Source organism: Loxodonta africana, unplaced genomic scaffold (assembly GCF_030014295.1).
Source record: "Loxodonta africana isolate mLoxAfr1 unplaced genomic scaffold, mLoxAfr1.hap2 scaffold_277, whole genome shotgun sequence".
NCBI lineage: Eukaryota > Metazoa > Chordata > Mammalia > Proboscidea > Elephantidae > Loxodonta > Loxodonta africana.
Window position 1 is genome coordinate 75,589 of NW_026975000.1, and position 72,089 is coordinate 147,677.

General features: G+C 42.0%; 1 long non-coding RNA gene across 1 annotated transcript; it reads left to right on the top strand.

The window, feature by feature from the left end:
- The first annotated feature begins 10,924 nt into the window (after positions 1 to 10,924).
- On the top strand, positions 10,925 to 39,315 carry LOC135229351 (uncharacterized). Its single transcript, XR_010320130.1, has 3 exons — positions 10,925 to 13,703; positions 30,818 to 31,318; positions 38,073 to 39,315. It is a non-coding gene; the product is annotated as an uncharacterized LOC135229351 (long non-coding RNA).
- Positions 39,316 to 72,089: the final 32,774 nt, after the last annotated feature.

Consider the following 72,089-nt stretch of genomic DNA (forward strand, 5'->3'; position numbering starts at 1 on the left):
GCAAATAAATGATGCAGTGCCTTGATGGGACCGGTGGAGACAACAAGAAGCAAAGCACAGCTGAAACTTCAAAATTCCACTGAGTGTTAGTAGGATTTGGAGGGAGAAAATAGACGGAGAGTCGAGAGGCCCAGAGATGCAGAAGGGTTAGAGGATTAGGGGTTAGGGTTTGGTGTTAGGGGTTCAGGTTGGGGGGTTAGAGGTTTGGGAGTTAGGTTTAGGGGTATAGGTTTTAGGTGGCTGGGGGTTGGGGTTAGGGCTGGGGTTACTAGGCTAGGGCACAAGTGGTTTAGGGTTATGGTTAGGGTTAGAGTGAGGCTGAGGTTGATTCCCAGTCTTGTGTACCGTCTCTTCCTTCACCAGAGTTACCACATATCTGTCGTTTGGTTGGAAACCCTGATGGCATAGTGGTTAAGACCCACCAGTGCTAACCAAAGGTCTGCAGTTCGAATCCACCAAGCGCTCCTTGGAAACTCTATGGGGCAGTTCTAATCTGTCCTATAGGGTCTCTATGAGCTGGAATCGACTCGACGGCGGTGGGTTTGTTTTTTTTGGTTATTGTTTAGTTAGCTTTTCTCTACCCACTCTCCGTCTGCCTGGTGAACATCAAGGATTGTTTCTGTGTGTAAATGTTTTCATGAGTTTTTATGATAGTGGTCTCTTAGTGTATATGTCATTTTGTGATTGACTTAGTCAGCATGATGCGCTCCAGATTCATCCATGGTGTGAGATGTTTCGGAGATTCATCATTGGTCTTCATTGTCGTGTAGTGTTCCACTGTGTGTATGTACCGTAGTTTGTTTATCCATTCCTCTGTGGACGAGCACTGAGGTTGTTTCCATCTTTTTGCTACTGTGAATAATGTCGCAGTGAACACGGGTGTGCATATGTCTATTCCTGTGACTGCTCATGGAAACCCTGGTGGCTAGTGGTTAAGTGCTACAGCTGCTAACAAAAAGGGTTAGGGTTTGAGGTTCGGGATGTTAGGGTTAGGGTTGTTAGAGTTCTGGTTGTTAGGGTTTGGGGTTAGGGGTTGGGGTTAGGGTTTTGGGGTTAGGGATGTTAGGGTTAGGGTTGTTAGGGTTTGGGTTAGGGTTTTTCGGTTGGGGTTAGATGTTAGGCTTAGGTTTAGGGTTTGAGGTTAGAGTTTTGATTTACAGGTTAGGTGTTAGGGGTTGCAGTTTGGGGTTTACAGTTTTGGGGGTTTAGCGTTTTGGGGTTTAGTCATTAGGGTTTGGGTTAGGTTTTAGGGGTCAGGATTTAGATTTAGGGTTGGGGTTGGTGTTGGGTTTGTTTGGGATATGTGGTTTGGGGTAAGAGGGTGGGTGTTAGAGGTTTGGGGGTTAGAGATTGAGGGAGTTAGAGGGTGAGGGGTTAGAGGGTGAGGGGGTTAGAGGTTGAGAAGATTATAGAGTGAGGGAGTGAGAAGGTGAGGGTGTGAGGGGGTGAAGGTTAGGGTTTAGGGTTAGAGGGTTTAGGCTTAGGGTTCAGAGGCTTAGGGTTGGGGGTTAGGGTTTCAGAGTTCAGAGGTTGGGGTTGGTGTTGTGGTTAGGGTTAGAGAGTTAGGGTTAGAGGGTTAGGGTTGGAGGTTTAGGGTTAGAAGATTAGGGGTATGGTTTAGAGGTTTAGGGTTAGGGGTTAGGGCTAGGGTTTAGGGGTTCAGGTTTAGGGGTGTGGGATGGGTCTGGGGTAAGGTTTTAGAGTTTAGGGTTAGAGGGTTATGTTTAGGGCTTAAGGCTTAGAGTTTAGGGTTTTAGGACTTAAGGTTTAGGGCTTAGGGCTTAGAGCCTAGGGTTTAGGACTTAAGGTTTAGGGTTTAAGGCTTAGAGTGAGGGTTAGGGCTGGGGGCTGGGGTTAGGGTTTAGGGTTTAGTGTTAGGGTATTAGGGTTAGAGGGTTAGATGGTTTAGCGTTTAAGTTTAGGGTTTAGGGGTTGGGGTTAAGGGTGTTAGTGTTTAGGGTTTTGGCATTTAGGATGTTAGGGTTGAATGTGTTAGGGCTAAAGGTGTTAGGGTTTTGTGTGTTAGGGTTTTAAGTGTTAGGGTTTACAGTTTAGGATTAGGCTTAGACCCATTCTTAGGTTTAGGGCTAGGGATTTGAGGTTTAGGGTTTGGCGTTGGGTTTGGGGGTTGGGGTTAGGTTTAGGGCTAGGATTAGAGGGCTAGGGTTAGAGGGTTACAGTTTCAGGTTAGCGTTAGAGGGTTAGGGTTCGAGTGTTAGGGTTAGGGTTAGGGTTGTTAAGGTTAGGGTGGTTAGGGGTTAGGTGTTAGGGTTTAGGGTTTAGGGTATAGGGGTTAGAGTTTGGGTTAGGGTTAGAGTTTAGGGCCTTGGGGGTTAGGACCTAAGGGCTTAGGGCCTTAGGGGCTTTGGGGCTTAGGGCTTAGGGGCTAGAGTTAGAGGGCTAAGGCCAGAGGGCCAGGGTTATGGTTTGATTCCTGGTTGGCAATTTTTTTCCTTCAATATTTTGTATAAGTCATCCCATTGCCTTCTTGCGTCCATGATTTCTGCTGAGTAGTCCAAGTTTATTATTATTTACTCTCCTTTTTTGGTGACTTCCTTTATCCCTAGCCTCTCTTAAAATTCTCTTTATGTTTGATTTTGGCAAGTTTGATTATTATATGTCTCGGTCACTTTCTTTTGAGATCACCTTATGTGGAATTTGATGAGCATCTTTCATGATATCAGGGAAGTTTTCTGCCAACAAATCTTCAACAGTTCCCTGTGTATTTTCTGTTAGCCCTCCCTGTTCTGGTACTGCAATCACTCATAGTTATTTCTCTTGATAAAGTCCCACATGATTCTTTGGATTTCTTCATTTAAAATTCTTTTATCTGGTTTCTTTTCAAATATATTGGTCCCAATAGTTTTATCTTCTATCTCAGTAATTCTGCCTTCCAGTTCTTCAGTTGTGCTCTTCTTACTTTCTATCGAGTTTTCTAACTCTGTAATTTTATTGTTAATCTTCTGAATTTCTGATTGCAATCTCTCTATGGTTTCTTGCAGCTTATTAAATTTTTAATTATGTGCTTGAGTAACCTTTTTAATTTCTTCAGCTGCTTTATCTTTGTGTTCCTTGGCTTGTTCTGTATTTTGCCTCATTTCCTTCCTGATATCTTTGAGAGCTCTGTATATTAATCTTTTGTATTCTGTATCCGGTAATTCCAGGATTACACCTTCATCGAGAAGATTCCTTGAGTCTTAGTTCTGAGAGCTTGTTGAAGCAATCATGGGTCAGCTTCTTTTTTTTTTATTTTAATAATTTTTATTGTATTTTAAGTGAAAGTTTACAAATCAAGCCAGTCTCTCACATAAAAACTTATACACAACTTGTTACATATTCCCAATTACTTTCCCCCCAATGGGACAGCCCACTCCCTCCTTCCACTCTTTCTTTCCATGACCATTTTGCCAGTTTCTAAGCCCCTCTACCCACCCATCTCCCTTCCAGGCAGGAGATGCCAACATTGTCTCAAGTGTCCACCCAAACCAAGTAGCTCACGCCTCACCAGCATCCCTCTCCAACCCGTTGTCTAGTCCAACCCATGTCTGATGAACTGGCTTTGGGGATGGTTCCCGTAGTGGGTAAACGGAAGGTGTGGGGGCCATGATCACTGGGGTCCTTCCAGTCTCAGTCAGACCATTAAGTCTGGTCTTTTTATGAGAATTTGGGGTCTGCATCCCACTGTTCTGCTCCCTCAAGGGATCTCTGTTATGTTCCCCGTCAGAGCAGTCATTGGTTGTGGCCCGGCACTGTCTAGTTCTTCTGATCTCAGGATGATGTAGTCTCTAGTTCATGTAGTCCTTTCTGTCTCTTGGGCTCGTTATTATCTTATGTTCTTGGTGTTCTCCATTCTCCCTTGATCCAGGTGGGTTGAGAATCATTGATGCATCTGAGATGGCTGCTTGCTAGCATTTAAGATCCCAGATGCCACTCTTCAAAGTGGGATGCAGAATGTTTTCTTAATAGATTTTATTATGCCAGTTGACTTAGATGTCCCCTAAAACCATGGTCCCCAAACCCCTGCCCCTGCTTTGCTGACCTTCGAAGCATTCAGTTTATTCAGGAAACTTCTTTGCTTTGGTTTAGTCCAGTTGTGCTGACCTCCACTGTGTTGAGTGTTGTTCTTCCATTCACCGAAAGTAGTTCTTGTCTATCTCTTTAGTAAATACCCCTCTCCTACCCTCCCTCCCTCCCCCCCTCATAACAACAAAGGAATATGTTCTTCTCAGTTTAAACTATTTCTCAAGATCTTATAATAGTGGTCTTATACAATATTTGACCTTTTGCTACTAATTTCACTCAGCATAATGCCTTCCAGGTTTCTCCATGTTATGAAGTGTTTCACAGATTCGTCACTGTTCTTTGTTGATGTGCAGTGTTGCATTGTGTGAATATACCATAATTTATTTATCCATTCACCCATTGATGGGCACCTTGGTTGGTTCCATCTTTTTGCTATTGTAAACAGTGCTGCAGTAAACATAGATGTGCATATATCTATTTGTGTAAAGGCTCTTATTTCTCTAGGATATATTCCGAGGAGTGGGATTGCTGGGTTGTATGGTAGTTCTATTTCTAGCTTTTTAAGGAAGCACCAAATTGATTTCCAACGTGGTTGTATACCATTTTACATTCCCACCAGCAGAGTATAAGTGTTCCAGTCTCTCCACAGCCTCTCCAACATTTATTATTTTGTGTGTTTTGGATTAATGCCAGCCTTGTTGGAGTGAGATGGAATCTCATTGTAGTTTTGATTTGCATTTCTCTAATGGCTAATGATCGAGAGCATTTCCTTATGTATCTGTTAGCTGCCTGAATGTCTTCTTTAGTGAAGTGTCTGTTCATATCCTTTGCCCATTTTTTAATTGGGGTGTTTGTCTTTTTGTGGTTGAGTTTTAGCAGAGTCATGTAGGTTTTAGAGATCAGGCACCGGGTGGAGATGTCTTAGCTGAAAACTTTTTCCCAGTCTGTAGGTGGTCTTTTTACTCTTTTGGTGAAGTCTTTAGATGAGCATAGGTGTTTGATTTTTAGGAGCTCCCAGTTATCTGGTTTCTCTTCATCATTTTTGGTAATGTTTTGTATTCTGTTTATGCCATGTATTAGGTCTCCTGATGTCCCTATTTTTTCTTCCATGATCTTTATCGTTTTAGATTTTATGTTTAGGTCTTTGATCCATTTGGAGTTAGTTTTTGTGCATGGTGTGTGGTAGGGGTCCTGTTTCATTTTTTGGAGGTGGCTATACAGTTACGCCAGCACCTTTTGTTAAAAAGACTATCTTCTCCCCAATTAACTGACACTGGGCCTTTGGCAAATATCAGCTGCTCATATGTGGATGGATTTATATCTGGATTCTCAATATTGTTCCATTGGTCTATGTGTCTGTTGCTGTACCAGTACCAGGCTGTTTTGACTACTGTGACAGTATAATTTGTTCTAATATCAGGCAGAGTGAGTCCTCCCACTTTGTTCTTTTTTAGTAATGCTTTACTTATCCGCGACTTCTTTCCCTTCCATATGAAGTTGGTGATTTGTTTCTCCATCTGTTTAAAAAGTGTCATTGGAATTTGGATCGGAAGTGCATTGTATCTATAGATGGCTTTTGATAGAATGGACAATTTTACAATGTTGTCTTCCTATCCACGAGCAAGATATGTTTTTCCAATTACGTAGGTCCCTTTTGTTTTTTTTGCAGTAGTACCTTGTAGTTTTCTTGGTATAGCTCTTTTACATTTTTGGTAAGGTTTATTCCTAAGTATTTTATCTTCTTGGGGGCTGCTGTGAATGGTATTCATTTGATGATTTCCTCTTCAATGTTCTTTTTGTTGATATAGAGGAATCCAACTGATTTTGTGTGTTTGTATTGTAATCTGAAACTTTGCTGAACCCTTCTATTAGTTTTCTTGAGGATTCCTCAGGGTTTTCTGTGTATAAGATAATGTCTTTGGAAATAGAGATAATTTTATTTCTTCCTTACCAATCTGGATGCCCTTTATTTCTTTGTCTAGCCCAGTTGCTCTGGCTAGGACCTCTAGCACAATGCTGAATAAGAGCAGTGATAAAGGGGATCCTTGTCTGTTTCCCGTTCTCAAGGGAAATGCTTTCAGGCTCTCTCCATTTAGGATGATGCTGGGTATTGGCTTTGTATCAATACCCGTTATTATGTTGAGGAATTTTCCTTCTATTCCTATTTTGCTGAGAGTTTTTATCATGAGTGGGTGTTGGACTTTGTCAAATGCCTTTTCTGTATCAATTGATAAAATTATGTGGTTCTTGTCCTTTTTTTATGTGGTGGATTACATTAATTGTTTTTCTAATATTGAACCAACCTTGCATACCTGGTATAAATCCTACTTGGTTATGGTGGATTATTTTTTTGATATGTTGTTGAATTCTACTGGCTCGAATTTTGTTGAGGATTTTTGCATCTATGTTCATGAGGGATATAGGTCTGTAATTTTCTTTTTTTGTGTTGTCTTTAGCTGGTTTTGGTATCAGGGTTATGCTGGCTTCATAGAAGGAGTTAGGTAGTATTCCGTCCTTTTCTATGCTTTGAAATACCTTCAGTAGTAGTGGTAAGTCTTCCCTGAAAGTTTGGTAGAACTTTGCAGTGAAGCCATCAGGGCCAGGGCTTTTTTTTTGTTGGGAGTGTTTTGATTACCTTTTCAATCTCTTTTTTTGTTATGGGTCTATTTAGTTGTTCTACTTCAGTTTGTGTTAGTTTAGGTAGGTAGTGTGTTTCTAGAAATTCATCCATTTTTTCTAGGTTTTCAAATTTGTTAGAATACAATTTTTTGTAGTAATCTGATATGATTGTTTTAATTTCAGTTGGATCTGTTGTGATATGGCCCATCCCATTTCTTATTCAGATTATTGGTTTCTTTTCCTGTATTTCTTTAGTCAGTCTGGCCAATGGTTTATCAATTTTGTTAATTTTTTCAAAGAAGCAGTTTTTGGCCTTGTTAACTCTTTCAATTGTTTTTCTATTCTCTAATTCATTTAATTTTGCTGTAGTTTTTATTTTTTGCTTTCTTTTGGTGCCTGACAGTTCCTTTTGTTGCTCTCTTTCTGTTTGTTCAAGTTGTAGGGAGAGTTCTTTCATTTTGGCTCTTCTTTAATATGTGTGCCTTTATTGATATAAATTGACCTCTGAGCACTGCTTTCACCATGTCCCAAAGGTTTTCATAGGAAGTGTTTTCAGTCTTGTTGAATTCTGTGAATTTCTTTATTCCCTCCTTAAGGTCTTCCATAACCCAGTCTTTTTTGAGCAGGGTATTGTGCAGTTTCCAAGCATTTGATTTCTTTTCCCTGGTTTTTCTGTTATTGATTTTTACTTTTATGGTCTTTCATTCAGAGAAGATGTTTTGTAATATTTCAATGTTTTGGGTTCTGCAAAGGCTTGTTTTATGACCTAATATGTGATCTATTCTAGAGAATGTTTCATGTGCACTAGAAAAGAAATTATAGTTTGCAGCTGTTGTGTGGAGTGTTCTGTATAAGTCTATGAAGTGAAGTTGTTTAATTGTAGGAATTAGATCTTCCGTGTCTCTATTGAGCTTCTTACTGCATTTCCTATCCTTCACCGAGAGTGTTGTGTTGAAGTCTCCTGCTATAATTGTGGAGGTGTCTATCTCACTTTTTAATTCTGTTAACATTTGTTTTATGAATGTTGCGGCCCTATCATCATTGGGTGCATAAATATTTAATACAGTTATATGTACCTGGTAAATTGTCCCTTTAATCTTTATGTAGTGTCCTTCTTTATCCTTTGTGGTGGATTTAAATTGAAACTCTATTTTGTTGGAAATTAATATTGCCTCTCCTGCTCTTTTTTGATTGTTGTTTGCTTGATATATTTTTATCCATCCTTTCAGTTTTGGTTTATTTGTGTCTCTTAACTCTAAAGCGTGTCTCTTTTAGGAAGCATACAGACTGATCGTGTTTTTTTATCCAGTCTGCAACTTTCTGTCTCTTTATTGGTGAATTTAGTCCATTTACATTAAGTGTAATTATAGACAAGTATGAGTTTAGTGCTGTCATTTTGATGCCTGTTTTTGACAATTTCATTTTCCATTTACTTTTTTGTGCTGAGTTTTTCTTTGTAGAATGTGTGTTCCTCCTTTTTATAGTAGTTGAATTTATTTTGGTGAGTCGTTATGTTTATCTTGGTTTTTATTTTGAAGTATGGAATTGTTAGACCTTGTTGTGGTTATCTTAATATTTACCCTGGTTTGAGTAAGTAAAAACCTAAGTTGTTTCGCCCTGTATCGCCTTGGTTTCCTCTCCATATGTAATTTCTAAGCCTCCTGTATTTAGTCCCTCTTTTTTCACTATCGTAATCTTTTACATAATCACATCAATGATTCCCTGTTTTGAGCAATTTTTTAATTAATCTTATTTTGTTTTTGTGATTTCCCTATCTGGGTTGATATCAGGATGTTTTGTTCTGTGACCTTGTGTTGTGTTGGTATCTGATATTATTGATTTTCTGACCAAAGAATTTCCTTTAGTAATTCTTGCAGTTTTGGTTTGGTTTTTGCAAATTCTCTAAGCTTGTGTTTATCTGTAAATATCTTAATTTCACCTTCATGTTTTAGAATTTTGCTGGATATATGATTGTTCGCTGACAGTTTTTCCTCTTTCAGTGCTCTATATATGTTATCCCATTGTCTTCTTGCCTGCATGATTTCTGCCGAGTAGTGCAAACTTATTGATTCTCCTTTGTAGGTAACTTTTCGTTTATCCTTGGGTGCTTTTGAAATTTCTCTTTATCTTAGGTTTTGGCAGGTTTGATGATATGTCTTGGTGATTTTCTTTTGGGATCTATTTTGTATGAGGTTCGATGAGCATCTTGGGTAGATATCTTTTCATCTTTTACAATGCCAGGGAATTTTTCTGCCATCAGATCTTCCACTGTTCTCTCTGTATTTTCTGTTATCCCTCCCTGTTCTGGAACTCGAATCACACGCAAATTATTCTTGATAGAGTCCCCCATGATTCTTAGGGTTTCTTCATAGTTTTAAATTCTATTTGATTTTTCTTCAACTATATTTGTGTCAATTGCCTTATCCTCCAGCTCCCCCACTCTGCATTCCAGTTCCTTGATTCTGCTCCTGTGACTTCCTATTGAGTTGTCTGAATCTGTGACTTTATTGTTAATCTTTTGGATTTCTGAATGCTGTCTCTCTATGGATTCTTACAGCTTATTAATTTTTTCACTATGTTGTCGAATAATCTTTTGGATATCTTCAACTGCTTTATCCGTGTATTCCTTGGTGTTTTCTGTAGATTGCCTTATTTCATTTGTGAGGTCATTCCTGATGTCTTGAAGCATTCTGTATATAATTTTTTTATATTCTACATTTGGCAATTCTAGGAATGTATCTACATCTGGGAATGATTTTGATTCTTTGATTTGGGGGTTTGTAGAAGGAATCATGGTCTGCTTCTTCATGTGATTTGATGTCGACTGCTGTCTCTGAGCCATTTATAAGATATTGTAATATTTTATATTTGCTCACTGAGTCTTATCTTCTTATTTTGTTTTGTTACAATACACCCAGATGGGCTACTAGATTGTGGTATCGTGATTGATGTAGCTTTTGAATCACTTACGTCCTGTTACCAGCTTGCCTGAGCTGTTACCAGGTATATAAGTGTATGAGTCCATTCACTATTCTTGAATACAATCAGCTCAGGTGTCCTGATAGCTGGTCACCTAGTGTGTGGTGTAGGCTCTCACCTATTATCTTAGAGGAGTAGTGGTGATGGTTGTATGCACCAGTTTCTATTAGTGGCAGGGGGTCACATTTCGAGGAGGGCAGGATGCTGACAGCCTTCCTTCAAGTGTCAGTGAGGTAGGTGTGGCTCTATTCTCTAGAGCACTCTGGTGGGTGGGCTTTGCAGCTGTATCTTAGGCACCCAATGCTTGGGTAGGCGTCACTATTCTCAGACCCCTCTAGCAGGTGGCTAGGTGATGTGGGTGGAGTCTCAGCCCTCAGTTCGCTGGTGTGGATCAGCGAGGGCTCTGTTTAATAGGTAGAGAGGTATCTGACCTCCAAAACTTGCCTTTCCACTGCTGAGCTAAAACAATTATGGTCAGATCTCTATCAGAATTGCCTTTACATTGTAATAGCCACCTAGTTACCTGTAGGGTGAAAGCCAAAGACTATGGGTCTGTTAATGCCTGGATGGAGCTGATTCTGTACTGTTATTTCAGTTTAGGGAAGTCAGGGAAGGATTTTTTCTTTGATTGTTAAATGCTGCTTTTCTCAGGCCAGGAGAATGGGTTAGAAAAGAAAGAAGAAAAAAAATTCAGCAGTGCACTTCACTCTCTGGCACAGAGGATTCCAATGTTAATGAAGCTGGCTGGGGCAATGAGGGGTGGAATCAGATATATAGAAGAGAGTAGCCTGGCAAAATATACAAAGTTACTTATGTTGTTTGGTGAGAACTGTTTTTTCTGAGATTCCAGAGCATTGTGTCGCTCGTGTGTGCTGGCTGGATCCCTGCTGAGACTGTCCCAGAGGGTTAGGGCTGCATCCATGCTCACACTGTCTCAGGAAGCCACAATCGGCTCCCCCACACTTAGTCCAAAGCCCAGCACCAAGGTTTCCTTTCTGGGACGCTGCACTCCAGGCTCCAAAACCAGTCGCTGCTTTCCTATAGTTTTTCGTTTCCCTGTCAGCCGCGTCTGTGTGGAGCCTGCGTGTGCTGCCTGGGTCCCCTCTGAGGTTGGTCCTGAGGGTTAGGCCTATATCTGTTCTTCCCTGTCTCAGTAAACCACAATCAGCCCCACCACTCTGACACCAGGAAACCGCGAGGGCTCAAGGCTACGGCGTGGGACACTGGCTCTGGAAGCGGTCCCTGCTGCAGCGTGGCTTTCCCTCCCCCGTCACTCAGGTCAACTCCTTAGTTCTGTGTTTGATGGTCAGGGTTTGTAGATTGTCCTTTATGTAATCAGTTCACTTGTTTTTTCGAGTCTTTGTTTCAAGAAGTATAAGCGGAATCTTCTACCTAGTCAGCCATCTTGGTCCTGCCCCCGTGTCTGCCTCTTTATGTGATTTGATATTGACTGTTGTCTCTGAGCAATCTATAAGTTATTGTATTAGTTTATTTTATGCTTGCTTTTTGTATCCTAGCTTCTTGCTTTGTTTAGTTTTGGTATTCCCAAATAAGCTGCTTGAGTGTGCTAGGTTGATTATTTTCACCTTTGAAGCTCTAATGTACTATCACCAGATGGCTAGCACTGTTACCAGGTATATGAGCCTAGGAGTTCATTTACTTTTCTTGTATGCATTCAACTCAGGTGCCCAGGTAGTTGGTCATAAAGTGTGTGGTACAGGCTCTGTCCTACCGTCTTAGAGGGGCAGGGGTTATTGGTGTAGGCAGAAGTATCTGGCTGCAGTAGGGGGTCAGGCTCTGATCAAGGCAGGGGTCTGACAGCTGTCCTCTGAGTGTCTGTGAGGAAAGTGCATCCCTGTTCTGTAGAGCACACGGGTGGGTTCTGCAGAAGGGCGATGGGTACCCAATGCTTTTGGTTGTAAGTTCTGGGAGGTACTACTTACCCTTGGAGCCCTGTCACAGGAGGCTAGGTATTGTGGGTGGAGCCACCAGTCCTTAGGCCCCTGATGTGGGTAGGTGAAGACGCCGTTTAATAGGCAAAGCAGTGTCAAACATCAAACACCCATCTTTCCACCGTTCAGCTGAAACAGTTGCAGTCTGGCGACAAGGGCCTATTCTCCTGAAATGGGCCCACACAGGTCCATGCTGGGGTGAAAGGTATTCAAAGCCCATGGACTGTTTGTGCCTGAACAAGAGCTGCTTCTGTCCTGAGCTCCCCAGCTTAATTGAGCTGGCAGATTATCTTTCCCCCAGTTGTGAACTTATACCTTCTTCAAGGATGGAAAAATGGCTCAGAGTGGTACCAGGGCCTATCTCAGGCCCAGGGAAGTTGACAGCCACTGAAGCCGGCTTGGGGGCTGGGGGCGTGGTAAAATAAACACAAGTAATTAGCTTTTGCTGAGAGTGCCGTTCTTCTCTTGTTCTGGAGGTGTGAGTAGTCTGTGCAACTTGCTGTCCTTCCCTGAGCTAAACGCCTCTGGAACACTACTGCCAGCCCCGCTGCAGTCGCTCCAGGGAACGGTGCCTGAGGGTTCCTGGCTGTTCAGGTCCAGTAACTCCTCTCCACTTCTGAATAGTCTCTCCCTCCCCCTGCCGCTGAGTCCATTTTCTAACTTTGCCTTTGATGCTCAGGGCTCCTAGCTTGTCATAAATATACTTGCTTCACTTGTTTTTTCTGGTCTTTTTTGTAAGAGGGATGACTGGCGGCGTCTCAATACTCAAAACTTCATCATTTCTTCCTTTCACTTTAGCTACTCGACATTCAAGAGCAACGTTCAGAGTCTCTTCCGACATCCGTTTTGGTCTTTTCTTTCTTTCCTGTCTTTTAAAGGATCTCTTGCTTTCCTCATGTGTGATGTCCTTGATGTCATTCCACAACTCGTCTGGTCTTCAGTCGTTAGTGTTCAACACGTAAAATGTGTTCTTGAGGTGGTCTCTAAATACAGGTGAGATATACTCAAGGTCATATTTTGGCCCCTTTTGACTTATTCTAATTTTCTTCCGTTTCAGCTTGAACTCCCATATGAGCAATTGACAGTCTGTTTCACAATCGATCCCTGGCCTTGTTCTGACTGATGATATGAGTTTTCCCATCTTCTCTTTCCACAGATGTAGTCAGTTTGATTCCTGTGTATTCCATCTGGTAAAGTCCACGTGTATAGCTGCCGTTTATGTTGGTGAAAAAAAATATTTGCAGTGGATGAGTCACTGGTCTTGCAAAATTCTTTCATGAGATTTCTGGCGTCATTTATTTCAGCGATGCTGTATTTTCCAACTACTTTTCCTTCTTTGTTTCCAACTTTAACATTCTAATGACCAGTAATTATCAATGCATCTTGATTGCATCTTTGATCAATTTCAGGCTGCAGAAGTTGTTTAAAATCTTCAATTTCTTTATCTTTGGCATTAGTGGTTGGTGCATACATTTGAATAGTCATATAAACTAGTCTTCCTTGTAAGTGTATGGATTTTAGCCTATCAGTGACAACATTGTACTTCAGGCTAGATCTTGAAATGTTCTCTTTGATGATATGTAACGTCATTCTTTTGACTCTGGTGGAATATCCATGTTTGTAAGACTGCTCACAGACTGTTTTACCAGAGAGTTTTCTGGTACTGCAACATCTACCACTAATCTCTGTGATCCCTTTGAATTGGCAAAATAAGAATAGTGCTATAGATTTCTTCCAAATACAGAAAACATAAGTATGAAAATGTTCTTGCTGTTGATTATATTCTTTACCAATCTGTTTGTATGGGATTTTTGGTACTTCACTTGAAAAATGAGTCCAAGGTACTGTGATGTGATTGTTTACTTTGTGTGGCCTTTCTAGCCATGGTCTTATAACATCCACCCTGGTGCTTGGGCAGGACTGTGTGATAGGGTAATTGTGGCTCACCAAGAGGATTGTTTATTTTGCCTTCAAAGAGAACCAGTTCCAGAGCAAAGAGGAGGATTCAACTCCCATCAAGGAAGAACAGCCAAGAGCCGAGCGTATATTATGGACCTGAGATCCCTGCACTGAGAAGCTCCTAGAAGCAGGAGACTGAGATAGAGAGAGGAAGCTGTAACCCTGAAGATGGTAAGATGCCATGGCAGGAGAGACCGAGCAACAGGGACCTGGCTATAGGAGATGATGGCCCAGGGAGAAGGAAAGCTGAGTGCCTTTGGAGAGAGGCCGGCCCAAGGCCAGGCAGAGGCACACCTATGAGCACAGGAGGGAAGAGGCTGTCCTGATAGAAAAACTGTGTTCTGAGTGTCTTTGAGCCTGAGCTATAACTGTTACTTCCCTAATAAACCCCATAATCGTGAATATGGACTATGAGTTCTGTGTGGCCATTGCAATGAGTTATTGAACCCGGCAGAGAAGTAGGGAGTGCTGTGTGAGGGACAGTTGGTGTCAGAGTTAGTGAAGATGGTGGAGAGAGGGTAGTTTTTTCACCAATGCCTTCAATGCAGCTTCGATTCCTTCCTTTTATACCATCAGTTCTTGATCTTATGCTACCTATTGAAATGGTTGAAAATTATCCAGTTCTACTGCAGTGGCTGTATTAATATCAGACAAATTATACTTCAGAAAAAGGAGTATTATTGGGAATAAGTAGGGACATAACATAATAAAGGTTCAATTCTCCAAAAAGATACAACACTCCTAAATGTGTACGTGTCTAACAACAGCGCTCCAAAATACAAAAACTAATAAATCTGAAAGGGGAAATGGACAAATACGCATTTATAACTGGTATCAGTACTTTTCTATCAATAATTAATAGAGCCCTGCTAGTTGAAGTCCAAAGCATCTGTATGAACCACTCATGGATGTCTATGTGTGTGTGTATGTATGTGTGTGTATGTGTGTATGTATGTATATAGTATAAAGAGAAGTAATACAGAAATAAACATAGATACATGTTGTAGTCCTTGGGAGGTACAAACGGTTAATGCATTCAGCTGCTAACCAAAATGTTGGAGGTTTGAGTCCACCCAGAGGCACTTTGGAAGAAAGGCTTGGTGATCTACTTTTGAAAAATTAGCCATTGAACTGACACACTTGTGTGTCAGTACTACTCTGACACACATGAGGGGAGGGGTCACCATGAGTCACATCAGCTTAACAGCAATCGAATGATTTTTTTATGCATTCTGCCAATGTTTGTCTTTTAATTGGTATCTTAGGCTGGGTTCTCTAGAGAAACAAAACCAGTGAGGTGTATATATATATATTTATATATAAATAGCTTTATATCAAGAAAATGGCTCACGAGGCTGTAGAGGCTGGTAAGTCTCAAGTCCATGGGTCAGGCTTGTGGCTTCTCCTGACTCACATAGATGCAGGGACTGCAGAACTGAAGATCTGCAGGTCATACAACAGGTCTGTGGCTCACAGGCTGCAAAGGCTGACAGATCTCAAGATCGGCAGGTAAGCTGGCAGGCTGCGGCTCACAGACTGCGGAGGCTGGTGAATCCCCAAATTGGAAGGTAAGCTGAGAGTTCAAGTCCCAAAAACTTGAGATCAGATGAAGAGGAGCCAGCTGCAGGATTCAGAGTGAGCAAAAGCTCAAGAGCCTTGCCAGAAAGTCCACCTATATTGGATGCAGTCCACACCTCCGAGGAAACTCCCTTAGATCTGATTGGCTACTCACAGCAGATCCCATCATGGAGGTAATCACATTATATCACATCTCATCATGGAAATGATTGCATCGTTATTCGACTGCTAAACTACATCATAACTGCCAAAGCACTGAGAATCATGGTCCAACAAAGTTGACACACAACTTTAATGATCCCAATTGTGAATTTAATCTATTTAAATTTAAAGCAATTAATGATAAGGAAGGACTTATGTCTTCTACTTTGTAGTAGTTCATATATGTATTTTGTTTCTCATTTTCTTCACTACCGTCCACTTTTGTGTTTGACTGATTTTTTTCAAGTGTACAATTTTGATCCTCTCCTTATTTCCTTTCCTTATATTTTTTAACTTCTTAGTGGTGACCATGAGGATTACAATTAATATCTTATGTTTATAACAATCTTCTTTTAATTAATACAAATTTAGCTTCAACAGTATACAACATTCTGCTTTTATTCAGCTCAGTTACCTCCCCTACTTACGTTGCTGTTACAAAAATTGCATCTTTATACATTGTGTGTCCATTAAGAGAGATGTGTAAGTATTTTTATGCATTTGTGCTTTAAATCATATATGAAAAAAAGAGTCGTGATATAAAAATATTACTGACTTTGTTTTATCTAAGTAGTTACCTTTACGGAGTCTTCGTTTCTTTTTATGGCTTCAAGTTACTGTCTAGTGTCCTTCCGTGCCAGCCAGGATGATTCCCTGTAGCATTTCTCATAAGGCAGTTCTGCTGCTAACATACTCCCTCAGGTTTTGTGTATCTGGGCATGTCTTAATTTCACCTTCATTTTTGAAAGATAGTTTTGCTAGATATTGACATCTTGGTTCATAGTTTTGTTTCTGTATTTTTTTTCCAGTACCTTAAATACATCATCCGACTATTTTCTTGTCTCAATGGTTTCTGATGAAAAATCAACAGTTAAACTTGTTGAGACTCTCTTGTACATTAGGGGTCACTTATCTGTTGCTGCTTTCAAGTTTCTGTCTTCGTCTTTTGACATTTTGATTATGTCTGTCTGTGGATATCTATGTATTTACTGTCCTTTGAGTTTATTGAGCTTCTTGGATATCTAGATGACATTTGGGAAACTTCCAGTCATTACGTTTTTAAATATTCTTTCTGTCCTTTCATCTTTCTTTCCTTTCTGGGACTCCCTTAATGAGTATATTGGTATGCTTGATGTTGTCCCGCAGGTCCCTTAGGCTCTATTCATTTTCTTCATTCTTTTTCCTTTATGCTCCTCAGTTAGAACAATTTCAGTTGTGCTTTTTCAAGCTTACATTTTCCTGCTTTCTTGCTCAAATCTGCTGTTGAGCTCCTCTAATGAAATTTTATTTCAGCTATTCTACTTTTCAGCTCTATAATTTCTATTTGGTTCTTTTGTATAATATTTCTTTATTAATGTTTTCTACTTGTTCATACATTCTTCTCTTGGTTTCCTTTTTTTGTGTGTGTGTCTATGGTTTGTTTAGCTCTTTGAGGAAATTTAAGACAGTTGGTTTAAAATCTTTGTCTAGTAATCCCAATATCTGTGTTTCCTTAGGGATGCTTTCTGTTCATTTCTCTTCTTTCTTTCTTCTTAACAAATGAACCATCCTTTTCTTTTTTCTTTTTATGACTTAGAATAGTGTGTTGCAAACTGGATATCTTAGATATTATAATGTGACTCTGGAAATAAGATTCCCTCCTGTCATTAGGGTTTGCTTTTTTTTTTTTTTTAATTGTTGAGGGCCAGTCATCCATTTGCTTAGTGATGTTTCCAAACTATTTCTGCAAAGATTGTATGTCTTCTCATGTGTGGACACTGAAGTTCTGTTCTGTTATCTCAGCAGTCAGTTCATGACCTGACAGTGCTTTCTTTAAATGCTTGTAGCCAAAAAGAAAAAGTAACATTATCCCAGTCTTTGCAGATTGGCTCTGAACTGGCACGTTCTTTCAATGCTAAGCAAGAGTGCCTAAAACTCTGCCCTAGCCTTCACTTCCTGCCCCCATGGAGCCCAAAGATCAGCCAGAGATGCAAGCCTAAAGCTTTGTCAGGATCTTTATGAGCATGTCTTCATCCTTAGGCAAGAACATTGCACTTCAGATTCCTCAGTATATATGGTAGCCCTTCAAAGCCCTTAAACCACCAACCATTGTCCTCTCAGCCCTTTTTCCAAGCTTTTGGATGTCTCTGCTGTTTTCTCTGTCCTTCATCCTTTGACCCTGGAGGTAGGACCAATTCTTTTTAGCTTCGTACTTCTGAGTTTCCATCACATCATACATTTTTTCTTGTGTGCTGTTGAGTCAATTCTGACTCATAGTGAATATAGGATGGAGTAGAACTTCTCCAAAGGGTTTCTAAGGCTGTAATCTTTATGGAAGGGAACGGTCATATCTTTCTCCTGTGGAGTAGTTGGTGGATCAAATCAAACCGTTTAACAGCTGAGTGCTTAACCACTGCACTACTGGGGCTCCTTTTGACATCATGCATCATAATAGATTTTTAACACACCCCTCAGAAACATAGAAGTCCATAAATTATCAAGGATACAGAAGATTTAACATGTAAAAAAATACCAAATTGCTATATGTGTATTTGTGTGTATTATCTAACCATGAAAGAATATACATTCATCTCATGCACATACATAACATAGTGTGTATAAAAATTAGCTGTATACTGTGTTATAAAGCAAGTCTCAACAAATTTCAAGAGTCTGTAATAATATAGAGGATACTATGTAAGTACACCATAATTAAAAAAAAAAAAAACCATCTTAGAAAATGAAAATACAAAATCTCCATTTTTTTTTATGTAAGTACACCATAATTAAAAAAAAAAAAAAACCATCTTAGAAAATGAAAATACAAAATCTCCATGTGCTTGGATATTTTAAAATACTATGAGTCAAAAAAGACATCATAATGAAAATTAGAATACATTTTGAAGTAAACAATTATGGAGATAGTGCATACAAAAATTTGTGCAGTACAGACAATATAATATAGGAAACTTATAGCCTTAAAAATATAATTGGAAAGAACAAATCTTGAAAAATAAGTGAGTTAAACATCCATTCAAAATGTTGGGAAAAAACCAGAAACAAACATTCATAGGAATTTTTGTTTCTATTAATGATTGAATACATGCAACAGATGATCAACAAAGACTAAAGTTGATTCTTAGAAAATGCTAGTAAAATTGACAAACTTTAGGCAAGATTGATCAAGTGAAAAAGAATGAAGATATAAAAAACGAATATCAGGAATTAGAAAGAAAATGACTACAGATCTTGCAGAACATAAAGATAATGTGAGAATGTTATGAACCGTATTAGCCAATAAATTTGCAAATTTAGGTAAAGTAGGCAAACGTATCATACCATGTAAGTTAATAACAACGATTCAGGAAGAAACAGGAAGCAAAAGTAATTCCACAACTGTTAATACAATTGAATTAGAGCTCAAACTATTCTCAAAAAGAAAACTTCATATCAGATGGCTTTTCCTGCAAATTCTGCCAAATATTCAAGAAATATTTCACAAATTCTTCAATATAAAAGGAAATATATACCCAAACTCATTTTATAAAGCTTGTAGAATGAATATTGATACCAAAACCTGACAAGAGCAGCAGAAGATGGGAAAATTACAGGCCAATGTCACTGATGAACATAGATGCAAAATATAAAAAGAAATAGGCAAAACAAATCCAGCAATACTCTAAAGAAGAATATATTATGACCAAGTTGGGTCTATCCCAAGAATTCAAGGTTAGTTTAACATTCAAAAATGAATCAGTATAATTTGCCATATGTACAGGAAAAATAAATGTGATTATATTAGTAGGTGTAATAAAATAAGTATTTGATAACCTTCAGCATCCACTCATGTTTTTTAAAAGAACATCTAGCATGCCATGAGACCAGAAGAACCAGAAGGTTCCCAGCTGCTGTCGCTGAACATTTTGATCAAAGAGTCCATAGAAAAGCCCTGATCAAAAGGGGGAAAATGCAGAACAGAATTTCAAATGAACCCTAGACTTTTTGGAGCCACTGAGGGTGAATGAACTCCTGAAACTATTGCCGTGAGATAATCTTTAAACATTACACCAAAAGCATTCCCTTGAATCATCTTAAAACCGAAGTATGAAAAAGAAAAAACCAAACTGTTGCTGTTGATTCCAACTCAGAGACTCTGTAAGACAGAATAGCACTGCCCCATAGAGTTTCAAAGGTGCAGGTGGTGGATTCAAACTGCTCTTCTTTTGCTTGGCTACCGTATCACTTAACCACTGTGCCATGAGGGCTCCAGAACATTAGCTTACTTAACCAATAAAAATGGTCTACCTTGAGCATATGCTCTTTTAAGAACTGTCTACATGGCATCAGATTGACAACAGCTACTGAAAAGATTAGATAGGAACCTTAAGGAGCAGTGGGTTTATGTTAATGACAGAGGAACAACTCAGAAAAGGAGGGTAAGAATGGTTGCACAACTTCAAGAATGTAGCCAGTGTTATTAAATTGTACAGGTAGAAACTGTTGAGTTGGTGTATGTTTTGCTGCATATATTCTCAACCAGAAAAAATACAGGTAATAATTAACAAAAAATGTCAAGGAGAGCTAAATATTTTGAAAATAAGACAGAGTTGCGTGTGAGGGAATGAGTGGGGTGAGCTGTTTTAGATTAATAGTAAAGGCTTATGGGAGCAGGATATTTGAGGAGATAACTGACCTATATCAAAGGAGAGAATAGGTTTATGAAGTTCTGAAGGGAGGGATATTGCCAATAAAGGAAAAAGTTGTTTCTGAGGCCCTTAAATAACCAAGTGTTTTGGCACATTTGAGGAAGCTCAGGAAATAAGTCATGGCTAGTGTGGAGTGAACCGAGGGAAGACTGTTAGGAAATGAGGTTAGTATGGTGAGCAAGCCCCGCATCATGAAAGACCATGGGAAGGATTTGGGAATTTTTCCTAATTGCTATGAGAAGCCACTGAAATGATGCTGTTATGTAGATTGTAAGAGGGAAGATCGGTGCATGGAGTCCAGTTTTAACCAAGAGATGATGGTGGATGTAAGGTGGAGGTAGTGAGAAGTGGATAGAGTCAGGATTTATGTTAAGGTAGTGCCAAGAGTCCAGAATATGTCAATGGATTGGATGCAAGATTTGAATAAAGGAGAGAAATGAAGGATGATTTCTAGGTTTTTGTCCTGAACAACCCAGAGGATAGTGAGAACATTTGCTGAGATAAGGAAGACTGGGAGGTAGATAAGACACTTGGACGAAGAATTTTATTTGAACCACATTAAGTTTGAGATGCCTAGTAGACATTCCAGTGGAGATGTGAGGTCAGCCATTGGTGAAGGAACAGGGCAGAGTATGTAAATGAGGGTATCCTAGGGCTCAGGTGGAATTGACTGCCATGAATTGGCTCAGATAACCTAGACAGTGAGAAGTGATGAGTGATGTTACTTAAACAGGGCATGGAAATCAATGAAAAAGGTGTGGGAGTGGCAGGGAAGCTAAGGTAGAGAAGTTTCTCTCTCCCTAAACCTGATTAGCTGGATTTGAAGACATCATAAGTTCCTGTATGAGAAATATCCAGCAAATTACCAGTTGATTTAATAAATTGATAACAAAGTCCACCTTTCAGCCAAAGATTGAAAAGCAAACAAACCAATTGTCATCCAGTGAATTCTAACTCTTATCAACCCTATAGGACTGAGTAGAACTACCCCATAGGGTTTCTAAGGAGCAGCTGGTGAATTCAAACAGCAGACCTTTTGGTTAGCAGCTTAGCTCTTACCCACTGCACCACCAGGACTCAGACCAAGAATAACACATGTGAGGAACTTACTCCTTAGTTCAATCAAGTATGTAGAAATTGAAATTTGTAATTTTGGAGATTCCTCTCTTTTTTTTTCGAAATGGGGGCATTGAGATGGAGGATTTTCCTATGCCCACCATCCTAAGGGATTTAATTAACCCATAGTTGAGACATTGTAAACATCTCAAGAAATTATTACCTTTGAGAAATTTGAGGGTGAGTAGGCATATCACCTGGCTCCTCTTAAACTCCTTATAAAAACCTGACTTGAAGACTCACCTGCCTTTTTGAATAAGTGCCAGCTTGAATAGGCAGGGTTCAGGGAATTGCCAACCAAAGGTATGGTTTCTCCAGAGGCCTCCAAGGGATGTAAAAGAAGAGTGGAGCCAGACCCCGTGCTTGGGACACACCCTTGGTAGGAAATATTTGAGTGTGTGTGTGGTGGGAGTGCACTGGGTGTGGGAGAGTGGGGTGGGTGGGTAATAGGGAAATGCCTGTTTTGTTTTTTTTTTTTTTTTAAGAAACAGTTTTTTACTTTTTTTTTTTTTTTTTTTAATTACAATGAACAGTTCAGTGGAGACACATTCCTTATCTGCAGGGGCTAGTGGAAGTGCTGATAGCTGAGAATGTAGCCTGCTCCCCAAGTGCCAGTTGGCATTTTGGAGAGAAAACTTGATGTTTGGAGCACTGACTGGCCCTGCCTTTTCTAAATAATTAAGGGTGGTGGGGTGGTGGTAAGAGAAAGAGGATGGTCTATGAACACTGACCCTGGAAAATTAACCCGAGTGTGTGGGTTGTGGATAGCAGGAAAAGAACATCACCCGCAAATGACAGCAGTGCCTTTATTTATTTGTTTATGCTTCTTTTTAGTTCTGAGTTGTTTTTAAGCCATAAATTAATGGGGCCACCATGAATTTTCAGAGAATGAGTTTTACAAAAATCTAAGTGTTTTAAATATTGCCAGGATTTACTTATATACACTGTATATGAGAAAAGTCCTTCCAGTTATAGGGAGGAGAAAGAAAGTATATTCAGGAATTAAATTTTCACAGTTCTCTGAATTCTTATATTTCTCCTGTTGTCCATTTTTCTTTTTTTGTCCTTCATCCACCCCTTCCACCTTGACCCACTGTCTTCATCATCTAGTGCTGCCATAACAGAAATACCATGAGTGGATGGCTTTAACCAAGAGAAATGTAATACCTCACATTAAAGTAGGCTAATAGCCCAAATTCAAGGCATTAGCTCTAGGGGAAAGCTTTCTCTCTCTTTCGGCTCTGGAAGAAGGTCCTTGTCCTTAGCCTTCCCATGGTCAAGGAGCTTCTCAGGTGCAGGGACCTTGGGTCCAGAGGACATGCTCTGCTCCTGGTGCTGCTTTCTTGATAGTCTGAGGCCCCCAACTCTCTGCTTGCTTCCCTTTCGTTTTATCTCTGGAGAGATAAAAGGTGGTGCAGGCCACACCTCAGGGAAAGGTGACCTGAGTGAGGGTGGTGTTACAATCAATCCCACCCTAATCCTCTTAAAGTAAAATTACAATCACAAAATGGAGGACAACTACACAATAGTGGGAATCATGGCCTAACCAAGTTGAGACACACATTTTTTAGGGTCATAATTCAATCCATGACACCCACCAAACCAAACTTGTCACCATCAAGTTGATTCCAACTCATAGAGACCCTAGTTGATTCGAACTCATAGAGACCCTATAGCATAGAATAGAACTATTCCATAGAGTTTCCAAGGACTAGTTGGTGGATTCGAACTGCTGACCTTTTGGTTAGCAGCTGAGCTCTTAACCACTATGCCACCAGGGCTCCTCTTGATCCACAGTCCACCCTAATTCACCACTGTGTTAGAAACTAAGGTTTTGCTACTCTGAAATAAGAACCTTTTACTATACTTTTGTGTTAGTGGTTGCTTTTGGTACGTCTTTAAGCACTGAACAGTTACCTCACACCCGTTAAAAACCCATTGCCACTGAGTCTATTCCAACTCATAGCGGCCCTATAGGGCAGAGCAGAACTGTGCCATAGACTTTCCAAGGAGCGCCTGGTGGATTTGAACTGATGACCTTTTGGTTAGCAGCCATAGCTCTTAAACAGTACACCACCAGTGTGGGAGGGGTTTAATTGATAACATGATGTCTGGGCTCCAAGGGAGATGGAATGGATGTGCAGGAGAAGGGCATGCAGAGTCTGCCTGTATAGTCCCCAGAACTCTGTTCAAGATCATAACACACCTCAGTAATCACTTGAATCTAAACATACAACTTTAACAGTTGATGTAAATGACTTTACACATGAATTTTGGAACTCAACTCTTTCTCAATGGAAGTTCCTTCAACCTAGCCGTTTGTTTGTATTCCCTTAATAATTATGAAAGCTAACAATTATTGTGTTCATTCTGTGTGTAAGGCCTTTTTCTAAGTGCCTTGTGTGTTTTCTTTAACCTGCGTAACAACCTTTTGAATAAGACCCATTTTAGAAATGGGAAACTGAGGCAGTGAGAGGTAAAGTAACGTGCCCAGATCACCCAGCTGATAAATTGAGTTAGGATTTAAACCCAGGCAGTTTGTTTCAGAATTTGCTTATGTAATCACTGTACATGACAGCAGTGAGCCCTAGTGGCTCTGTGGTTAAAGAACTTGGCTGCTAACTGAAAGGTCAGTGGTTCGAACCCACCAGCCTCTCTGTAGGAGACAGATGTGGCAGTCTGCTTCAGTGAAAACCCTATGGGGCAGTTTTACTCTGTCCTTTGGGGTCACTGTGAGTTAGAATCGACTTGATGACAGTGGGTTTTGGCACATAATACTAATGTGCAGTGTATTCTGTATGCCGTGTATATGTTCAGAAACTAATTTTCCGAACATTTATGCCATATATAGATTACCAATCCAGTTGCCATTGAGTAGATTTTCACTCATGACGACCCCGTGAGTTTTCAGAGTAGGACTGCCCTCCATACGGTTTTCAATAGCTGTGACTATTTGGAGGTAGATTGCCAGGCCTTTCTTCCAAGGCAACTCTGAGTGTATTTAAACTGCCAACCTTTCAGTTAGTAGCTGAGCACTTAACTCTTTGTGCCACCTAATACATATATATACTAGGAGGTTTTCCTCCTTATTTGTACTTTAACCTTTTTTAGACTCTTACGAATACTTGTTCCTGGCAGTGAACTGGATGCTAAAGAACAGAATAGGCACATGTAACCCTCTCTCACCTTCTCCCTCCCCTCTTTCACAGAGATGAAATAAAAAGGAATTAATGAAGACAGATCATTGGATTAGGGCCCATACTCAGGGCTCTAACAGCATGGGGGGTTTCTCCTGTCACTTCAGTTCTTGTTCAGGAATTGGTACCTGCTTTTTGTGAATCACAAAGACCAGTGCTGTATATCAAGCCATTTAGATTTGGGGTATGGAGCAGTGATTTAAAAAAATTAAATTTTATTTTCAGAGATTTTTTCTAATAATTGTTTACATTTATTTATTTATTTTTAAAGTTAGACCCTGCTTTATTTTAGAGAGGAACAAACTTTCAAAGTTTTTAAGCAAACATTGGTCAGGGCTGGGCTTTTTTTTTATATTAACTTTTATTGAGCTTCAAGTGAACGTTTACAAATGAAGTCAGTCTGTCACATATAAGTTTGTATACACCTTACTCCGTACTCCCACTTGCTCTCCCCCTAATGAGTCAGCCCTTCCAGTCTCTCCTTTCGTGACAATTTTGCCAGCTTCCAACTCTCTCTATCCTCCCATCCCCCCTCCAGGAATTGGCACCTCCTTTTTGTGAATCACAAAGACCAGTGCTTTATATCAAGCCATTTAGATCTGGGGTATGGAGCAGTGATTTAAAAAAATTAAATTTTATTTTCAGAGATTTTTTCTATTAATTGTTTACATTTATTTTAATTGTATATTCTAAAACCCCTACAAAAAGGCATGAAATAATTGTTTAAATTTTAATTCATATGGGTCAAAATGTATGTTAAACTACCTATCGTCACCTTCACAGTCGTCGTTATGTTTGAGCCAATTGTTGTGGCCACTTGTTACCAAGTATGACCTGCTTCTCCAGGGACTGATCTCTCCTGACAACATGTCCAAAATATGTGAGATGAAGCCTCGCCATTCTTGCTTCTAAGGAATATTCTGGCTGTACTTCTTTCAAGACAGATTTGTTCATTCTTTTGGCAGTCCATGGTATATTCAATATTCTTTGCAAACACCGTAATTCAATGCCTTCAATTTTTCTGTGGTCTTCCTTATTCATTGCCCACCTTTCGTATGCGTATGAGGCGACTGAAAGCACCATGGCTTGAGTCAGGGGCACATTAGTTTTCAAGGTGACATCTGTACTTTTGAACACTTTAAGAGGCCTCTGGCAGCAGATTTGCCCAATGCAATGTGTCGTTTGATTTCTTGACTGCTGCTTCCGTGGGTGTTTATTGTGGATCCAAGTAAAAATGAAGCCCTTAATGACGTGAACATTTTCTCCGTTTATCATGATGTTGCTTATTGGTCCAGTTGTTAGGCTGTTAGTCTGTAGTCTTTGATCTTCAGCAGTAAATGCTTTAAGGCCTCTTCACTTTCAGCAAGCAAGATTGTATCATCTGCATATCTCAGGTTATTAATGAGTCTTGCTCCAATCCTGATGCCTTATTCTTCTTCAGACCAGCTTCTCAGATTATTTGCTCAGCATACAGGTTGAATACATATGGTGAAAGGATACAACGGTGATGCACACCTTTCTTGACTTTAAACCATGCTGTATTCCTTGTTCTGTTTAGATGACTGCCTCTTGTTCTATGTACAGGTTTCTCATAAAAACAGTTAAGTGTCCTGGAAATCTCATTCTTCCCCATGTTATCCATAATTTGTTATGAGCTGGAGTAGGTCTCAGAAATAATGTACCATTTCTTCCAGTTGGTTGTGCATGGCTGCCTACTTCCCTAGGTGGTAGCAGCTAAGGCCTGTCTCAGAAACACTCTCCTCCCCACTTAGCATGAGTTTTCACACTGGTCCATCTTCTTTCCCTTGTGTGTCTCCTGCCCTCCTCAGTGGCTGGGGAAAATGATAGTAGTCCACTGATGAGATTTATTCTTTTATTATACTTTATTTTATTATTTGTTTTTATAACATAGTTCTGTTAAAATCAAGGGTAATAAAAATGTTTGTATGATGGAAGTGGATAATCCCACCCACTGTGTCCATCTAAAGTTTCATGAGAAAACTGTGCCCACAACAGAGGGCTCCCACTCCTCTGGCTCACTGTATTTTCTCCTTGTTTATTTGCTCTTCCCTCTTTCCTGATGGATGCATGGAACCACTGAGCTTCAGGACTCCACAATTCTGCTTTTCATACCAGTGTTACTGTAATCTTGGGTTCATGGGCTGCCTTGCCACAGATTTACTCATTCTGTTTCTGTTAATTATTTCATTACTTAAAAATCTCTCATGAATTTTTCCAGAAGTACATTCTATTCCTCAAAAACTTGGAAGCAATGGGAAAGTATGCAAAAAAAAAAAAAAAAAAAACAAGAAAACATACGTAATGCATAGAATAAATTATTAACGTTCCGATATGTCTATTTTCTTGCTTATATTGGCATGTATGTGTATTAGAGTCTCTGGTTGATGCAAATGGTTAATATCTTGAGCTGCTGACAGAAAGTTGGAGTTCAGGTCCACCCAGAATTGCTGTGAAAGAGAGGTCTGGCAGCCTACTTCCGAAAACTCAGCCATTGGAACCCCTATGGGGTACAGTTCTACTCTGGCACACTGGTGTCATCATGAATCAGAACTGACTCAGTGGCAACTGGTTTTATGTGTGTATTAGCACACACATTTATGTATATTAACACAGATATTACATCCTGATATTTTCATTCAACATTAGTCTTTTCATGGTAATTTTTTTTTGTTTTTTTTTAATGAGGGCATTAAATTACTTTGTAATATTCTGTGTGCATGTAGTATATGGTTTTTAGCGATTTGACTATAGTTGCAATAATGTGCATGTTTCTAGTAATCTTCAACCTATACTTACCTCTTTTTAACATACATCTCTGCCATTAAATCTCTTTGTTTAAGTGTTGTTTAACACTCATTACGCCTAAGGGATGGTCTCAGAAGCAGCCCTGATCAATTTTTCTCCCTCTTACTCATGAAGCCCCTTAATGTATTTCAAGGTATCAACTACGAAGGATTTTACGTACTTATCCTTTGTTTATTTTTCATTCAGTCAGTATATTCCATGGGCCAGAAGTAGTCTATGTTATGCAGATACAGTGGTGAAAGGTACACACTGTCCCTGTCGTCATGAAGGGGACAACCCAGTGCAGGTGGGAGGAGCACTGGGGAAATGCAGCTGAGAGAAAGGACAGACAACCCTCCAGGAACCACACTGGACTTCAGAGAGGCTTGTTGGCTGCTGTTCACCTGGCAGGCTTCTAGATACCAGAGTACCCTTGGGCTTGGTGCCTGCTCCTCTCTCTATTGACACCCTCCCTCTAGGATGCCTCAGTGAGTTTACTGCTGTCTATTTGTAGCTATGGACCTGAGGTTTATACCTCCATCCATTCAAACTCCTCCTGGGTCCAGACTCATATATTCAAATGTCAGCCTAACTCTCTGTATTGACCTCTTTATGCATTATAATGATACATTCCTCATATGGCCATCATGAAAAGCAAACATGAAAGGAAAAGCACAGGAGTGCCTGGCACCAGTGTAGGTACTCAATGAGCATTAGCTGTTGGTATTATTCTTGACATCTCCGTGTGTGGTGAAGTTTTATTACCGGACATCTCCATGTGGATATCTAACAGCTGCACCATGTTATCTAGGCTATGAAACAATTCTTGGTTCCAACCACCATTCCGTTCTTATCGATGAATTTCTCAGGACTTCGGTGATGGGAGTGTGTGTTTTTCCACACAATGGACATGATTAGGAATGGTAGGCCAGGTCCTGCACAATAAATTGCTCCAACATTCCTATGGGTGACCATTGAGACAAGTTTCAGCCACTGAATGTAGCAAAGAATTGGAACTACTCTCAGCTGTTCATGTGAGTACTCTCAATCCAGAATATCTGGTAAATCAACTGTTAGGGATTGAATTGTGTCCCTCCAAAATGTATGTGGAAATCCTAACCCCTGTACCTGTAATTCTGACCTTGTTTGGAAATAAGGGGCCTGCTTTTATTATGTGAATGAGGTCATACCAATGTAGGGTGGGTCCTAAGCCTAACTCTTCTTAGTTATAAAAGGAGCAGAATACACACAGACACAAACAGGTGAAAAGGAAGACAGACAAAGAAGACAGATGCTTCTAGAAGGCCAGGAACACAAATGATTGCTGGCATCTACTAGAAGCTGAGGTAGACAAGGAAGGACCTCCCACTACAGCCATGCCCTGAATTCGAACTACTACCTGCTAAACTGTGAGAAAATAAATTTCTGTCCTTTAAAAGCCATCCAGTTGTGTTATTTTTTGTTATGGAGGGACTAGGTAACTAACACACATACCCGTGCTTGTAAGTTCAGCCCAGTGCAGAATAATTTTCTTCCCTCCTTGGTCTAGCCCACCCGAACCTCCTCTTTCCCTATCAGTGTCCTTTGCTTTCACCTAAGAGCTATGACAGAGTCCGCTTGATGCTGACGCATTGAAATTTCAATTTATTTTTTATTTATGATTACTATTAATTCCAATATTTTCTACAGTTTTCAATGGAGACAGTCCTATAATCTATGAATAGCAGTTATACTTTTTTTGTACTAGCTTACACTTCCAGTGTTAAATGTTTAATAAAAATAATGATAGAAGCATCCTTATTTTATTTTTTATTAATTTTAAAGAGAATGTCCCACCCGTCACCATGAACTATCATGCTAGTTGTAGTTTTCCACGTTCGGGAACTCCTTTTCTGTTCCATGTTTGCACCTAGTCCTTATCTGTCCGTGTGATTGGATTTTATCAACCTGCTTTGCCCCCATCTCTTGAGGTGAGCATATGTCTTCTCTTCTTTCACCTATGCATGTGGTGAATGAAATTACTAAATCTTTAATGTTCACTCAAATTTGTATGCCTACAATAAACCGCCTTGATCATGGCATGTTACGTGGTTTACCCTTTGCTGGATTTCCTTTGCTGGCATCTTATGTAGGGTTTTGCATCTCAGTTACTGAGTGTGCTTGTCCTCTAACTCTTCTTCTACCTTCCTTCTCTAATTTGTTATCATTTTTAAACTAGCCATAAGGATCAAGTTAGGGGAGTGTCTCATGGTTTTCTAATCTCTGTTGACTGCGTACAAGATTAAAATGACTGTTTCTTGCATGTTTGCTGGAACCTGACTGGAAACGATCTAGGTCTGCCATTTTCTTTGTAGGGAGATCTTGAACTACTGACCCATTTTATTTAGTGGTTAAAGGCCTCTTCTGGTGCTAATTTACTTGTAAAAAATTCTGATGCATGTTCTAGATTGCTCGAATCTCATCTTTAAATATTGATTATCAGGGCTTGTAGCCTCATGCAAGCCAATTAATCAATCCCAGATTTCCCCAAAGTCAGGCTCTGCAACTATTCCCGGTACCAAATTCCCTCATCTAAGACTTATTTGCAAAGAAAGATACAACAGTATGCTATCTACGCGGTTGTGTATCCGCAGCCTTCTTGAGTCCATAACGTGAGGTTACAGTCTTCTAATACTTTTTTTGTAATTGTTCTCTTTCTTTTTTTTTTTTTTTTTCCTTTTTTCACTGCCAATACCGCCCCCCACCCCAGTCTAGTAGTTTTAAAGTTGTGCGTTTCAGGTTCAAGTCTGTAATCCAGCTGGGATTCTGTGTGTGCTGCATGTGTGCATCAAAAGAACACGCTTCTAGAAGCAGAAAGCAGGCAGTGCGACTGTTCGGTGGTTGGCGGGGCGGGGGGAGGGGAGCTGCTGCCCAGAGAGGGCGCCCGAGGGAGGCAGGAGATGCTGGGCTGCCCACCGCAAGCCCGCAGACTCCAAGGAGGCGGAACCTGCGTGCACCATGAGCCTTTTGAGACAGGCCCAAGCCCGCCCAGCCGGGTGCTAACCTCGCACCCGCCAGGCTTGCGGGTTCCCCCAGGACTAGGGGAAGCCTGAGGCCAAGGAGGACAAGACCTAGGGTCTGGACCTGGGAACTGGTTCTGCCACGTGTGATCGCAGCACTTATGCTGGGAAGGAGGGCAGGAAGCATATCGCAACGTGCGTCCGGACGATGACCCAGAAGGGCAGGAGTTGTAGTCACCCACGGACTCTGCGTCTGCATATGGACGCCCCCAGGGTGCAATTCCAGGAGCAGAAGGCAAAGCCACAGAGGCCACAGTGCACCTCGCTGATGCTCCCCAGGGGCATTTCCCTAAATTTGGGGAACAGTCCCTCCTCTGGGCTAGGGACTTTGTTTCCTCCATTGTCATCACTGACTGTGAGCAGACTCTTGTCTAGGCAGACTAACGAGGAGTTATCAAAATGAGCTCCAAACTCCGGATTTGAGTTAAGGATCATAAATTAACACAGAGAAATACGACTTTAGCAATAAGTGCCTGCTTGAAGCCCAAGTTGCCTGAAAACACGGAATTTCAGTCTTTCAGCTCCTCTGCTAATCTAGGGACTAAGAACAGGATCTCACTGGAGCTCAAAGATGTGGGGCACTGGGAATACTCTGGGTCTGTCTGCTCATGGCTGATTGTCTGATTCCCAGTTTTATTATACAGCTTAAATACAGACCAGAAGAGGAGTTTGGGGCTTGACACCTGACATCTTAACACCAGTTCCTGTTTCTTGAGGAAGGAAGAGGTAAAATAAATCAGCGTTTGCTGTTTCCTTCTCCATCCCCGGAAGTCCTGATGAAGACCCTCTCAGGTAAGGATTGACAGGGAGTGGCTTGGTTTACTATTCAACTTTGTCCTTCAGTAACTTTGTTTATGTCCTGCATGTAAACTGTTGTGCATTGAGAAGCATTCTAATTCTTGTGCAGAAGGACTAGACCTCCTGCAGAATGACTATATTGTGCCTCCCTCGGGCACCCCTGTCTGCGCAGCACCCCCCAACGCCAACTGCCCAACCGCCTCTCTCCTGGCATTCTGCTTCTAGAAGCATGTTCTTTTGATGCAGAGATGCAGCACACACAGAATCCCAGCTGGATTACAGACTTGAACCTGAAGACCTTATGCAGAATGACAATTTATGAACCACTAAGCTCAGTACTAAAGCAGGTACTTACCCCTCAGAGAAGGCCCTGGGGGAGGTTGACACCTGCATTCCCCAGCGCTCCTGCTGCTCTAGAAGTGCCTGAAATGCCTCTCTGGGAAAGGCCTTCAGAGTAGTAGGCTCATGGCCCACGTGGGAATTCAGGCCTATTTTTCTGTTAGAACATCTCATTTCGCTCTGAAAATATTATTATCCAGTTTATCCACCAGGCATGAGTACAGACATCTCATATTTTCAAAATTAACCCCATTCTCTAATACTAATGTGCCACCAAGAGTATATTCCAAAGTTTTTCCAATAGGCTAGAAAGTCTTTGCAAAGAGGGGAGTCCTGCGCCATGTTGTGCAGTGACAACAGGGTTGGCATAATATGTTTACCGAGATACCTACCACTTTTTTTAATTTTTTATTGTGCTTCATTTGAAACTTTACAGAGCAAATTACTTTCTTGTTCAACCATTTATACACAATTGTTTTGTGACATTGGTTGCAATATTCATGATGTGTCAATATTGTCCTCTCCTATGCTCCAGTTCCCCGTTTCCATCCGCCATGATTCCTGTTCCGTCCTGCCCTCTTTTCAGTGCTTTTGGGCTGGTTTTGTACTTTTGGTCTCATACACATGATTGAACTAAGAAACACTTTCTTCACGTGTGTTGTTGTTTGTTTTATAGACCTGTCTAATCTTTGGTGGAGGGCGAACTTCCGAAGATACTTTCCACTTTGTTGCTTTCCATAATTCCTGAAATTCCAAGCCTGCCACCTGAAGAACTTCCTTTAGTGTTTCATTTAGAGCAAGTCTGGTGGCGATGAATTCTCTTAAGCGTCTTTCACCTGAGAATGTCAATATTTTTCCTTTACTCATGAAGGAAATAACAGCCTATAGAACACCGGGTTAATGTTTCTTTTCTTTCAGTGTTGAAAAAATGTTGTTTTCACAGCCTTTTCGCCTCCATGGCTTCTGATGATGAATACAGAGTCATTCCAATTGTTTCTCCTGTGTGAGATGACTTGTTTTCTCTCTAGCTTCTTTGAAGATATTTTCTTGGTCCTTGTTATTCCACAATTGACAATGAGGCATTTGGGCATAAAATTATGTGAGTTTAACTTGTTGGAGTTTGCATAGCTTCTTGAATCTGTAAGTTTGTGTCTTTCAACAAATTGGGAAAGTGTTGAGCCAGTATTTCTTCAGATACTTTTTTCTACACCACATATTTTTTCTACACCGTATGGAATTCCAATAAATAAATGTTAGATATTTTTGAATTTTTTTGAGGCTCTGTTCATTTTTTTTCAATATTTGTTCTCTGTTTTCAGATTGGATATTTTCAATTGAACTGTTTTCATCTCATTGATCCTTTTGTCTGTCAACAGCATTCCACTGTAGAGCTGATCAAGTGAATTTTTTATCCTATTTTTCCTGTCTAAAATTTTCATTTGTGAATGGTTTCTATGTATTTTTCTATTTTTCTAAGTTGTGCCTGTTACTTCTTTGAGCATGGTTAAAGTAGCTTTTTAAAGTTTTTGTCTGTGATTCCAAGACTGTGTCTTACTTCAATCTTACAGAAAATGTCGATGTTGTTTGTTTTAGGAATCACTTGACCCAGTTATGTTCAGGCTGCAGGTTCTTTCCCAACTTCTGTGTGCTGTGGCTCAGATGTCAGTTCAGATTTTGAAGACTTTGCAGTGATATTTGGATGTAATCTATGGGAGTGTCACTCAGTCTGGGACCTTGTTGGTGTTCTAACCCATAATGCAGTTCTCAAAGGATTGATCTACTTCTTAGGGTCAGAGCAAAGCATATGCAACTGTGGGAGTGGGGAGGGGTATGAAAAACAACTTTATGGTATCCCCCTCTTGAGCCGCCTGGTCTCTGTCTCTCTGAGGCTCTCTGATGTCTGAGCAGCTACCTTCCTGGTCCACTGGCAAGAATGTTGGGGCTTTAATCTCTTCATTCTGCTGCACAATTAAGTGACTGGGTCTGCGTATGAGGCCAAATAATGGTAAGATGGAGAAAATGTAACAGAGATTCCTGTACATTATTTGGTCCTTATATACTTAGGTCAGAGAGAAGGCACACTGTTTCGGGTGATACTTTGAAACAGGTATGGAGAAAAAGGCATTAACAGGTCGATAGCTGCATACTAGGTGTTACGGATTAAATTCTGTCTTCCCAAAATGTATATATCAGCTTGACTAGGCCATGCTTCTCAGTATTGTGCGATTATCCACCATTTTGTCAGCTGGTGTGATTTTCCAATGTATTGTAAATCATACCTCTATGATGTTAATGATCGAGGATTTGAAGCAGTTATGTTAAGGAGGCAGGGCTCAGTCTACAAGATTAAGTTGTGTTTTAAGTCAATCTCTTTTAAGATATAAAAGAGAAAAGAGCAGAGAGACAGGGGGACCTCAGTAGCACCAAGAAAGAAGTGTCAGGAGCAGTGCATCCTTTGGACCTAGGATCCCTGTGCTGAGAACCTTCTTGTCCAGGGGAAGATTGGTGACAAAGACCTTCTCGTAGGAGTGACAGAGAGAAAAAGCCTTCCCCTGGAGTTGGCACCCTGAATTTGGACTTATAGCCTCCTAGACTGTGAGGGAATAATTTTCTTTGTTAAAGTCATCCATTTGTGGTATTTCTGTTACAGGAGCACTAGATATCTAAGACGCTAGGTACCAGGAGATGTACATTTCCCAGCTCTTTCGCTCCCAGGGACACTATGACTAAGTAGCCAATGCCATAAATCCATGCGAGCAGACTGTTCTGATTACTGCTTTGACTCTACTGTCTGTTATGGTAACCACACCCACCTTGTCTTTGTTGATTGAGTGCCACCACTTGGATGCTACCACCATGGGGTCCAGTCAACTGCATTGTAGTCAGGTGTCTTAATTCAGTTAGGGCAGTTCTCACTGTGGACTCTTACTTACATAAAATAGCAACCACAGAAGTCTTCAATAATGCTGGGGCTTGCTTCCCAAATTTGTACCTCACTGCTATGGTAAAAAGAGAGCCCTCTGGGCACTCCGTGTGTGGGTCTGTGGGTCCAGCCTAATAAATCCATTCTAACATTCCAATTTCCCTCAGCCTTTGGATACCTTCTCCTACAGTATACAATGGCAGATCTGCCATTTCCACTTGATTTATTTTAGGCCACCACTTAATCCATGCTTCAGTAAACCAGCCAAATAAACTATGAGATCCTTTTCTAACCTCTCAAGCTGAAACACTGAATGAAGAATCTATGCTTCCTGGGCCTATATCAATAAACTCAGACTAATCCACCTTTATGTTGCTTGCACCGTTATCCCACACCCAAAATAGCCATTCCCACACATATTCACCAGGTTTCTGTATGTATATATTAGAAAAATCAAGCAGTTCTTTTGGAGTTTAGCATAGCTTATCCTGGGTCACACTTCATAGCTCACCTTTTGGGGCTTGTTGGGACTGAAGTCTAGGTATAGGTCTAGAAGCAAAAATGGGCAGAGGCAGTGGGATGTTCAGCCGTGTCTTATAAGGCATCTGCCTAAGGTGATGCCCCAGGCAATGCCCCAGACACCACCCCAGGAGACAACTCAAACAAGACACTTCAGGCACAGCTGGGGTAATCTCATCAGATGGAGGTGGAAGGGATAATTGTTTTACTGGGAAGGGTGGCTTAGCCGGCAAAGTTAGAGAATCTCTTTAGATGGGAGTAAGAGGTCTGGTTCTGTTAGGAAGAGCGATTCAACAGAAATTGGAGGTTCATTGTCCCCCGCTTCCTGACTATCTGCCCATATGTCCTCATCCCAAGTTTCAGGATCCCATTTCTTCCCAATCAGTGCCCTTACTTTAACTTCAGAAACCATTTGAGTGAGGTTGGATATTCAACTGGTGCTTTAATTCAGTCACTCTTATGATAAGAATCTGAGTTTATTTTTGGCAGCATTAGCCTTGTTAGTATAAGAAATATGGTTTTCTTTCTGGGCACAAGTGGCAGCTTTCAGATCTTGTATGTGGTGCTTGAGCTTTGAGTCCATTTCTTTCATTCACCAGTGTGGCTAGCAAAAGCAGGACCAACCAAGCAGCTTCCTTATTATTCTTATTCTGACAAAATTATAGAAAAGTATCAAATATGTAATCAGGCAGAGCCTTGTCTCTCACAAATATTTGATCCAGTTGTAGTAGTATTTTGCGTATTTCTATTGTCACCTCCCACCATGGATTAGCAATAGCCTATTTACTACTGGAGACAGTCATCAGTGCCTTTAAGATTAGCCAGACTTGAGAATCAATTCAGAAAACTCATCCTTAAGATTTGGTTCCTCTGGAACCACTGTAGGTACCAAATGTCTTAGCCTGGGATCTCTAGAGATGCAAAACTGGTGAACAGAATATATATATACACACATATATATATATAAAAAAAGAGTGTGTGTATATATACGTGTGTGTATGTGTGTGTATATATATATATATACATATAAAAAAAATTTTTTTTTTTATATGGAAACCCTAGTCGCATAATGGTTAATAGCTATAGCTGCTAACCAAAAGGTTAGCATTTCGAATCCACCAGGCGCTCCTTGGGAACTCTGTGGGGCAGTTCTGCTCTGTCCTGTAGGGTCACTATGAGTTGGAACCGACTCGACGGCAATGGGTACACACACACACACACACCCACCCACCCATATATGCTTACATATGTTAGTTGTGGCTGTTAGAGGCCATCGATCCTGTGTAAAACAGAATGAAACACTGCCTGATCCTGAACCATCCTCACAATCATTGCTATGTTTGAGCCCATTCTTGCAGCCATTGTGTCAGTTCATGTTGTTGAGCGCCTTCCTCTTTTTTTCTGACCCTCAGCTTTTCCAAGCATGATGAGCCTTTCCTGGGACAGGTCCCTCCTGAAAATATGTCCAAGGCACGTGAGACGAAGTCTCGCCATCCTTGCTTCTAAGGTGCATTCTTGGTGTACTTCTTCCCAGATGGATTTGTTTATTCTTCTGGCAGTCCATGGTATATTCAGTATTCTTTGCCAACACCATATTTTAAATGAATCAGTTCTTTGGTTTTCCGTATTCATTGTCTAACTTGCTCAAGCATGTGAGGTGGTAGAAAATATCATGGCTTTGCTCAGGCACACCTTAGTCCTCAAAGTGACATCTTTCCTTCACAACACTTTAAGGAGGTCTTTTGCAATAGATTTGCCCAATGCAATACATTGTTTGAATTCTTGACTGCTGCTTCTGTGGGCATTGATTATGGATTCAAGTTAAATGAAATGCTTGATGACTTCAGTATTTTCTCTATCATGGTGTTGCTTACTGGTCCAGTTGTGAGAATTTTTGTTTTCTTTATGTTGAGGTGTAATCCATACTGAAGGCTGTAGTGGTTGCTCTTCATCAGTAACTGCTTCAAGTCCTCTTTACTTTCAGCAAGCAAGGTCGTATCAGCTGCATATCATAGGTTGTTAGTGAATCTTTCTCCAAAACTGATGCCATGTTCTTCTTCTTACAGACCAGCTTCTCAGATTATTTGCTCAGCATACAGATTGAGTAAGTATGGTGAAAGGATACCACCATGACACATAACTTTCTGATTTTAAACCACACGGTATCCCCTTGCCCTACTCAAATGACTGCCTCTTGGTCTACATAGATATTCCGCATGACTACAGTTAAGTGTTCTGGAATTCCCATTCTTTGGTAAGCTATCCATAATTTGTCATGAGCCACACAGTTGAGTGTGCTTGTATAGTAAACAAAAATAGGTAAACATCTTAGTGATAGTCTCTACTTTCAGCCAAGATCCATCAGACATCAGAAATGATATCCCATGTTCCATGTCTTCCTCTGAATCCAGCTTGAATTTTTGGTAGTTTCCTGTCTGTGTACTGCTGCAACTGTTTTTAAATTAAATTCAGCAAAATTTTTCTTGCATGTAATGTTAATGACATTGCTCGATAATTTCCGCATTGCGTTGGACCACCTCTCTTTGGAATGGGCACACATATAGATCTCTTTCAGTCATTTGGTCAGGTAGCTGTCTTCCAAATATATTGGAATAGACAAGTGAGCACCTCCAGCACTGCGTCCCTGTGTTGAAACATCTCATTTGGTACGCCATCAATTCCTGGAGCCATGTTTTTTGCCAATGCCTTCAGTGCAGCTTGGAGTTCTTCCTTCAGTACCATCAGCTCTTGATCCTATGCTACCTCCTGATATGGTTGAACGTCGACCAATTGTTTTTGGTGTATTGAGTCTTTGTATTCCTTCCATCTACTTTTGATGTTTCCTCTGTTGTTCGATATTTTGCCCATAGAATCCTTCAGTATTGCGCCTAGAGGCTTGAATATTTCCTTCAGTTCTTTCAGCTTGAGAAATGCCAGGTGTTTTCTTCCCTTTTGGTTTTCTAACTCCAGATCTGTTCACATTATATTATCATACTTTGTCTTCTCCAGCTTCCCTTTCAGGTATTCTGTTGAACTCTTTTACATTATTTTTCCTTCCATTCTCTTTAGCTACTGTACATTCAAGAGCAAGATTCAGAGTCTCTTGTGACATCCTCTTTGGTCTTTGCTTTCTTTCCTGTCTTTCTAATGACTTTTTGTTTTTTTCATATATGATGTCCTTGCTATCATCCCACAACTAATCTGGTCTTCGATCATTAGTGTGCAGTGCATCAAATCTATTCTTGAGATGGTCTCTAAATTCAGGTTTGATATACTCAAGGGCATACTTTGACTCATGGACTTGTTTTAATTTTCTTCAGCTTCAACTTGAACGTGAATATGAGCAACTGATCATCTGTTCTGCAGTCAGCCCCTGCCCTGATTCTGACTCATGATATTGACCAAGTGAAGAGTGATTCAGAGAAAAACATGGATAGAGTGTGACCTAATTTCCATAAAAACAAACAAATGAATGTACTTACATGTGTCCCGGCAAAAAGAAGTGTGTAAAAGGGTACATATGTATCTTTGGACACTGGACACTTCAGGGGAGCAGGTATAATATACTTATGTGGGGATGGCTCTTATTATAACTTCTATATACAAATCTCTATTGTTAAATGTGTTATAAGAATGTAAAAGCTTTTAAAGTTTAATAACATCATACGTGTATGTGTGTGTATTTGAAACTTTTTTTCTTTTGACTATTTTATATATGTGTTTTTTAGTTATCTAGTTTTTTTTTTAGTGTGGCTATAGCAGAGATACCAAAAGTGGATGGCTTTAACAAACAGAAACTTATTCTCTCACAGTTTAAGAAGCAACAAGTTTGAAGTCAGGGCACCAGGTCTAGGAGAAAGCTCTCTCTCTTTGTGGCTCTGGGGGAAGGTCCTTGTCATCTATCTTCCCCTGGCCTAGGAAATTCTCAGCGCGTGGACACTGGGTCAAAAAGACGTGCTCCACTCCAGGCACTTCTTCCTTGGTGGTATGAGGTCCCTCTCATTTCCGCTCACTCTTCTCTTTGTATCTCAAAAGAGACTGACTCAAGACTCACCCTAATCCTGTAGATTGTGTCCTCCCTCATTAACCTAACTGCCTCTAATCCCGCCTTATTTACATCACAGAGGTTAGAATTTACAACACATAAGTAATCACATCAGATCACAAAATGCAGGACAACCACACAATACTGGGAATCATGGTCTGGCCAGGTTGGCACACATTTTGGGGGACACTATTCAATCCATAACAACAGAGAAAACACTGTCTTCAATGCCAGATTCAGAGACTTTTATCAATCTATGAAGGGCAAACACAGAAATTGAACAAAATTCAGACCAGCGAATTATTGCTTGCTCTTGTAACTAATGACTTCTTCTGGTCTCTGTACCTGGAAATGGCCAAAAAGAATTCTGTGAGGATTAATTCAGTTATTGCTAAAACATCTACTGCATTTACATGTCTACAGATAAGGAATAATGCTGGACACCATGTGTGATTCATTAAGTAACACAGGGACTATTAGACTGTTGTTCTCCTTCTCTGATATGCCACTATCACCTTCTCCCCTTGTTGCTCTCCTGAAAAACCCAAACTTGTATATTCTAGGCTTTTTTCCAGGATTGAATTTGCAGGAAGTTGAAGATACATCTTTGAAAGATAAAGAAGACTTTGGCCACATTGTCTTTAGACAGTCGAACTTCCCAGCCAGCCTCTGTGCAGGATGGGAATTCACAATCCCTCCTACTCAGTACCTCTGAGCAGGACGGGATTTCTGTTTCATTATCAGGAGACTGTGGAATTCACCCCTCTTCAGAAAACTTACTTTCCTTTGCCTCAAACTGTCCCTCTCAGGATCTGTCACGGTCACTCTGAGAAATTCACATGGGCAGCCTGTATGGAAGTGCCCATCCTAGAGTCCCTGCCCTCCCTTCCTTGCTCCGTAGGGCTTCCTCCGACACTTGGGGTCACATCTCCCAGGGAGTACACACCTCTGGCACTTCCAGGGATTCCCAGGCCCTGGGATACTGTGGATGGGACTTGGAACTCAATCTGTTTCTTCCCATCCTCACCTTTGGTTATCTGTGTTCTGTCTTCACCAGATTTAGGAGGCCTTGTCTTCTCTTTGCTCATTTCATTTCAGTCAGGCTTTTCTATTCCAACTCTCTGATCTCAGGACACATCAGATTAGACCACAGAAAAGAGAAAGACCAAGCAAACATCACTGATCTGTGCAGAAGCTGCTGGGAAGGGATTCGATTCTCATTGGTTTAGGGTTTTAAGCCCACTGCTCACCGGCAGGCAGGTTCCCCCCAGAGTCTGGCTTCTGTCTGGTACCTTGTACTACAAAGAACTCAGTGACCAGCCCACCTTCACAATCACACCTCCCTTAGAGCTATCTTTGCAGAGGCTGTTTCTCAGACTTCCATGTCCCACTGAAATCCCATTTCTCTTTCCTTACAAACATTGTGCTCATTCTCAGGGCCCTGAGACCTCATCTGCAGGTGAGTCTTGTCCTCTTCTCTCCTTGGCGGGGGGAGCTTTGGAGTGGACCTCATGTCTTTGGACAGCTATCCTGGGGCTTCTTCCACCCTGGTGCTCTAGGGCTGCATCTCTCCATGTACTTGAGGGGTCGTGGAAGGGGCACAAGGCTAAAAGAGTGGATCTTCCAGGTGAGGTGGGTTTAAGAAGCCTGAATGAAGTTCTTCCCTGAAGGGTGCATATTTTGCAGTCCAGACATCCTGCTCCTCTCAGTCTAAGTGTCCTAGCACGTCTTCAGGTGCTTTCTCCTTTGACCTTGAGGCCATGCCTGCACCCTCTGCAGCCAGGTCTCCGACATGTGTAGCAGCACCAGTAGGTGTGGTAGCCTCTTCAGCCCCTGTCTCCTCCTCCAGATGCTCCTGGAGGTGCCTGGCTCTTCTTGCCAGGACTCCAGGATGCTGACCAGGGACTCAGTGTTGGTTAGACTGAGGGCAGACCTGATGGCACTCACTTTCTTCAAAAACTCGGCCTCAAGACCAGGGGCCTTTTGCCGACAGGGGTGTGAGATGTTTTGGTCTGGTCTGCCAGACCATGGCTAACCCCTTGACCTTACACACTTGGGTAGAATACTCATACTTGACCTATGGATCTCTGGAGTAATTTGATGAGTGGGAATTCTGCCTAGTGGAAGCTGATGCAAAAGGCCTCGCTGATACTTGGGGAATCTTCCTGGGCTTGGAACTTGGGCTTTTTGTTCTCATGTTCTACCCTGAGTGACACTTTCCTCTTGGGTTGAGACTTGCAATAATGGAGAGTTAATTTACATGAGCCCTCTGGGCTCTGGTGTCTCAACTGTGACCTAAGTCTCTGGTCTAGGCATCCCTGGAGGCCTCTCCATCACCACCATCCTCCACTTCCACAGTCCCCATGGTTTCTTTCTTCTTCCCCAGGCACAGACCATACTTTAGGGAATTTACTCTGGGCAATAATGTCTCCTCCAGAAAATTTCAGCGATGGTACTACCTTATAGCAAAAGTCTATCGTTTTTCCAAAAATTATAATACATTGATTTAAAAATAAAACTCCCAGTTTTCTTTTAGTAGATTCCAATTCATAGCAACCCTATAGGACAGAGTAGAACTCCCCTTAGGGTTTCCAAGGAGCAGCTGGTGGATTCCAACTGCCAGACCTTTTAGTTAGCAGCCGAAGGTTTATCCTGTGATAGTTTATAATATAAACAGAGGATCGCCACATTAAAAAAATTTTTTTTTTTTTGCGTTTGTTGGATGGAAGTGAATTTGCTCCTGTGGAATATGGAAGTTACCTCATCCTCTGCACCTTCATGATAATACATGGTTTCTCTAAAAACTGTTTTCTATGAAAGTTATTTTTTTTAGTAAATTTAGAGTGTAAACATTGAAACAGGAGAATCGGTCTCCTCTTTGTAACTTGTTTTCATACTCCTTTTAAGGGAAGGATTTTCACAGAAGGAATTATACTTAAAGAGACAGCGTAATTTGTACTTTTATGTGTGATTTAAAACTTCTCCTCGTACCCTTAACTAGCCTACACCAGGAGATTAAGATTGCCTTTCTCTGAACAGAAGCCCATTACCATGTCCTTCAGCGTGAGGCAGAAACAGATGTCCGTATTTGAGAGTCTGATGGCACAAACCTTAGTAGCTGAATCACAACCATGCCTCCTGTGTGGGCGAGCGGGGCTTGTATATGTCAGCTTAAGGGTCAGTTTTTTTCTGAGTTTGAGGGAAGGATTGGCGAGTTAAGGAAGAAAGAGAAGGAGTTTGGGAGGGGAGTGTAAGCTCCAGTGACAGACAGAAGATGGGGTGGGGGATCTCTCAAAGGGTATTAGAGGCCAGTCAGAAAAGCAGGAAGCAGCAGGAAGCAGGGCCAGTGGAGGGCAGCACTGGGTGGAGGAGGACAGCAGAGGTAATAGTAGTAGGGAGGGCAACAAAACTGGCCTGAAAAGAGTGATACATGACTGATCCTAGATGAAGCTCAGGTTGAGAAAAGTAGGAAAATAAAAAATTCTATCCTGTAGCCATGTTTGTGGTTAGGGGTTGTTAGGCTCTTGAGGGAGGTGGGCAGGAGACACAGGAGGGGAAGGGGAGTTCCTGGATCTAGGAAGGAGTCTACAGCCCTTCTTCTGCCCTCAATGATGTGGGTTCTGGCCTCTTCAACCTACCACTCCCAGAACCTCCTGAGAAATTTCCTTAGTTCTTCACATGGTATATTAATTCCATCTCATTAGAAAATATAATAATGAAGTACGCTTCTTGCAACCCACCCTTTCCACCATCCTATACTCTCTGCCCCAGTTGCCCACTGGCTTCCTTCCCTTCCACCATGTTCAGATCCAGAACAAAAGAGTGCCTTTTCTGCAGCTATTCTGGAAAGCTCTCAAACTTACAATTGAATTCTTTCATTTCATCCCTCATTTATTCCTACATTTCTTATTGACAAAATAAACTTTGGTTAATTATCCACTAAATGACAGAATGTGCTTTCTCAGGAGAATCTTCCTTATGACCTTATCCATTCACCCCAAATCCTTCATCTTGTCCTACCATGGCTCTCTTTTCTGGTGGAAGTCAGACCTTTTGTTCTGTAGCACTCATCAATCGGGGACAACTTTTCCTCACCTTTATCTGGAGTCTTAGAGAAAGGCCTTTTCCTCGTGTATCACTGTTTCATCCTGCTTGGGTGAAGATGTCCAAACATAATGGTCTGAAGGACCTTTATCCCTTCTCCCAGCAGGAAGCTTTAATAACCTGGGGACTCTGGCTTGCTCCTGAATTTCCTTGATTCAGTAGCTACAGTTTCTCTCCCACAAGACCTGAGGTTGGCACCCTTTTCAAAAAGCAGCTGAGATCTGAGTTAGCACCAAGGCTTCCGTAATCCTGTGTGACATCATTGCTGACACTGCTGAGTTCCATGGGCCCAGTTTGAAGCTAAACACGGCAACCAGAAAAACATGAAACTGTCAGGTAGGCGCTTGAGAAGTGCTAGTGCCAATGTGGGAAGAAGGAGATTAGATACTAAAAATGAATTGAAACTTTTCGGTGCCGTGTAAGGGGTTACTATCCCTTGGTGGGTAAAGAGAGCACAGGGAATGATAACAGTATCATGGGCAGCTGCTTTCTCCCAGTTCTCTCATTTGACTCTGTTGGAATCATGTCTCTCCAGCTCTGGTTATAAAATGTCCACTCTGAGCCCCTCTTAGGTCTCCTTAGTCTCTGAGTCTTCACACAGGCTCTGCTCTCTGACTAGGAGATGTTCTCTCCCTTCCCATCTGCTGGCCTACTCTCCCTGGTGAAGCGTGGAGGTGAAGAAAACTGACCCCACTGGAACAGATGAGGTTTATGACTTACCAAAAAGCCCTAAGACTCAGCAATTTTGTGGTCAGCCAGAATGGGAAGTTTGGGAGTTGACTTGGGGAAAGCCCATGACAGACTCTGCTTTTGTTTAGGAGGCAATTTAGAAGAGAAACCAGCAAATGGGGAGACCATTTGAGGAAGAAATTAAGAAGGTTGGGGTGGTGATGAGGAAGGAGGAGACTTCTCCAAGGAAAATAAAAATTCCAACATGGGGATGGTAGGGGTTTGTTTTGTGTGACCGAAAAGGACAGAAGAGGCAGGAATGGTAGGGAAACAATAGAAGAAAAGATAATCTGTGCCTGTTCACAAATGTAACAAATCCCCCAGTGCTTTTACCCTGTTTCCTCAGACTTTTCTCATCAAGCCATCCTTCCCCTTTTACTGAAGCCTGTGGAAAATACCTGGGGCTTCCTGGATGCTTGGCCTTTTTTCATCCCTTAACTATTCAGTCATATTCCCAACTTGGTTCAGGCATGACTTCCTGGTTGTAGTCTTCCCTGAATCTTCTCCTGGTAGATGAGTCCACTTCTTGCTCTGTACTCCATTGTACCCAGGAAACCCTTTACCACAGCATAAAACACAATTGCATTTACTACACATTCTTCCCCTCTCTGTGCCCATGCCTTCTATGAGACTCCAGAACACCTTTCATTAGCAGTAGGAGTCTTCTTCTACCTGTTGAAGGCCGACCTTACGGTTGCTTCAGCCATTGAAATAGTAGCAGAGATGATAGAAGGAGAGAATTGAAAAGATTTTACATTGAGTCTTGCCCTTTTGTTGCTCTTAAACCCTGAGAACCTGTGGGAATGACCCCAGGCCAGCCTGCTGAATGATGAGGGACCATTGGAAACAGGATCCAGCGGTTTCACTGAGTTGATTTTATGAAACTGGCTCGCAGGTGACCTGGAATCAAATTGTAGACACATGAGTAAGCCCTGCTGCGAGCCACTGTGGCTGGCCCAGATCAGAAGAACCCCAAAGTGACAACCTGAAAAATTGTGAGCTTAGTAAATGGTTGTTTTTTTAAGACACTACCTTTTGGAGTCATTTGTTATACAGCAATACGTGACTGATACACCTGTTGACTTGGCCGTTTCTCTTACCAGGCAGTGAGGCAACTTCTCTAAGTCATTTCATCACCAAGAGCATCTGGCCTAGGGTCTGACATGTAGCTGTTTATACAGGAAATCTTTGTTGACTTACTGCATGAATTAGTAATACGAATTTTATGTGCGAGTCTGCACAAAATCATGTATGAAAAAAAGCATGATTTTTTAAAAAATAAAATGAATTGAGGCTCAGAACTACCTGCTTACAAAATTGAGGGGAGTTTTTAACCTCACTTACTTTTAGGGTACTCCCTCATCCAGATATGCAGTAATTCCCAGGGTCTAATGAAGGACCAGTGCTTGGAGAAGACCTTCAACACACCCATTGCCTCAGCCTATGTGGGTGATCTCTCTAGAAGCATTCGTTCTGCTGTTTCCATTCTCAGCTGGAGCATGAGAACCTTGGTGGGGCTGTCAACAGCATAACAGGGTTTGTCTACTTATGTGCCTGCATCAGCCTTTGAGGTGCTGTAACCTACCCCAGGGCACTATCAAGAAGGAGCTCCTACTCCTCCCAATGTCTAGGACACTACTATCTGACTGTCACTCTTCCCCTGGGCTCCAGTTCACTCAGTGTGATCACCTCAGTGAGCTGAGGCTTTTACCACAGACTCTTCAGAGTCTTGAAGTTTCAGAACTTCAACACTGTGAGTCCAGCTATCTCCTTGAAATGAGGTAGGGAAAGAGGAAAAATGTAGGAAGACTTTATTTTCCATTTAATGTTGCAATAAAATTTCTTGCCCTGCATTTTTGAAGGGTCCTGCCTAACAATTCCCTCTGTTCTCTTCCAAGATGTAGGACGATGAAGAGTGAATGTTTGTTGTGTCATAATCTGCAGAAGGCTGCAAAGTGCACATGGGGTCCATTCCCCCGATGCTCACACTAGAGCACCCCACCCACGTGGAAATCTCTGCAAGTGTTACTGAGTCCCTCCCACATCCACAGTGAACAGCTTTCAGATTCTTATAAGAGGGAATTGTGTCCTAACACCAGCTGCTCCCTGGAAACCCTATGGGGCAGTTCTACTCTGTCGTATAGGGTCTCTGAGTCAGAATTGACTAGATGGCTACAGGTTTGGTTTTTTCTTTCAGCCAAGTGGTGAGAGTTTGATGTCAGCTCCATAATCGTGTTATTAAAAAATGATGACAAAGTACCAGGTGAAAGTAACAAAACAAAACTGAAATGTAATGGCTTTTTCACATTTATTGGCCCCACAGAGTTCCTTCGAGGTGTTTACTTTTCACTAGATTCGGAGAAATCTTTGTGAGAGAGACAACAGCTTGAGATAGCTCCAAAATTACGTTTCCCTCCTTAATGTTAGGTTACATTAAGAGCTGGTTGGCTGGTTTATGATCTGCCTGCTTCACAAAAATAGAAGGCCCATGCAGGCAGGAACTTGTCTGTTGTGTTTGTCAGAGTATCCTGGTACCTGGTGCCTAAGAAGTGCTAAAAAATTATTTGAGTGAATGTGGGTGGGTTTTTATAAAAAAACACTGTGTTGCTGTCTTTATTTAGTTAAATAGTGAAAACAGGGATAAGGAAAATGAAGACAATTATTTGTATAATTTAGAGTTACATAAGGTGAGAATAGAAGTTGAATAATGAAGAGATAAAAAAATAAGCTGTGTGGATGGAATGTACCCCCTTCCCTTTGCTTTGGAGGGAGACATTTTAAAATTGGATTGTTTTTTCCCTACTGATTTATAGGTTCTATATGTTAATTGAAAAGTTAGTCTTTTAGGAATCACAAATACTTCTATTGAGATACAATTCACCTGCCGTAACACTGCCTTTGAAAATATGCACAATACCGTGGCTTTTAGTATATGGGCAGACTTGGCACAACAGTCACCACTGTCTAGCTTCAGAATATTTTCAGTGCCCAGTAAATAAAGGCCCTTGTTAATGAAGGCGTATTAACAGTCATCCTCATTACTCCTTTCCTCCACGCCGTAGCAACCACTAATCTACTTCTGTCTGTGTTGGTTTGTTCTGGACATTTCATGTAAATGGAATCATGCACGTTGCGGTCATTTGTGTTTGGCTTCTTTCATTTAGCGTAATGTTCTCAAGGTTCGTCCATGTTGTGGCATGTATCAGTACTTGGTGCCTTTTTGTGGCTGAGTAATATTCCAGTCTATGAATATACCACATCCTGTCTATCAGGTCATGACATTTGGGTTCTCTCCACATTTTGGCTGTTATGAATAACACTACTAGGAATCCTCTGTGTGAGTTTGTATGTGAATATGCTTTTGATTCTCCGGGGTGCAGACCTAGGAGTGCAATTGCAGTGTTGTGTGGTAATTCTATGTTTAACTTTCTGCAGAATTTCCAAACCGTTTTCCAAAACAATTGGATCATTTTACATTTCCACCAGCGGTATTCCAGCTTCTGCACATCGTCGCCGACACTTGTCCATCCTGTTGAGTTTAGCCATCTTACTGCTTTTGAAATAGTAGTGCACTTTAGTTTAGATTTGCATTTCCCTGATGACTAATGAGGTTACGCTTCTTTTCCTGTGCTTGTTGACAGTTTCTGTATCTGCTTTTGAGAAATCTCTATTCAAATCCTTAGCCTGCAAACCTTTTTTCAGCTTTTTGCCTGTATTTTTACTCCCTTCATATACTTTTTGATATGCCAAAGATCTATAGATCTTAACAGTTTTAGCCTTCATATTTTGGGATTTTTAAAAAGTCTTTCTCTTTTATCAATAAAAAGAAAATAAAAACTTCTAAAATTTTTATGGTTGCATATTTTAATTTTAAATATTCTATCCATCTGGAATTTCATTTTGTGTAAGGTATGAGAAAAAGGATGAAAACATTTTTACAGGTGGTCTGAGTGATTACCAGATTGCTACAAACGCTCCTTTTCCCATGACCCATATCTTCACTGCATTTTCTCGTAGTCCGTACAGAGACGCCTTTTTATAAAGGGAGGCCACCATTCCCAGCCATTTCATTTTAAGGTTTGTTTTCTGCAATTAAATCCCTTGTGTATCTTATCTACACACCTTTTCTTTTAAGCTAATACAAATTTTGTGTGAGTAGGACCTTGGCGAGTGCAAGATGGGCTTGAATTTCATAACTGGTTCCGTGTGGTGCAGCCCAGCAGATGGACAGACAGAAGCAGGGGCTGCAGAGGCGACAGAAGCTATGAGAACGTGAGCCTCTAGAGATTTGCTGTGGAATTTCAGATAAAGATTCCATGTGCCAGGAATAGTCTACATCATGTGGACGCAATGGTGAAAGTACCCATTGTCCCTGCCATTGTGAAGGGGACACCCAGTGCGGGTGGGAGGGGAACTGGTAAAATGCAGTCAAGAGAAAGGACAGACCATGCTCCAGGAACCACACTGGACTTCAGAGAGCTTTGTTGGCTGCCGTTCATCTGTCCGGCTTCTAGATGTCAGAGTGCCCCCAGGCTCAGTGCTTAGTCCTCTCTCTCTATTGACACCCTCTCTCTAGGATGCCTCAGGGAGTCGGTTGCTGTCTGTCTGTAGCTGAGGATGTGATGTTTACACCTCCATCCATTTCAACTCCTCCTGGTTCATGACTTCTATTCAAATGTCAGCGTAACTCTCTGTACTGAGTTCTTCATCTGTAAAATGTGCCTTATAATGATACATTCCTCACATGGGTATCATGCAGAGCAAGTATCTTAAGAAAGGAGAAGCCCTCACAAGAGTCCTGGCACCAGTAAGTGTTAGCTGTCAGTATTATTACCTGACATCTTTACGTAGATGTCTGACAGCTATGCCATGTTACCAACGCCATGAAACAATTCTTGGTCCCAACCCCGTTCCACCCTTATCGATGAATTTCTCAGGGCTTCAGTGATGGGAATGTGTGTGTTTTTCCACATAATGGACATGGCTAATAAAGGTTGGCCTGGTCCTTCATAATAAGTTGCTCCAAAGTTTATATGGGTGGACTCAGACAAGTGATAGCCAACTAATATAGACAAAAAATAGAACTCTCAGCTGCTCATATTTGTACTCTCAGCCTAGAATATCTGGTGAGGGTACTATATGGACTGAATTGTGTAACCCCAAAGGTACGTTGAAATCCTAACTACTGTACCTATAAATGTGACCTGATTTGGAAATAGGGGATTTTTAAAATTATTTTAATGAGGCCATACCAGTGTAGGGTGGGTCCTAAACCTAATCCCTTCTGAGTTACAAAAAGAGCAGAATAGACACAGACACAAACAGGGGAAGAGGGAGACAGACAAAGGGGAAGATAATCTACAAGGCCAGGAACGGAAAGGGTGGCTGGAAGCTGCTAGAAGCTGAAGTAGACACGAGCCATGCCCTGAATTCCTACTTCTAGCCTCCCGAACTGTGAGAAAATAAATATCTGTTCTTTAAAGCCACCCAATTGTGTTATTTTTTTCTCATGGCAGTACTAGATGACTAACAAATACCCATGGTTATACATGAAGCCTGGTGTAAAATAGTGTTCTCCCCTCCTTGTCTAGCCCACCCAAATCCTGCTATTTCCTTATCAGTGTCCTCTGCTTTCACTAAGAGCTACAACAGAGTCGGCTTGATGCTGATGCATAGAAATGCAGTTTATTTTTTAGTTTATATTTACGATTGACTGGCATTAATTTCAATGGTTTGTAAATTTTTCTGTGGAGGCATTTCTGTAATCTATGAATAATAGCAGTTGCAGCTTTTCCTTCTTTTTGTTGTCGTTTTGTTCTAGCTTGGACCTCCAGTGTTAAATATTTAATATAAATAATGATAGAAAGCATCCTTATTTTTTTAATATTTTTTTGTGTGCTTTAAGTGAAAGTTTTCAAATCAAGTCAGTCTCTCACACAAAAACGCATATACACCTTGCTACACACGCCCAATTACTCTCCCCCTAATGAGGCAGCCTGCTCTCTCCCTGCACTCTCTCTTTTCGTGTCCTTTTCGCCAGCTTCTAGACCCCCTCCACCCTCTCATCTCCCTTCCAGGCAGGAGATGCCAACATAGTCTCAAGTGTCCACCTGATCCAAAAAGCTCACTCCTCACCAGCATCCCTCTCCAACCCATTGTCCAGTCCAATCCATGTCTGAAGAGTTGGCTTCGGGAATGGTTCCTTTCCTGGGGCAACGGAAGGTCTGGGGGCCATGACCACTGGGACCCTTCCAGTCTCAGTAAGACCATTAAGTATGAATTTATGAGAATTTGGGGTGTGCATCCCACTGTTCTCCTGCTCCCTCAGGGTTTCTCTGTTGTGTTCCCTGTCAGGGCAGTCATTGGTAGTAGTCGGGCACCATCTAGTTCTTCTGGTCTCAGGATGATGTAGTAGCTGATTCACGTGGCCCTTTCTGTCTCTTGGGCTCGTAATCACCTCGTGTCCTTGGTGTTCTTCATTCTCCTTTGATCCAGGTGGGTTGAGACCAATGGATGCACCTTAGATGGCTGCTTTCTAATGTTTAAGACGCCAGACGCCAGTCTTCAAATTGGGAAAGCATCCTTATTTTAATGCTAATTAATTTTAAAGAGAATGTCCCACATTTCACCATGAACTATCATGCCAGTTGTATCTTTCCAACTTAAGGAACTCCTTTTCTGGTCCATGATTGCTCAGAGTCCTTATCTCTCAGTGTGATTGGATTTTATCAACTGCTTTGTCCCCATCTCTTGAGGTGAGCATGTCTTTTCTTCTTCCATCTATGCTTATGGTGAATTAAATTATTAAATCTTTAATGTTCACTCAAGCTTGCATGCTGACGATAAACCCCCTTGATGATGGCGTATTACCTGGTTTATACTTTGCTGGATTTCCTTTGCCAGTATTTTATGTAGGTTTTTGCATCCCAGTTACTTGGTGTGCTTGCCCTGTAACTCTTCTTCTACCATCCCTGTCTAATTTGGTGTCAATATTAAACTAGCCTTAAGGATGAAGTAGAGGAGCATCTCATCTTTTTCTCTTCTTCTCTGACTTTGCACAAGATTAAAATGCTCTGTTTCTTGCCTGTTTGCTGTAACCTGAATGAAAGTGGTCTCGGCCTCCTATTTTCTTAGGGAGATCTTGAACTACTGATCCATTTTGTGTAGTGATTAAAGGTCTTTTCTGGTGCTACTTAGAAAAATTTCCACTGCATGTTCTAGGCTGCTAGGATTTCATCTTTAAATGTTATGTTGTTATCACGATTTTCAGTCTCATCCACGTCAATTACTCAATCCCAGATTTTCCCTCATTTTTCCAAAGTCAGACTCTACATCTTTTCCTGGCACCAATTCCCTTATCTAAGACTTCTTTGCAAACAAAAATACAACCCAGCATCTTTGAGTCCATGATGTGAGAATACAGTCCCATATAACTTTTTTTGTAACTGTTGTTAAGTGTTTCTCCTCTTTTTTTTTTTTTTGTTCATTTCCCACCTATCTAGCAGTTTCAAAGTTGTGCACTTCAGGTTGAGGTCATTAGCTGGATTGACTCTGTGCAGGGCCATGGGGTGCCAGTTGCAAATGCGCATCAAAAGAGCACTCCTCTAGAACTAGGAGGCAGGAGGAGGTGGTTGGGCTGTTGGGGGGGGAGGGAACTGGGCAGGGCTGTGTGGAGAGGGGCGCCTAGGGGAGGTGCCAGGTCGGAGGCTGCCCCACCACAATCTCACGTGCATCAGGAAGGAGCTGGCTGCAGGAGCCTTTCGCGAGAGTCCCAGCCCACCCAGCCTTGCCCTGAACTCAGACCCGCTAGGCTCACAGGTCCCACCAGAACTAGGGGAAGCCTGAGGCTACCGATGTCAAGTCCCAGGGTACACCCCTGAGCCCAGTCACAGTGCTTATGCTGGGATAGGAAGGCAGAGGAGGCGTATGGGGACTTGGGTCCAGAGGGTGACCCAGAAAGGGTGGGAGAGTTGTGGTCACCCTAGGACTCTGGCTCCGCACGTGAAGGGCCCCAGGTTGCACTTCCAGGAGGAGAAGGCGAAGCCACAGAGGCCACACTGCTCACACAAACAATCCCCCACCCCCCTCTGCCCTTTCTCCAGGCTGGACGCCCCTCCTGTGCTGTCCTCAGAAGGGCTCTTCAGGGACCGCACCCCTAGTTTGCGGAGCAGCAGAGCCTGCCCCAGTCTGGACTAGGGACTTTATTTCTTCCACTCTCACCACTGGCTGAAGGCAGACTCCTGTCTCTACAGACTAAAGAGGAATTATCAAAATGAGCTCGAAACTCTAGATTTGAGTTAAGGATCATAAATTAACACAGAGAAATACAACTTTAACAACAAAGACCTGTTTGGAGCCCCAGTTGCAATTAAAAAAAAAAAAAAAACTTGAACAGGGGGAGTGATAAAGTCTTCCTTCTTTTCCACCCTCTCTCGGTGGTCCCAAGCTTTCTCATCTCCCACCTCACAAGACTGTATCAACTGCTTTGAGACTTTTAGAATAAAGATCCCCAGGCATATCACTGCTGTTACCCTGTGAGGATTTCCCCAGTGCTGGGTTAGACTAAGACAGAATCCTTCCAAGGCTTCCAGGGCCTGTGTACTGGACGGTCAGCACACGGAGCCTCAGAGCCCACTTTGTTTTTCCTGCAGTTGGGCACGACCCCAGGGACATGACCCTTGAGAGTGCTGACACTTCCTGAAGCCAGTGACCCTCCCCCTGGGCTTCTCTCTGCCTGGGTCTCAGAATCTCTGAGGCCAACTTGTACCCTCGGAAGTGTTTCTGCTGAAGGACACGTAAACAGCACTGTGGATTTGTGTCCTGCAGTCTGCAAAACTGCCTCCCCTGAGTGGGGTGAGGAGCTAGTGAAATACTGAAATCATTGAAACTAGCAGAAGCCACAGCTCATGGTGCTGGGAGAGAACTGGGAAGGACGGAGAGGTGAAGAGGCTATAAAGGCCCAGTCGTGAAGGCGACCATGGGCCAGGATGTCCTGAAGTCGCAAAGCTGACCAATGCTGAGTGCCCTAAAACCTGCCACTCCTGTACCCATCTTTTCTTTCAATGGACAAAGTCTTCCCCTGCTCTTATGTGCCTGGGCTGGAAGGGCCTTTGACTTATAACATGAAGCAGCCTCCAGAGCCTCTTGGGGCAAGTGATGGTCAAGGAGGCTCTGCCTAACCCCACCCTGCCCTTCCCAGTTGTCAGAGGACCAGGAATTTCAGTCTTCCAGCTCCTGGGCTGATCTAGTGACTTGTAACAGGATTTCGCTGGAACTGGAAGGTGTTGAAGACAGGAAGTACTCCTGGGTTTCTTCACCCAGCTGAATGCCTAGTTCCTGGTCTTATTACACGGCTTACATTCAGGATAAGAAGAGGCGTTTGGAGCTTTACGCATGACCTCTTAGCAGAGGTTTCTGTTCAGGAGCAAAGAGGTAAAAAGAAGCAGTGTCTACTAAGTCCTTTTCCAAGAGTCTCAGGAAATTCTCACGAAGACCCTCTCAGGTAAGGACTGACGGGAAATGCCTTGGTTTAATATTAAACTTTGCCCTTGACACATTTTGTTTATGGAAGGCATATACATATTGTCCGCTCAAGGAAGCACTGTAGTTCTTATCTAGACTTTATGTAGAATGAGTATATATAAAACCTAAACTTGGTCCTTAAGCAAGGGGTTACCTCTCAGAGAAGGCCTATGGGAAGGTTTCTACCAAATTCTGTGGTGCTGCCATTGCTCCAAGGAGCCCAGGTGGTGCCAAATTTGAGCACTCGGCTGTTAACCGAAGGTTAGTTTTTTGAACCCACCAAAAGGCTCTAAGGAGTAAAGACCTGGCGAACTGCTTCCGTTAAGATTACAAACCAGGAAACCCTATCGGGGCAGTTCTCCTTTTACACTGGGCCACAATGACTCAGAAACCCACTCGATGGCACCTAGCAATAACAACAGGAAGCCGTTGCCCCCCATGTGCTTGAAGTGCCTCTCTGGGGAAGGTTGGCCTTCAGAGCCAGCTCATGGCCACACGAGAACTGAGGCTCATGTTTTGTTACCACACCTTAGTTTCAGTCAGTAAATTTATTTTCCAGTTTATTCACGAGACTTGACTGCAGACATCTCTCAGGTATTGTCAAAATTAATTCCATTCTCTAATAATGATTTGCCAGGACATATTTCCAAGCGTTTCCAAGAGACTGGAAAAACTTTCCAAAGAGGCTTGTCCAGCGCCATGTTGTGCAGTAACTACAGTGTTGACGTAGTATATTAACCACATAGTTTCCACGTTTTCTGCTTTCCATAAATACAACTGAAATTCCAAGTCTACCACCTGAAGTACTTCCTTTAGTGTTTCACTTAGAAGTCTGGTGATGAATTCTCTCAGGTTTCTTTCCCCCAAGAATGGCATTATTTGTGCTTTACTCCTGAAGGTAATGATACATAGATACATGATACATAGAATTCTGGGTTAATATTTCCATCTTTCAGGGTTGAAAAAATGATGTTTCACAATCTATTTTTTTGGCTTCCATGGCTTCTGATAGTGAATACAGAGTCATTCAAATTATTTTTCTCAGGTGAAATGTGTTGTTTTCTCTCTACCTCCTTCCTGAGTATTTTCTTGACCTTTGTTATTCTGCAGTTGATTATGATGTATGGTATTTTTATGCAAGTAACCCATGTTCTATATATATATATATGTGTCAACTGTTTCTCCCTTCCCGGGTGTGTCTGTGAGTACAGTATACTGTTTTTTTCTTTTTACACGCTGCTGTTTAAAAAAAAAAAAAAAAAAATTAGAGTAATGTACTTACAAATATACTTGGGATGTGGGGTAAGGCCCACTGGGTTGGCAAAAAACCTATAACCCGCAGAATATTTTTGTGCAAATACAGTATTGGGGCATGGAATTCTTTAACTTGCTGTGGTTTGCTGAACTTCTTGAATCTGTAAGTTTATGTCTTTCACCACATTTGGAAAGTGTTCAGCCAGTATTTTTTCAAATACTATTTTCTTCACCACACATTTTGTCCACTTCTTCTGGAGTTCCAATAAATAAGCTTTTTGTCTAGTTCTTGAGGCACTGTCCATTTTTTTTCCATATTTTGCTCTCTGTTTGCAGAATGGATATTTTCTACTGATCTTATTTCAAGTATTTAGTTTTTTTCTCTGTCATCACCATTCTGCTATTGTGAAAATATCAACTGAATTTTTGATTTCTACAATTGTACTTTTAACATGTAAAATTTTCATTTGCAAATAGCACCTATTATCTTTCCATTTATTTAAAAAGTGTCCCTGTTATTTCTTGGATTAGAATAGCATTTTAAAATCTGTTTCTTATGATTTTGAGAGTACAAGTCCTGCTTAAATTTTATGGAGAATTTTTTTGTTTTTAGCAGTCAATTGACCCAGTTATGTTCAGGCTCCAAGTTCTGTCCCATCTTCTGTATTCTATGGTTCAAATGTGAGTTCAATTTTTGAAGGCTTTGCAGCTGTACTAAAGTCTAATCTATGTGAGCGCCACTCAGTATGGAACCTTGATGGCATTCTAACCCATAGTGCAGGTCTTAAAGGATTTGGTAATGCTTCTTTGGGTCAGGGCAATGGATATGCACTTGGGGGGTGAACCAGGAGTTCATGGCAAGTCTGCAGAATCTCTTTCTTGCACAGCCTCCTCTCTCTCTTTCTCTTCTGCTCTCTGAGTTCAGAAGGAGTGCTTTCCTGGCCCACTGGCGGGAATGCTGGGGCTTTAATTTCCTCATTCTGTTGTGCACATCAGTGACTGGTTCTGCCTATGGGGCCAAAGCACTGGACAACCAGCCAAAAGGCTGGCAGTTTGAATGTGTCAAGAAGCACCTCAGAAGACAAGCCTGGCAATCAGCTTTTGAAAAGTCTCACCCTTTGAGGTAGAATTGACTAGGTGTCAGTTAACAGCAGAGAGAGAGAAAATGTAATGGAGCTTTCTCTACAATATTTGGTTCTTCCATACTCTGGTCAGAGAGAAGGATTCTCCTCCGCCAGAGTTTCAGGTGTCTGCCCACCTACCCAGCTGCCTGTCTCTCTCCTTTGCGGACCTTCTATCCCATTTATATGAGAGAGGGCTTCTCTCAGAGCTGTTTCTGTCCACAACGGGTGTGCAGCTCTGAGATTTGGGGTCATTTAATTTCAGCCTCTAGAATGTTCATACTTTATGTTCTGGCTCCGCCCTGCCCCCATCCACCTTCAACACTTTCCTTTGCAGAGTCCTGAGATAGTGACCCATGCATTTGTCCAGATACTTAGTTGTCAGATACCAGCATAGCCACCGGGGGCAGTGCTGGTTGTGGTTGGGGGGGAGGGACTGTACACTGAAGGAGCTGCAAGACCTGGCTGCCTTGTGTGAGCAGGACGGGGGTGTGCTGAGGAGTGGGTGCTGAAGGTGCTGAGTCAAGGGGTGTTTAATATAAAGTTGGGTCAAGGAGTGTTTGTTGACAAGGATTTATTGCCGTAGCAAGGGTTCTGGAAATGGGTTTAATATGCTGTGGGATTGCTTTTGGAAGCTTAGAAAAGGCAATGGCCCACATTCTCTGAAATCGAAATGCCAGACCTGCTGTGTCAGATGTTGGAAGAGGGATTAAAAGCCTCCAATATGTGGGCATGTCTGAGTTAGTCTTCTATAAGACCATTTCTTGGAAGTCCTGAAGGATACCCATTTCATCAGAAGAATAAGGAATGCGGACATGAGGGGAGCACTAGCAACACAGAGCTTACCAATATGTATACTTTGTAGGGAGTCCCTGGACACCACAAACAGTTAAGTGCTTGACTATTATCCGAAAGTCTGGCAGTTTGGCAGTTTGAACGTACTCAGAGGGTCCTTGGAAGACAGTCCTGGCCATCTGCTACTAAAGGATGAAAGCCTTAAAAACACTATTGAACAGTTAGTTCTACTATGCCCACATGGGGTGGTCATGAGTCAGAAATGACTTGATGACAACTAACAGCAACAATCGTCTATAGGCTCAGGTTGTTAGTGGGAGCTGGGCTGCCTAGTAGCAATGCAAATCATGGGATCCCAGCTCCACAGAGGCCAGGTGGAAGTACTTAACTGTCAGAAACAAGTTGTGTGTGATTACAATAGTGGTCAGCAGGTCAGAGTAGTAGTTACCTATTGGGGCATAATAGAGTTCCCCAAACTTAGCAGGTGTGAGATAAATGGAAAATTAATATTCAACTCATTCTGATCAATTTGGAACTAGACAAATATTTTGGTATCAACATAGTTTTAAGGTGAAGGAATAAACTAGAAAATTTAAATAACTAGTATAAGTATAATAAGAGATTTTTCAAATAATGATGATATAATTGCATAGCTGAATAAAAGACAAATACATCAAAATCAATGGTTTCTCTCCAGTATAGACATGAGGGTCTCAAATTGGCAAGGGTGAGAAGGGCAGACCGTTCTCTTTCCCCTACTACTTGACTGGATCAAACTGTGTTCAAAACTGTAAAATATTTAGGAAAACATTGTTTTGACCAGAGCAGCAAAGGACTTCTATGACGAAAACTAATGTACTAAAATACATAAAATGAAACCTGAATATATGCAAAAAATATGCCATATTTCCAAATGAGAAGTCTTGTCAATCAAATGGAGGTCCCTAAAACTAATATATAAGTGGAATGTATTTCCAGTCAGAATATTAAGATAGTTGTTTTTGAATTGTATACAGTAATCGTATGCTACAAATAGTACAGTAGATAACAGAGGATGTTGCTGGTGTTAGGAGACTTGGAGTCCATTTCTGACTCATAGTGATCCCATTTCACTGCCCCATAGGGTTTTCTAGGCTGTGATCATTATGGGAGGAGAACAATAGGTCTTTCCCCTCAGTGCCCCCTGGTGGGTTCAACCTGCCAAACCTTCTTTGGATTAGCAGATGAGCACTTAATCACTGCAACACCATGGCTGCTTTAAAAGGTATAGAGAAGAAAAACATGAAAAAGCAGGATACTGACAGGTGTCTACCTCCTCAGGTAACAGAACAAATTGATATTACATAGCATAGAAACTGACAAGTCGACCAATGAAACAAAATCTGCTAAGAAGTCACAATAACCATTGATACAAAGGCGGTATTTTGAGAAAATTATATTTATTTAATAAACGGTGCTGACTCAAGTGATCGTTCTGGGGGACAAAGCTTGAGAAAATGTGATACACAAATGATAGATTTGGAAAATCATGTGAAATGGAGATGATAAGACTTAATAACAATTTCCATTTTACACAGAAGGATAAAAGTTAAGCACTTGAAAAATGAGCAGTGAATTCAAACAGATCGTTCACAGCAAATCCACATGCCCAATAAACATAGTCCAAGTTGCTCAAAAACACTGGTAGTTAAGAAAATATCAAAGTCCCAGTGAAACTGGCACAATTTAAAAATCAACACCATCTGTGGCTGGCTGGGCTGTGGGGAGAAGATACCCTGAGACATGGCTGGAAAGGTGCTTTAGGACAGCCTATAGGGGAAAGACACGGCCATGGCTCTGTACTTTTAAAACATACTTTGAGCTGGAAATCTCACTCTATGGAGTCTATTCCACAGAAACAGATCCTGTAGTATACAACGGATAGTTAATATTAATGTTGACCAAACATTGACTGTACATTGATAGTTGAATGATAGATAACTTATGGTAAAGCTACATCATCAATAAATGAGTTGTAGTAGTTGAGTGGGAAAAATATCTGTGAAGTATTATTTATTACTGAAAAAATCTAGGTGCATGCAGAGAAGTGTATATAAAATGAGCACATCTGGGTTAAACAAAATCAATTGTTTGAATATGCTTGAATACCTGTTTATGTTTATGAGTGTGTATAAGTCCATGTGCTTGTTTAAGCAAGGATAAGAGAGACTACTTACCACATTGTTAACCTGAATTATCTTGGATTCACTTGCGGGAAAGAACAGGGGGAGGAGAGCTAGAACACGCAGGAAGAGTGGACTTAAAAAGCATGGATGATAATGTTTCCATTTTAGTAGTGTTATGTTTGGCCGAACAAATCTGTCTTAAAGGGAGAAAGCCAGAATATTCCTTAGAAGCAAGGATGGCTTTGGCCATGTTATCAAGAGGGAGGGACCAGTCCCTGGAAAAGGACATCATGCTTGGTAAAGCAGAGGTCCAGTGAAAAAGAGGAAGACCCTCAATGAGATTGATACAGTGGCTGCAACAGTGTGCTCAAATAGAGCAACGATTATTAGGATTGCCCGTGACCAGGTGGTGTTTTGTTCTGTGGTGCAAAGGGCCACTGTGAGTCAGAACTGACTTGATAGCTTCTGACAAGAACATGTAGAAGTATAGATAAAGTGTACTGAATTGAGATCATCTATTTAAATTATTCATGTAAGTTAAAAGATCAAAAAATATAGTGTCAGTGCCATATCTAATGACTTACAGAGAATCAAGGTAGAATATCAAGTGAAATAAGGGGCGAGAGCAATGTGGGTGGAGTGTGACCAGGCTTCCATAAAAGTAAACACCCCAGCAAATGTACTTGTGTACCTGTGACTGTGTGTATGTGTCCCTGCAGAGAAACGTAGGGAAGGATACACGTGTGTCTATTAACATTGGATACCCTGGGGGAGCAGGACCAAATTACATATGAGGGTGGGACCCTGACATAAATTTTTTTGCCACACAAATCTGTGATCTTGCAAATGTGATAAAAAAACAACTTCAGAGCTTTGGCAATTCATAAACATCATAGATACATGTATATTTTAACGTGTTTTGTTACATATTTAAAATAGGTGAAAATTCTCCAGAATGACAGACAAAAGATTTGAATCACTGGCAGGAGAGCACACCGCAGAAAGTAATAATAAGATCCAGTGGATTTCTTGTTGTTCTTGGAGCCAGTGAGTTCTTCTGGTCTTTATAACTGGAAATGACCAAAAATAATTTTGGGAAGTCAGTAGAGTTACCCCTCAAACACATCTTGCAAGCACACGTCTACAGCTAAATGTAGAAGGCTGGACGCCATGTGCAATTCACTAGGTAACTCATGCGCCTCTAGAAGATTCTCTTTCCTGGATATGCTGCTTCCACCTCCTCTCTGCCTAGCCCCACTGGATAACCCACCTTTGTGCATTCTAGGCCCCATTCAGGTCTGAGCATAGATCATAGAGGACATCAACTGGGAAGGTAGCTTTTAAGAAGAAAGATGTTGATGAAAAGATTTCAGAAACCAGCACCTCCCCAGCCAGCCTCTCCCCAGCCTGGGAATGCCAACCCCTCCCACCCTGATACCTCTGAGAATCTCTGATTTTTCGGTTTGGATCCTTAGGAGACTGCAGAATTTACCTGGTCTGAACACCTTGGTTCTTTTCTGCCTGTGACCCTCTGCCTCGCAGGAGCCGTCCCTGTCACTCTGAGGAATACACACAGGACAGACTGTATGGAGGTGCCCATCCTAGAGGCCCTGCCCTCCATTCCTCTGCCCCTGGGGGGTTCTCTGTGATACTTGTGGTCTCATTTCCTGGAAAGATGGGTACACCCCTGTCATGTCCAGAGATTCCCCAGACTTGGGATTTGATGTCGTGACTGAGACTGGGGTTTTGTTGTCCACTGTTGAGTCTGGGCCTGAATCTGCCCCTGCTCACCATTACCTCTGATCACCTGTGTTCTCGCTGTTCTCCCTGGGTTTGAAGCCTTTCCTCTCTTTTGGTTCTTTCACCTCAGAGGGCCTTTTTCTTCCAGTTCTTTGACCTCGCGGCAGGTCAGATTTGACCACAGGAAAACAAAAAAAAATTAGCAAGTTTGTTTGACATGTCAAGAACCGGAATGTACAGCTTGATTTAGGAGAAGAAAAAGTTCCAAAGCTCTACCCCTTACCCTAGGACATGCTCTACAGGAAATATCCTGCAAGCCCTGGATCAACTCTTATCCAGAAATGGTTAACACCCAGGGGGATTTTTCTACACCACCTCCCACTTACATTCCCCTAATGTGGCAAAAAGGATGCATCCCAATCATAAACCCAAATTCACCCTAGGAGACCAGAAGACATGGCTTGGGTGAGTTCATTTTCCTTCCACCTGCCCCCCTCTCCTCCTACCAAGCCCTGCCTTTTTCTCCGCCTCTATACTGCTGGGAAGGGACCCAGAGTTGTTTGTTTAGGGCTTTATGTCCACTGCTCACCTGCAGGCATGTTTCCCAACAGCCTGCCATCTCTCTGATTCCTTCTTCTCCAAAGAACTCAGTGACACCCCCTTCACCATCACACCTCAGCAGGGCCCCCCCCCAATCCTCCCAAGTCCCACTGAAATCCCCTTTCCCTTTCCCTATTTATGTTGCGCTCATCCTTCGGGTCCCAAGATCTCACCATCCAGATGAGGCCTGTCCTGTCCTCTCCTGGGCCAGGAGAGCCTCTGAGGGGACCTGGTGTCTGCAGTCAGGTATCTGGGGCTTCTTCCATCCAGATCCCCCTTAGGGCTGGAGTTCTCTGTGCGCTTGGGTTGGGAGGGTTGGGGTCACAGGGGAAGAAGGGTATGATCTTCCAGGGGAGCTGGGTTAAACGAACCTGAATGGAGGTCTCTCCTGAAGGGCCCACGTTTCCAGCCCAAAGGCCCTGCTCCTCCTAGTCCCGGGGTTCTAGCACGTCTTCAGGCGCTTCCCCTTCTGGCCTCGGTGGTGCGCCTGCTCCTTCTGCAGCCTGGCCTCCTGCCTCTTCAGCTTGTCCAGCTGGTGCCTCAGCCTCTTCAGTTCTTCTCTCTGCTTCTCCAGCTGCTCCTCCAGGCGTCTGCAGACCGCTTTCTTCTCCCTCACCTCCCTCTTCTTGGCGGCCATCAGGCAACGCCTGGCCAGCTGGTGGCAGCGTCTGGGCCTTCGCTGGACTGAGCGTGGCAGCCGCCTCTCCAGCAGCTCTTCAAAGAAGACCGGCAGCTGAAGCCCTGGCTCACACCATGCTCCGCATGGGCCACGAGGGCCTCCCGGGACTCGAACACGCGTCAGCAGGCCACGCAGCGGAAGCCGCGCTCACGGGTCACCAGCCACTCCGGGGTGGTTGCGCGGGGTCTCTCAGCATGCTCCTCCCGTTGGTCAGTGGGCTCCTGGGTACAGGTCTGGGGCCCCTCCTGCCAGGGCTCCAGGTTGCTGACCAGGGACTCAGTGTTGGCCAGACTGGGGGCAGAGCCGATGGTGCTCTCCTCAGAGAGCTCGGCTTCAAAGACCTGGGGAATCTTGCCCACGGGGGCAAAGGAGGTTTTGGTCTGCCGGGAGACCGCCACCCCCTTGACCGTGCGCACCTTGGTGAAATATGCGCACCTGACCCATGGCTTTCCTGGGGCAGCCCCGTAGTTGGAGGAGTGAGAGGTCTGCTCGGTGGAAGATAAAGGAGAAGGGTTCTTGGATTGTTTTGGAATCTTCCTGGGCCTGGAGCTTCGACTTTTTTCATGGGATGTTGTTGACTGTTGCACATTTTCCTCTTGGATAGAGACCTCTGAGAATAGAGAGTTAATTTACTTGAGCTTTCAGGGTCCTTATTCTCACCTGTGAGCCCAAAGCTTTGGTCATAGGGACCCCTGGAGGCCTCTCCATCACCACATCCTCCACCTCTGCAGACCCCATGCTTTCTTTCTTCTTCCCCAGAGACCCACCACCCTTTGGGGGCACTGCTGTGGAAGACAAAGTCTGCATTGTAAAGTGGCACTGTTTATGGTAGTTCATTTTTTAAGAAGTTATTTTTCTTTAATTCCACATTTATTGAATTCCAATGAATTTGTTCCTTTGGAACTTAGAAATGACCTCATTCCCATGAAACTTCATAATAAATGTGTGACTTGATGTTTTGTATGCGGGTGATATTCTTAGTAAATTTGGAGAGTAAACACTCCAGAGCAATGGTCACCTCTTTTCATCCTCTTTTTACTGAAAGGCTTTTTATAGAGGAGTTATACGTAAAGAGAAGAATGTGTATATTTAGTTATGATTCTTACATGTATACCTCTTCCTTGCACCCTTCTTAACCCAGCCACAGTAGAAGATGAAAATTGTTTTTCTTGGAATAGAAGCCCAGTCCTTAGTAGATGAAGTGAGGCAGAAAGAGATGGCCGTATCTGAGAACCTTGATGCGAGAACTTCAGATGGAGAACACACAGCCTCCTCTCCTGTGTATGTCGCAGTGGGTTGTCTGTGTCAACCTAAAGGTCTGTGTATGTTTCTGAATCTGTGGGAATGACTGCAGAGTTCAGGATGCAGAAAGAGATGGAGCTCGGTCGGGTGTGTTGGATGGAGAGAAAACTTGAGAGAGAGACAAGATTCAGAGATGGAACATGCCAGCAGTTGGTTAGAAGGATACAGAGATCAAGGAGGGAGCAGAAAGCAGGGCTCAGCCGCTGAAGGGCAGAATGGGGCAGCAACAAAGAAGACAAAGGGGGGGCAGACTAGTCAGAGAAAGAATGGATAACTAAGAATGATAGCAGAAACTGAGGTTAGCTATAGTTGGAATTTTAAAATTCTTTCCTGCTAGACTTGGAAAACATCATGCTAAATGGAATAAGTTAGTATTTGCCCTAAGTATAGGGCAAATACTGTACGATCTGACTTATATGAAATAAGCAAATATATAGAAAGCAAGGATTATTGGTGGTTGGCAGTTGTGGGCAGGGGGAAGGGGAAGTTTTTCCACTGGGGCATTGAGGTTATGTTAATGGTTGTAGAAATGTTTGGAGAAGGATATTGAGAATGGTTATATGACTTGAAGAATGTAATGAGTATCACTGACTCATACATTAGCAATTATTCAGTTATGTTTTATGTATATTTTCAACACAATTTAAAAAAATAAAACTTTGCAATTACAAGAGAAAAAAAAACGATCTATACTATAGCTGTCTTTACCTAGAAGAAATGTTAAACCCTTAGGTAAAGATGGTCAGGAGACCTTGGAGGAGAAGGGAAATCCCTAGAGCTAGAGGGGCAGGGCCTTCCTGGACCTTCTTCTGCCTGAGTCCAGGCTGAGGACTGTGGCAGCTTACATTGACTGGAAACTCTGAATGAATGTGTCGTACTGTGCTCCATCACACCACCCACTCCCAAAACCTCCTGATAAATTTGATATTTTTTTTAATTCGCATGATATATTAATTCATTCTCATGAAAAAATTATTTACAAGTCTCTGTAACCACCCTTCTCCCTGGTTCTATACCCACTGCCCCAGTTGCCCACCTGCGTTCTTTCCACTAACAAAGCACGAGAGTTCACAAATCTGACTTGTCTGCTACTGTTATGGAAAGCCCCTCAGATGACAGTAGAGTTCTATACTTCACTCACATATTTATTCCTTCATTTATTTATTCACACTATAATTTCTTACTGTTTACTAATTGACAGGAAGTTTTTTCAGGTGAAAGCCTCGGTGATCCCTTGTGGTCCTTGTTTCCGGGGTGAATCAAACCCCTTGCTGCCCAGCACCCATCGCACAGACTGAATTTTCCTCCCACCCTTACCTCGGGCCTTAGAGAAAGGCCTCTTCCTCATGTATTGCCGCTCCATTCTGGCTGGGTGAAGATGAACCACGAAGGATGGTCACCAGCAAGATGTTTCTCCTCCTCCCACGTAGAGATGATGTCCCAAACTCTCACAAGTTGGGGACCTTGATTTAGGGAGAACCGTTTGTAATTTGGTATCCAAAGTCGCTCTCCCACAGGAGACCTCAGACCCACAACCTCTCCAAAGAGCAGTTGGGATCTGAGTGAGCACCAAGGTTTCCAGTAACTCTTGTGTGACATCATCGCTGACATCGCTCAGTTCCAAGGTCCCAGTTTGAATCTAAACAGCGCACTAGGAAAAAATATGGCAACTGTTGTGGGAGAGGCTAGGAGGCTGGGAGGAGGGAAATTATATCTTAAAAATGAATTGAAATGTTCACTTAAAGAAGTCAACATCTAAGAGGAAGGAAACTGTGAGTTGAGGAAATAGAAGAGTATAATGAGTCGCTATTTCTCCCAAACCTCTTCTCTGGCCCTGAATCAAATCTCTCCATCTCTAGAAACACAATGTCCACTCTGAACACCTCTCAGGCCTCCTTTGCCACTTAGGCTTCACACAGGCTGTTCCCTCTGACTAGTAGACGTTCTCTCCCTTCCTGTTGACTGGTTCCTCCTCCAAGGTACCCAGTCTGTGCTCCTGCTTTATGTATTCAGAGGACCTAGTAATCTTTTAGTAATCCTCCATCATAGCACTGAGTCACAGGAGATGCTCAATTTCCAATTTGTGTCTTCCAAATGTGTTGTAAATAACTTGGGGACAAAGACAAGGTCTGCCTCATATTTGGCAGTCCCAGAAAGTGAGACAGAACCCCACCCATAGGAGATACCCAATATATATCTATTGATTAAATAAAAGAAAACTCTTCCAAAAGACTCACCCTTCGTAGCCATCTGTGCACAATGGAGTTTTTGGTCTGTTGCCTGGAGGTACCATCACTCGGTGGTGTCTAGGCCACTCTCTCTTGACCTCCTGACTCTCAACCCTGTGAAGCCTCTTGGCCTGTCCACATGCTTCTCCCTTGGAGCCACTAAAAAGGGTAGGATTACATCATCACAGAAAAGCACTGAGACTCCAGACGTCTGTGGTCAACCTGCCTGGGAGGCTTAGGAGAGCCCTCAGGGAAAGGTCCACTGTCCTCTGCTTGATCTCCTTTTTTGTCCAGGGGGCGATTAGAAAAGGAACAAGCAAATTGTTGAAACATTTTAAGGCAGGGTTTGGGAAGTTGTGCTTGGTAGGTAGAGGAGAGCCTGAGGATTTGAAGGAAAAATAAAGATGTCAACATGGGAGCAGAGGGCTCGCTTTGTGTGACAACAGATGGTAGAATGTGGGCAAGTGGTTGGAAATATAAAAAAAAAGAAAATCTCCTAACCATCCACTCGTATTTCAAAATTTAGGTCAAACATCACTTCCTGGTGGAAGCCTTTCCGACCCCACACCTGGTAGAATTTCCCACCCTGCTCCACACTCTATTGTATTTAAGAAACGCTTCTGCCACAACTAGGGACAAACTTGGTTGCATTTACATGTTGTGATGGATAGCAAAAATGGCCACATGTTCTAATATGTATGTATCCATACATATTATATGACCTACAGCTCCCTTTCTCAAGAGCAAGATTCTTCCTCCAGTCCTTGAATTTGGACTGATCTATGATTGCTTTGGCCTTTGGGACAGTACAAAGACCAATAGAAGCAGAGACCGAATATAATTAGACACATCGTGACTTGCTCTCTTACCAAAAACGAAACCCATCACTCTCAAGAATATTCTAACTCATAGTGACCCTGAAGGACAGAGTAGAACTGCCCCATAGGGTTTCCAAGGCTGTAATCTTTACAGACGGAAAGTGCCATGTCTTTCTTCCGCAAAGCAGCTGGTGGGTACAAACTGATTACCTTTCCTTTAGCAACTGAGCCCTTAACCACTGCACCACCAGGGCTGCTCCTTGACTTCTTGCTGCTCTTCAAACACTGAGAACCCATGGGAACAGCCCAGGCCACCCTAATAAATGACAAGAGACCATTAGAGAGAGAATCCCGCTGAGAAGATTTCAGGCCCTCTGCCCGCCAGCTGACATGGTGGCTGATTCCAGATACATGAGGGAGCCCAGCTGAGAGCAGCTGAGTCTGCCCCAGACCAGAAGAACCCCAAACTGCCAACCCGCAAAACTGTGAGCGAAGTAACTGCTTGTTCTTTTAAGGCACTTCATTTTTGGGTCATTTGTTATACAGCAATTGATAACTGATTTGTTAACTGGGCTGTTTCTCTCACCAGACTGCAAGGAATCTTTTCTTAATCATTTCTGTATCAACAGTATCTGGCAGAGGGTTGTTCATGTAGTCATTAGACAGTAGAAATTTCTTCATTTACATAATTTAAAAGTTTCTAACATTATGTTTTAACTTTCTTTTATAAATAAGATATGGGTGGATTTGCAAGTCTAAGCTGAGTGTACATGTTTTTTCCTTAGGTATTAATCCCTTTTTCTTGCTATTACTCATACATTTAGACATAATTCCCATATTATACTTCATATTCACTGTTCTTTTTTTTTATTATTATTCTGCTTTTCCTGTTTCTTTTTTTATTGGAATGATGAAATTTCTCTTACTTTTTTTTTCCTTCTAGCGATTTGAAAGTTGTATTTTCAATTCCTATTCTTTTATAGTAAACATGAGATCTTTGAACATTTTAATATTTGGTATATTGTATCAAGTTCATATCTCAGTTCTCCTCTCAAACAGTAATGTTTTGCTAGCTGCCATTGAGGTGACTCCGACTAATGGTGAACTTAGGTACCACAGAACTAAAGGTTGCCAGGTCCTGTGTCATCCTCACAAGTGCCAGCAATTTAGATTCCATCATTATGGCTAATGTGCCAGTCCATCTCACCAAGGGTCTCCTACAGCCTTGTTGGCCTTCTTCTTCATCAACCATGATATTCTCCTCTAGGACTGATTAATCTCTCCTGATGACATGTCCAAAGCAAGTGAATTGGACAGTATTCTCTTGTGATCTGTAAGGGTTTAATTGTCTAATTTTCAGAAGTAAATCTCCAGGTCTTTCTTCCTAGTGTGTGTTAGTCTTGAAGCTCCACTGAAACCTGTCCACCATGGATAACCCTGTTGGTATTTAAAATACTGGTGGCCTAGCTTCCAGCATCATAGCAACATCCAAACCACCACAGTACAGCAAACTAAGAGACAGGCAGTGAGCCGAACAGGGTATTGTTGTTAGGTGTCATCAGGTCAGTTCTAATTTATCGTGACCCTATATACAGCAGAACAGAACACTGGCCAGTCTTGTGCCATTCTCACACTTGTTATTATGCTGGAGCCCATTGTTGCAGCCACTGTGTCAATCCATCTCACTGAGGGTCTTCCTCTTTTTCACTGTCTACTTTACCAAGCATAATGTCCTTCTCCAGGGCCTGGTCTCCCCTGATAACATGTCCAAAGTATGTGAGACAAACACTCACCATCTGTGCTTGTAAGGAATATTCTGGCTGTACTTCTTCCAAGACAGATTTGTTTGTTCTTCTGGCAGTCTATGGTATATTCAATATTGTTCACCAACACCATAATTCAAAGGCAGCACTTCTTCGGTTTCCCTTATTCATTGTCCAGCTTTCACATGCGTATGAGGCGTTTGAAAATGTCATGGCTTGTGTCAGGCACACCTTAGCCTTCAGAGTGACATCTCTGCTTGTCACCAGCTTAAAGAGTTCTTTGCAGCAGATTTGCAATACATCATTTGATTCCTTGATTGCTGCTTCCATGAGCGTGGACTGGGGAACTGAATAAAATGAGATCCTTGATAACTTCAATCTTTTCTCTGTTTATCATGATGTTGCTTATTGGTCCAGTTGTGAAGATTTTTGTTTTCTTTATGTTGAGGTGCAACCCATACTGAAGGTTGTAGTCTTTGATATTCACCACTAAGTGCTTCAGGTCCTCTTCACTTTCACCAAGTTTGTGTTATCTGCATATCGTAGGTTGTTAATGAATCTTCCTCTAAACCTAATGCCACGTTCTTTTTCATAGAGTGCAGCTTTTTGGATTATTTGCTCAGCATACAGATTGAATAAATGTGATGAAAGGATAGAACCGTGACACAAACTATTCCTGATTTTAAACCACATAGTACCCCTTGTTCTCTCTGAAGAACTGCCTCGTGGTCTATGTACAGGTTTCAAATGAGCAAACTTAAGTGTTCTGGAATTTCCGTTCTTTGAAGTGTTACCCATAATTTGTTATGATTCACACAGTTTAATGCCATTTCATAGTCAATAAAACGCATGGAAACATCTTTCTGGTATTCTGGTATTCTCTGCTTTCAGCCCAGATCCATCAGACATCAGTAATGATATTCCTCATTCCATATCCTCTTCTGAATCTGACTTGAATTCCTGTTGCAACTTCTTTTTAATGATCTTCAGCAAAATTTTACTGGGTTTTGATATTAATGATATTGTTTGATAGTTTCTGAATTTTGTTGAATCACTTTCTTTGGAATGTGCCCAAACATGGATCTCTTCCAATCGGATGGCTAAATTATTCGGCATAGACGATTGAGCACCTCCAGTGCTGCATCTGTTTGTTGCAACATCTCAATTGGTACCTGTCAGTTCTTGGAGTCTTGTTTTTTGCCAATGCCTTCAGTGAAGCTTGGACTTCTTCCTTCAATACCATCAGTTCTTGATGACATGCTACCTCCTGAAATGGTTGAACATCGACCCATGCTTTTGTGTGTGTGTGTGTCTGTGCAGTGACCCTGTGTATTCTTTCCATCTTATTTTGATGCTTCCTGTGTTGTTCAATATTTTGCCCGTACAATCCTTCACTATTGCATGTCGAGGCTTGGATTTTTTCTTCAGTTCCTTTAGCTTGAGAGATGCCAAGCATGTTCTTCCCTTTTGTTTTTCTAACGCCAAGTCTTTGCACATGTCATTATCATACTTTGTCTTCTCGAGCCGCCCTTTGAAATCTTCTCTTCAGCTCTTCTACTTCATCTTTTCTTTCATTTCCTTTAGCTACTTTACGTTCAAGAGCAAGTTTCAGAGTATCTCTGACATTCATATTGGTCTTTTCTTTCAGTATAAGGGCTGTATTTGAGGGTACCATCATTTTTATAACTTGCAAGTATCCTCTGTCAGAGCAGTTATTGACTGTAGCTGCACACCACCTAGTTCTTCTGGTTTCAGGCTGATGGAGTCCCTGGTTTATGTGGCCATTAAAGGAAGACCTGTTATTCAAAAAATTATACTTAGAGCAAAATTTGTATATGTATAATTTAAAGCTTCTCCTTTAAAATTGCCTTTCCCTGAACAGAAAGCTCTCACCATGTCATTATGAGAAATACTCTTTCAGTGTGAGGCCGAAAGAGATGTCCATATTTGAGAGTCCGATGGTACAAATCTCAGTAGCCAAGACACAACCACATCAACTGTGTGTGTGGGTGGGTTGTATATGTCAACATAAGGGTCTGTATTTTTCTGAGTATGAAGGTAGGATTGGCGAGTTAAGGAAGAAAGAGATGGAAGCAGCTTGGGAGTGGAGTGCAAACTCCGTGACAGAAGTTGTAGCAGAGGATCTCTCAAGAGGGTTTTAGAGGCCAGTTAGAAACCTAGGAAGCAAAAGGAAATAGGGCCAGTGGAGGGCAGCACTGGAGTAGTGGTGGGGGGCAGCAAAAATAATGGTAGTGGAGAGGGCAACAAAACTGCCCTGAAAGGAGTGGCAAATTAAAGATCCTAGACAAAATTCAGGTTAAGAAAAGTAGGAATGTAAAAAAATTCTATCCTACAGCTCTCTTTGCTGTAAGGGTTTCTTAGGCCCTTCGGGAGATGTGGGGAGAAGACATAGGAGGAGAAGGGGAGTTGCTGGATCTAGGGGAGGAGTCTGCAAGCCATCTTCTGCCCTCAATGATGTGGGCTCTGGGCTCCTTCAACTTCTCACTGCCAGAACCTCCTGAGATATTTTCTTAATTCTTCACATAGTACATTAATATCATGTCATTAGAAAATATAATAAGTACGCTTCTCTCTAACCACCCTTTGCCCCATCCTCTACTCTCTGCCCTAGTTGTCCACTGGCTTCCTTCCTTTCCACCAGGTACAGATCTTAAACAGCAGAGTGCCTCGTCTGAATCTGTTCTGGAAAGCTCTCAAACTCCCAATGAATTCTGTAGCTTGATCCCTCACTTTTTCCTACATTTCTTGTTGATATAAGAATTTGGTTAATTGTCCACCAAATGACAGGAAATGCTTTCTCAGGACGCTCCTCCTTATGACCTTATCCATTCCCAATTCCTTCATCTTGTCCTATCATGGCTGTCTTTTCTGGTGGAAACCAGACCCTTTGTTCCGTAACACACATCAATCTGGGACAATTTTTCCTCTCACCCTTATCTAGAGTCTTAGAGAAAGGCCTCTTCCTTCTGTATCAGTGTTTCATCCTCTCTGGGTGAAGATGTCCAATCATAATGATGTTCTGAAGGATCTTTATCCCTTTTCCCAGTTCTTCATGATGCATGACCGTTTGGTGACTTGGGGACCCCGGTTTAGTCCAGAATTTCTGTGATAGAGTAGTTCCAGGTGCTCTCCCACAGGATCTCAGATCGACACCCTCTCCAAAAGAGTAGGTGAGATCAGCATGAACGGCATGGCTTCCATAACCCTGTGTGACATCATTCCTGACATTGCTCAGTTCCATGGTCCCACTTTGAATAGAAACACAGGAAAAAGAAAAATATGAAACAGTTCAAGTAGGAGCCTGAATACTGCCAGTCCCAGACTGGGAAAAGGGGGCTTGGATATAAAAAAGGAATTGCAACTTTTCTCTGCACTCCATGTCGTTACTATCCCTTGGTCGGGAGAGAGAGAGTACATGGAATCGTTACAGTGTGACCAGGAGTTGATTTCTCCAAAACTTCTCATTTGACTCTCTTGGAATCGTGTCTCTCCAGCCCTGGTCATACAACGTCCACTCTGAACACCTCTCAGGTCTCCTTAGCCTCTGAGGCTTCACACAGGCTCTTCCCCGTGACTAGATTTTCTCTCCCATCCCATCTGATGGCCTACTCTCTGGTGAAGCATGGTGGTTAAGAGAACTGACCCCACTGGAACAGATTGGGCTTATGAGCTCACCATAAAATGCTAAGACTCAGGAATTTGTGGTCAGCCAGAATGGGAGGTTTAGGAGTTGACTTGGGGAAAGTCCATGACCTGTGCATCTTCCAGGCTCTGCTTTCACTCTGGAGCCCATTTAGAAAAGGAGCTGGTAAATGGAGACAGCATTTGAGGAAGCAATTAAGAACATTGGGGTGGTGATGACTTCTCAGAGGAAAATAAATTTTCAACAGGGAAATGCTAGGGTCTACTCTTGTATGACTCCAAACTATAAATAGGGATGAGTGGTTGGAAAACAGTAGAACAAAAGATGATCTGCATCTGGTCACAAATGTACCAAATGCCTCAGTGGCTTCAGCCTGTCTCCTCAGACTTCTCTCTGGAGAAGACATGGGGCTTCCTGGACCCGGGCCTTTTGTCACCCCTTAACTATCCAATCATATTCTCAACTTGGTTCAGACATCACGTCCCTAAATATCCTCCTGGTAGATTTGTTCACTTCTTGCTCCCTACTCCATTGTACCTGCAAAACCCTTTACCACAGCATAAAACACAATTGCATTTACTTTTTGTGGTTGATGTAAGAAATGTCTACACATTTATCTGCTGTCTGTGCCCATGCCTTCTATGAGACTCTGGAGAGCCTTTCATTAGCAGTAGGAGTCTTTCTCCATCCCTTAGTTGGGGCTGACATTATTGTTTTGGACATTGGGATGGTAGAAAACCTGATAAAATGAGAGAGTTGAAAGACTTTACATTGAGACTTCCCTTTTGTTGCTCTTAAACCCTGAGAA